The following is a 72,089-nucleotide window of genomic DNA, read 5'->3' as shown; positions in this document are numbered from 1 at the left end:
GGAGGGGGAAAATACAAAGAGAGGGAAGATAGCACAGAGGGCAATAAAGAATTATTAATCATAACCTTGGATGTGAATGGGATGAACTCTCCCATAAAACATAAGCAAATAGCAGAGTGGATTAAAAACCAGAATCCTACAATATGCTTCTTACAAGAAACTCATTTGAAGCAGAGAGATACATATAGAGTAAAGGTAAAAGGTTGGAGCAAAATATATTTTGCTTCAGCTAAAGTTAAAAAAGCATGTGTAGCAATCCTTATCTCAGATAAAGCAGCAGCAAAAATAGATAGAATTAAAAGAGATAAAGAAGGAAACTTTAATCTCCTAAAAGGTACCATAGACAATAAAGTCATTTCAGTATTGAATGTACATGCACCCAGTGGATCAGCACCCAAATTCTTAGAGGAGAAGCTGAAAGAATTACAAGAAGACATAGACAGCAAAACTCTACTAGTAGGAGACCTCAACCTCCCGCTATCAGATCTAGATAAATCAAATCATAAAACAAACAAGAAAGAAATTAGGGAAGTAAATAGATTGTTAGAAAAATTAGATATGGTATAATTATGGAGGAAATGGAATGGGGATAGAAAGGAATATACCTGTTTCTCTGCAGTACATGGAACTTATACAAAAATTTACCACGTACTAGGACATAAAAACCTAATGATCAACTGCAGAAAGGCAGAAATAGTGAATACATCTTTCTAAGATCACAATGCAATAAAAGTCATATGCAATACTGGGCCAAGGAGATATATACCCAGAGCAAATTGGAAACTGAATAACCTCATTTTAAAAAATGAGTGGGCCAAAAAACAAATTATAGAAAGAATTAACCATTTTATCCTAGATAATGATAATAATGAAACAACATACCAAAACCTATGGAATTCATTCAAAGCAACTCTCAGCGGATATATTATAGATCTAAATACTTATAGGAATAAATTGGAGAAAGAGGAAATCAATGAACTAAACATGCAACTAAAAAATTAGAGAAAGAACAAATCAAAAATTCCCAATCAAATACCAAATTAGAAATTTTAAAAATTAAAGGAGAAATTAACAAAATTGAAAGCAAAAAGAACTATTGAATTAATAAATAAAACCCGAAAGTTGGTATTATGAAAAAACCAATAAAATTGATAAACCTTTGGTCAATTTGATTAAAAAAAAAAAGAAAGGAGAAAACCAAATTGCTAGCATTATAAATGCAAAAGGTGAACTCACCACCAATGAGGGGGAAATTAAAGTAATAATTTGAAATTATTTTGCCCAACTCTATGCCAATAAATTTGATAATCTAAGTAAATGGATGAATATTTACAAAAATATAAGTTGCCCAGGTTAAATGAAGAAGACATTAAATACCTAAACAACCCTATCTCAGAAAAAGAAATTCAACAAGCCATTATTGAACTCCCTAAAAAAAATCTCCAGGGCCTGCTGGATTCACAAGGGAATTCTACCAAACATTTAAGGAACAATTGGTTCCAATCCTATATAAACACTTTGGAAAAATAGGGAAAGATGGAACTCTGCCTAAGTCTTTCTATGAAACCAATATGGTATTGTTACCTAAACCAGGAAGAGTTAAAACAGAGAAAGAAAATTATAGACCTATTTCCCTGATGAATATAGATGCAAAAATCCTAAATAAAATCTTAGCAAAACGACTACAACAAGTCATCACTAGGATAACACATTATCATCAAGTAGGATTTATTCCAGGAATGCAGGGTTGGTTCAATATTAGGAAAATTGTTAGTATACTCAATTATATCAGTAACAAACCTATCAGAAATCATATGATCATATCAATAGATGCTGAAAAAGCTTTTGACAAAATACAACATCCATTCCTATTAAAAACACTAGACAGTGTATGAATAAATGGACTGTTCCTTAAAATAATTAGCAGTATCTATCTGAAACCATCAAGAAGCATTATATTCAATGGGGAGAGGCTAGAGGCATTCCCAATAAGATCAGGGGTCAAACAAGGGTGCCCATTATCACCACTAATATTCAATATTGTATTAGAAATGTTAGCATGAGCAATTAGAGAAGAAAAAAGATATAGAAGGAATTAGAATTGGGAAGGAAGAGACAAAACTCTCACTCTTCGCAGATGACATTATGGTCTACCTAGAGAATCCCCAGAAATCATCTAAAAAACTACTGGAAACAATTAGTAATTTTAGCAAAGTTGCAGGTTATAAAATAAACCCCTTAAATCATCAAATTTTCTATATACGTCTAGCAAGAAACAGCAGGAAGAGCTAGAAAGAGAAATGCCATTCAAAGTAACCTCAGACAGTGTAAAATATTTGGGAGTCTATTTGCCAAGACAGACTCAGAATCTTTTTGAAACCAATTATAAAACACTTCTCACACAAATTAAATCAGATTTAAATAACTGGGCAAATATCAAATGCTCATGGATAGGGAGAGCTAATATAATAAAAATGACAATTCTATCAAAACTAAACTATCTGTTTAGTGCCCTACCAATCAAAATTCCAAAAAATTACTTTAATGAGTTAGAAAAATTTGCAAGTAAATTCATATGGGGAAATAAAAAGTCAAGAATTGCCAGGAGCTTAATGAAAAAAAAATGCAAACGAAGGTGGCTTAGCACTACCCGATCTAAAATTATATTATAAAGCATCAGTCATCAAAACTGTTTGGTATTGGCTAAGAAATAGAGTAGTGGACCAGTGGAATAGACTAGGTGTAAAAGCAGGAGAGGATTATAGTAATCTGCTATTTGATAAACCCAAAGAGTCTGGCCACTGGGATAAAAACTCCCTCTTTGATAAAAAGTGCTGGGATAATTGGAAGTTAGTATGGAAGAAACTTAAATTACACCAACACCTCACACCCTTTACCAAGATAAGATCCAAATGGTTACAGGACATAGACATAAAAAACAATACTATAAGCAAATTAGAAGATCAAGCACTAGTCTAACTGTCAGATCTATGGAAAGGGGAACAGTTTATGACTAAGGAAGAGTTGGAGAACATCACTAAAAACCAATTAGATGATTTCAATTACATTAAATTAAAACGCTTTTGCACAGATAAAACCAATTTAATCAAGATCAAAAGAAAAGTAGTAAATTGGGAAACAATCTTTACAACTAATGATTCTGACAAAGGACTCCTTTCTAAAATATACAGAGAACTGAGTCATATTTTTAAAACAAAAAGCCATTCCCCAATTGACAAATGGTCAAAGGATATGCAAAGACAATTTACAGATGAGGAGATCAAAGCAATCCATAGCCATATGAAAAAATGCTCTAAATCATTAATTATTAGAGTAATGCAAATTAAAGCTTCTCTGAGGTACCACCTCACACCTCTCAGATTGGCCAGTATGACCAGGAAGGATAATGATCATTGTTGGAAGGGATGTGGGAAATCTGTGACACTATTACACTGTTGGTGGAGCTGTGAACTCATCCGACCCTTCTGGAGAGCTATTTGGAAATATGTCCAAAGGGCAACAAAAATGTGCATACCCTTTGACCCAGCAATATCACTACTGGGTCTTTACCCTGAAGAGACGAGGAAAAATGGTAAAAACATTACTTGTACAAAAATATTTATAGCAGCCCCATTTGTGGTGGCAAAGAATTGGAAATCCAGTAAATGTCCTTCAATTGGGGAATGGCTTAGCAAACTGTGCTATATGTATGTCATGGAACACTATTGTTCTATTAGAAACCAGGAGGGATGGGATTTCAGGGAACCCTGGAGGGATTTGCATGAACTGATGCTGAGTGAGATGAGCAGAACCAGAAAAACACTTTACACCCTAACAGCAACATGGGAGTAATGTTCAGCCTTGAAGGACTTGCTCATTCCATCAGTGCAACAATTGGGAACAAGTTTGGGCTGTCTGCAAAGGAGAGTACCATCTGTATCCAGATAAGGAGCTCTGTAGTTTGAACAAAGTACAAGCACTATTCCCTTTAATTTGGCAAAAAAATACCCAGATATCTTATTGTCTGATCTGGTTATCTCTGAGAATTCTGTTCTCTTTAAGGATATGATTTCTCTCTCATCACACCCAATTTGGAGCAAGGTACAACATGGAAATAAAGTAAAGACTGAAGGAGTGCTATCTGTGGGGTGGGGGTGGGGGGAGGGAAGCAAGATTGGGAGAAAATTGTAAAACTCAAACAATATCTTTAATAAAAAAAAAGAAAAAAGTGAATGTAATGTTCCGCATATTGTGAAGGGTTTTGTTTGTTTGTTTTGTTTTGTTTTTCTTCCTCTGGATGGGGATAGCATTGTCCCTAGATTGTCTAATAAGGTTTACCTAGCTCTTTTTCCTAAGAGGAGAGGCTTCCATCAAGGTTGGTCATCTCACAATATTTTTGTTAATGTTTAGAATTTCTCTTTCTTCTGCTCCCTTCACTCAACATCTGATCCTGTAATTCAATCCATGCTTCTCAGTGATGGTATTTGCAAATTCTTATCATATAGTCTCTTTTGTTGCAGTCTCATCTGCCACTCTATTTAAAAAAAATTGTATAAAGTCACAGAGATTTTTTAAATAAAATGTTGGCCTATCTATAGGCAAAATATGTTTCATCCATTTAAATTACAGAGTTCTCCCTAAAATAAAAGAAAAAAATTTTTGAAATAAAAAATGGAAATAAACAGAAACTTATAGGTAGGTCCTGAACTGTTATTAGATTATGAATGCCTTCTTTATATATTCATTGCCTATCAAATTATATCTTTTACTAGGATATGCAACATTTTAAAGCAATAAACATGAAGAGGGTAAATGGGCAAGGTGTACTGAGCTTTGAATAATTTAATTTAAGTCCACATTTTTAAGGACATTAGAGAAGGTGATTTTTATTTCCTAGAACAGCTCACATAAATGAAGCATAGTGAATTAGGATGATGGAATATCTTGGTTCAGAACAGGGTAATAATAACTTTTAATTCATGATCTCCAAAATAAAAGGAATATTTGGGGTGAGGGGGAGATAGCCATAAAAGAATGAACATTTAGTAATTCATGTCCATGCTTCTATTTGATTTATGTTCTTCCCCCAGAAGTCCCCCCCAACCCCCACAAACACACAGCTCATCCCTCAGCACCAAAGGTCATTACTTTCTCTTATGTCTGTTGCATTTTAGCTATACGAACTTCTCTTTCAAAATGTTACCTACAGAAGGGTTTGTGTAGTTAAGTTAAGCAAGGCTCCAGTGAGAACTATAAAGTATGACCTGTGTTTTATTATCTGTTGTTTAGGGGGATTATTGCAATTTATCAACTCTGTAAGAGCAAATACTTTTCCCTTTAAGACATAACCATAAACACCTGAGATATTCTCAAAACGGCCTTCCCCTTGCAAAAATCTCTTAAGTTCCCTATGGTTGTCAATCCTACCAAAGTTTTGAAATATTTTTCATCCATTTAAATGCTGTCCATAAATCACACTAGTTTCATACTTGCTGAGTATAACTAATTATATCTGTGATCCATTATCCTTTGACCTGCTTTAATTCTACAGTGCTTAGTATCTTGTCTAAGAAGGGCATCATAAACTTCAAGGATGTGTCAGTGTCTCTGTAACTTGAAATCATTTGTAAAGTTCTCAGGTGAAACCTCCAGAGCCCTTTAAGTATCATAAACTGGGAGGACCTGAGTCAGTGTCTCTGTTACTTATATCATTTGTAAAGTTCTCAGGTGAGACCTCCAGAGCCTCCTAGGACTTAGAGATCTTGAAGATTTCTCAAAGTTAATTAGATTAGGTTTTGACTTAACAATGCTTCACTAAACAAGGGTTTAAGTACTCTGGGTGACGAGGGGAGAACAAAGTAGTAGAGAGAATAGGCCTTGCATCTCTTAACAATGTGTTGTTTTACACTGTTTAGGAATGGGGGGGTGAGGTAAAGTGTGAAAGAAAATAGGCCTTGTTTCACTTGACAAGGGGTTAAGTACCCTGACCCTTGGGTGGGGGAGAGGAAGGGACAGAAAAGTAAGAAAAAATGGCCCTGATGGGGAGGGGCATGAATAGTTCAAGAAATGATATTGCTTTGAATGAGACTTTGGCTCATTAGTAGGATTATGTGTATTTGAAAGATACTTGAAAAGGGGGTAAGGAAATAAAAAAATATAATTATAATTTGATGCAATTTCAGTCAATGCTGCATAACAAGCAATCAAGAAAACAATCAGTGATGACATATTGATAACAATATGATCTTATAAAACAATCAAATAAATTAACTGCAATTGATGAATCCTGATTGATTGGAATATTGAAACGATAACACCAAGGGAAGAAACACAAAGATTTATAATTTTAGAGGGAAAGAAGGGAGAATGTGGATGCTGAGTAAATTCTATTCAATAGATTTAGCCCAGAGAGGGAATAAGATACATTCCCTCTTGGGTTTAAAAATCTAACTTAATCTACAGGGAAGGGGGAGCCCAGGAAAAAGAAAGATAATGGAGGAAGAGATTGAAAAGGAAGGGAAGATTTAAGTAAAATTAAACTTGAAGGTACATTTTAAAAAGAAAAGTCAAAGAGGCTAAGTAGTAAAATTTCGGTGAGGAGGAATGAGAAAAGGAAATACAAAAATTTAAATGGAGAAAGATAACATGGAAGGAAATACAGAATTAGTAATCTTAACTGTAAATATGAATGGGATGAACTGTCCCATAAAATGGAAGCAGATAGCAGAATGGATTAAAACCTAGAAATCTACAATATGTTGTTTACAAGAAACACATTTGAAGCAGAGCGATATACAGAGGGTAAAATTAAAAGGTTGGAATAAAATATACTATGCTTCAAATGAAGTGAAAAAATCTGAGGTAGCCATCCTAATCTCAGATAAAGTAAAAGCAAATATCAATCTCTTTAAAAGACAAAAGGAAGGAAACTACATCTTCTTAAAAGGCACCATTGGTAATGAAGCTATATCATTACTAAACGTGTATGCACTAGTGGTATATCATCCAAATTCCTTGAAGCAAAGCTGAGGGAATTACAAGGAAATATAGACAGAAAAAATTAATAAGGGGGAACCTCAATCTCCCTCTCTCAGAACAACAAAATAAACAAGAATAAGTTTAAGAAGGTAAAAAAAATAAAAAAATTTAGATATGATAGACCTCTGGAGAAAACTTAATGCGCATAAGAAAGAATATGCCTTTTTTCAGCAGTACAATGCAGCTACACCAAAAGTTACCATGGGCACAGGAAAAAAAAAACCTTATAATCAAATGCATAAAGGCAGAAATAATAAATATACACTTCTCAGACCATGATACAATAAAAATTACATATAATAAAGGGTCAGGTAAAGATAAACCAAAAACGAATTGGAAATTAAATAACTTTATCTTAAATAATGGGAAGATCGAGGAGCAAATAATAGAAATAACCAATAATTTTATCCAAGAAAAGATACTGGGACATAAGACCAAAATTTTGGGGACACAGCCAAGGAGCTTTTGAGAGGAAACTTTATCTCTCTAAATTCCTATATGAATAAAATAGAAAAAGAAGAGATGAATGAATTGGGTATGTACGCAAAAAATCTAGAAAAAGAACAAAATAAGAGATCCCCAATTAAATAAGAAATGATAGGAGAGCATAATAAAATTGAAAGTAAGAAAACATTGATCTCATAAATGAAATTAAGAGTCAGTTTCATTGAAACTACCAAATAATTATTTTACTGAGCTAGAAAAATAGCAACAAAATTCATCGGGAGTAACAAAGGGGCAAAAAATTGCAAGGGAACTCATAGAAAAAATGTAAAAGTAGGTGACCCATCTCTAATAGATTTGAAACTATAATATAAAGCAGCAGTATTCAAAACAGCTTGGTTAAGAAATGGAGTTAAGAAACAGAATAATAGATCAGTGGTTAAGAAATAGAGTAATAAAACAATGGATTAGGATAGGTTCAAAAGAAAATACAGTATATCAGTACAGCTTTCTACTATTTGACAAATCCAAACACATTAGCCTCTGTGATAAGAACTCACTATTTGACAAAAATTATTGGGAAAACTAGAAAATTATATGGCAAAAACTAGGCAAAGATCCACATCTAACTCCCTATACCAAAAAAAAAAAAAGGTACAGGATTTAGGCATAAAAAGCAATATCAGAGATAAATTAACAGACCAAAAGTATTCCATCTGATCTATAGAAAAGGGATAAATTTATAACCAAACAAGAATTAGAGCACATAATAAATTCCAAAATGACTGATTTTGATTATATTAAATTAAAATTCTTGCTCTCCATCCAGGAAAAAAATGTAAAAAATGTGAAAAGCCCTACATGTTCCAAAATATTCATAGCACTTCTTTTTGTAGTGTCAAAGATTTGGAAATTGAGAAGATGCCCATCAATTGGTGGATGGTTAAACAAGTTATGGGACGAGAATACTTTGGAATATTATTGTTCTATAAGAAACCATAAATGGTTAGACTCTAGAGAAGCACGGAATGACTTATGGGATCTGGTGTTGAGCTAAGTGAGTAGAACCCAAGAGAACAATGTTTATATAAAACAGTATGAGATGAACAACCTTGATGGAAGTAGCTCCTATCAACAGTCCAGAGAACAAGGACAACTGTATTTGACTGGTTATGGACTATGATATCCCAACCAGAGGAAGAAAACCAAAACAAAACAAAAAAAACACAGGAAAAAAACTCCTTCTGAATATGATGAACACTTTATTAAAATTATCTCTTATATATATCTCTTTCCCTCAATTCTAATTTCTCATGCCAAATGTTACTAATTTATAAATATGTTTAACAAAAGATATACATAATAGATTAAGATGACTGTTCCCTGATGGGGGGGAAGGGGTGTGTGTGCTTGGGGGTCGGGGGTGGGAAGGGAAGGTAGGAGGAAATTTTGCAACTTGGAAAGATGAATGCAGAAATAGATGAAAATAAATAAATAAATAAATTTTAAAGAGTTGGTTTTATGAAAAAAAAATAAAATGGGTAATTCTTTGCTTAATTTGATTTAAAAAAGAAAGAAGATAACTGAATTACCAGTTAAAATATGAAAAGGGTGAATTTATTACCAATGAGGAGGAAATTAAAGAGATAATTCAGAGCTATTTTATCAACTGTATGCCAATAAAGTGGATAATCTGAGTGAAATCGGTGAATATTTACCAAAAAAAAAAGCTGACAGATTAAAAGAAGATCAAATAAATAACTTAAATATCCCCTTTTCAGGGAAAGACCCTATTTCAGAAAATGAAAAAAACCAACAATAAACTCCCTAAGAAAAATTATCCAGGTCCAGATGGATTTACAAATGAATTCTACCAAATATTTAACAAATGATTCCTACTCTACATAAACTCTTTAAAAAAAGTAGGAGAAGAAGGAATTCTACTAAACTTCTTTTATGACACTATCATGGTACTGATACCTAAACCAGAAGAACCAGAACAAGGAAAATTATAGACCAATCTCCCCAATTAACATTGATGCAAAAATCTTTTCAAAATATTTTAGCGAGGGGCGGCTAGGTGGCATAGTGGATAAAGCACCGGCCCTAGAGTCAGGAGTACCTGGGTTCAAATCCGGTCTCAGACACTTAATAATTACCTAGCTGTGTGGCCTTGGGCAAGCCATGTAACCCCATTGCCTTGAAAAAAAACTAAAAAATATTTAGCAACGAGACTACAGCAAGTAATTATTAGGATAGTACACCGTGATCAGGTGGGATTTATATCAGGTAGGTAGGTATGATTCAATATTAGGAAAACACTCAACATAATTAAACATATGAATGATAAAACCAACAGAAATGATTTGATGATCACAATATATGATGTAAAAGCCTTTAATAAAATATAGCATCCATTCCTATTAAAAAACACTAGAAAATTATTAATAAATGGAGTTTTCCTTAAAATAATGAAGAGTATCTATCTAAAACCATAAACAAACAGTATATGTAATGGGAATAAATTTGGAGCACTCCAATAAAATCAGGGTGAAAAAAGGATGCCAATTATCACCATTACTAATCAATATAGTATTAGAATTGTTAGCTATAGCAATAAGAGAAGAAAAAGAAATTGAAGGGATCAGAATTGGCGATGAGGAAGCAAAACTTTCACTCTTTTCAGATGACATGAAGGTATACTTAGAGAACCTGAGAAAATCATATAAAAAAACTCCTTGAAACAACAAATCCAGTAAAGTAGGAAGATATAAAATAAACCTGCTTAAATCATCTGTATTTATATATAGGAACAACAAAGCTCAAGAGCAAGAGTTAGAAAGTTAAATCCAATTAAAATTACTATAGACCATGTTAAATGCTTGGAAATCTACCTCCCAAGACAAACCCAGAAATTATATATGAAGACAATTGTAAAGCTCTCCTCACCCAAATAAAGTCAGGTAAAAATAATAGCAAATTCTCATGGTTAGATCAAATTAATATAATGAAAATGACAATTTGAAGCAAGTTTAATTACTTATTCAGTGCCATACCAAAAAATACAAAATACCTACTTTGTTGAGCTAGAATAAATAGTAACAAAATTCATCTGGAGCAACAAAAAGATAAGAATAGCAAAGGAACTGATGAAAAGAAATATAAAGTAAGATGATCTAGCTCCACCAGATGTAAAACTATACTATAAAGCAGCAGTCATCACAACTGTCTATACTAGTTAAGAAATAGAGTAATGGATCAGTGAATTAGGATAGGTTCAAAAACACACTACAGTAATTGACTTTAGCAATCTACTATCTGACAAACCCAAAGATATCACCCTCTGGGTTAAGAACTCACCATATGACTAAAATTTTTTGGGAAAACTGGAAAATATTTTGACAAAAAATAGGCATAGTTCAACATCTCACACCCAATACCAAAATAAAGTCAAAATGGATACAGGATTTAGACAAAAGGGGTGACAGTATAGATAAATTAGTAGATAAAGAAATACTCTATCTATAAGATCTATGGAGGGGATAAATTTATGACCAAACAAGAATTAGAGCACATTAAAAATTTTAAAATGAATTATTTTGACTATATTAAATTAAAATTTTCACATTAATAAAATCAATGCTGTCAAAATTAGAAGGAAAGCAGAAGCTCGGATTCAATCTTCACAACTAGGAGTTATGATAAAGGTCTCATTTCTAAATTAGAGAATTGCATCAAATTTATAAGATCACAAGCCATTCCCCCATCAAGAAATGGCCAAAGGATTTGGACACATTTCAAAGGAATAAATTATAGTTTTATATAACATTATAAAAATACTCTAAATCATTATTGATTAGAGATTTGTATATTAAAACAACAATGAGCTATCATCTCATACCTATCAGACTGACCAAGATGAGGGAAAAGGGAAAATGATCAATGTTGGAAAAATTGTGGGAAGATTGGGACATTGATGGTGGAATTGCAAATGGAAAAACAATCTTGATGGAAGAAACTCCTCTCAGCAGTTCAGAGAGCTAGGACAACTGTATTAGAATGACTATGGACTATGTTATCCCCATCATGTGGATGAAAAACAAAACAAAAGAAAACACACACACACACACACACACACACACACACACACAAACACAAACAACCCTCCAGAAACTGATGAACACTTTTTAAAAATTATCTTTTACCCTTAATACTAATTCTTCATAGTGAAAAGGACTAATCTGTAAACATGTTTATCAAACTATATATGTACAATGTTAACTTGACTGTTCACTCCTGAGAGGAGTTGGGTGGGAGGAGAGGATGGAAGGAAATTTTGTAATGAAAAATATTCATGTACAAATGGATGAAAATACGGAAATATTTTTTTTAAAAAAGAAAACAGATATGATAGACCTCTGGAGATAACTTAATTGGGATACAAAAGAATATAACTTTTTCTCAGCAGTACATGGCACCTATACCATAATTGACCATGTACTAGGACACACAAATCTAATAGTTAAATTCAGAAAGGCAAAAATAATAAATACACACACATCTCAGACCATGATGCAATAAAAGTTACATGCAATAATGGGTCATGGAAAAATAACTTTTATTGCATCATGGTCTGAGATGTGTGTGTATTTATTAATTTTGCCTTTCTGAATTTAACTATTAGATTTGTGTGTCCTAGTACATGGTCAATTATGGTATAGGTGCCATGTACTGCTGAGAAAAAGTTATATTCTTTTATATCCCAATTAAGTTATCTCCAGAGGTCTATCATATCTGTTTTCTTTTTTTAAAAAATATTATTTCATTATTTTCATCCATTTGTACATGAATATTTTTCATTACAAAATTTCCTTCCATCCTCTCCTCCTAATAAATAATAAAAATAATTTATAATTATATAAAAGAAAATTATACCAATTATTAAAACCACATATACTAAAAATTATATATATACCAAAATACAGTAAAATAAGAGGTTATAAAGTAAACCCATATACATAGATCAACAATATTTCTATATATGAACAACAAAGCCCAAGTGCAAGAGATAGAAAGAGAAATTCCATTTAAAGTAACTATATACTTTAAATACTTGGAAATCTGTTTCCCAAGGCAAGCCTAGAAACGTTAGGAATATAATCATAAAGCAGTTCTCATTCAAATAAAGTCAAATCTAAATGAATCGAAAAATATCAATTTCCCATCATTAGGTACAGCTATTATAATAAAAATGACATTTCTACCCAAATTAAATTACTTATTCATTGCCATACAAAACATACTGCCAAATATCTATTTTACTCAGCTAGAAAAAAAATGACTAACAAAATTCACCATGGACAACAATATGTTAAAAATATCAAGGGAACTGATGAAAAAATTATAAAGGATGGTATCCTAGAACTACCAAAGCTTAAGCTATGCTATAAAGCAACAGTTATCAAAACTGCCTGTTACTGTTTAAGAAACAGGATAATGTATCAGTGGATTAGGATAGGTTCAAAAGAAATTGGAGTTTATGACTGTAGTAACTACTGTTTGACAAACCCAAAGACATCATGGATTTTTATCTGGGATAAGATCACACTATTTGACAAAAAATGTTGAGAAAACTGGAAAAAAGCATGCCAAAACTAGGGATAGATTGCCTTCTTACACCCTATTCAAAAATAGTCAAACTAGATACAGGATTATGATGTAAAGGGTAGCGTCGTAGTTACATTAATAGACTAAGAAATATTATTTTTATCAGATCTATGACAAGGACAAATTTATAACCAGACATGAATTAAAGTACATTATAAGCTGGAAAATGAATAATTTTGACTAAATTAAAAAATACTTTTACACTCATAAAATCAATGCTGTCAAAATTAGGAGAGGAGAAAACTGGGAAACAATCTTCACAAGTAGGACTTCTGATAAAGGTCTCATTTCTATAATATATAGAAAATTGCATCAAATTTATAAGTTTATAAGGCATTCCCCAATTGATAAATGTTCAAAGATAATGAATAGAACATTTTCAAATGAAGAAATTAAAGCTATATATATAATCATATGAAAAAATGCTACAAATATTTATTGATTAGTGAAATGCAAATTAAAACAACTCTGAGGTATCTCACACCTATCAGATTGACTAAGATGAGAAAAAGGGAAAAGGATCTATGCTGGAGTGATTGTGGAAGGATTGCGATATTGATGCATTTCTGGTGGAATTGTGAATGAATCCAATCATTCTGGAGAGCAATATGACCAAAGAGCAATAAAACTGTTCATTCCCTTTGATCCAACAATTCCAATTCTAGGCCTATGACCAGAAAAAAATCAAAATGGGATAAGTCCCACGTGTTCCAAAATATTCATAGCAGGTTTTTTTTGCAATGGCAAAGAATTGAAAATTGAAAGTATGCCCAATAATTGGGGAATGGCTAAACAAGTTATGGTACATGAATACTCTGGAATGCTATTAATTTATAAGAAACCATATATGGTCAGACTCTTGAGAAGCATGGAATGACTTACAGGATCTGATGCTGAGTGGAGGGGGCAGAACTAAGAGATCAATGTAGTCATTAACAATAACTTTGTGAGATGAGCAACCTTGAGACAAACAGCTCCTCTCACTAGTTCAGAGAGCTAGGACAACTGTATTAGACAGACTTTGGACAATGCCATCCTCATCCAAAGGAAGAAAAACAAAACAGAACAAAACAAACAAACAAAAAACAAGAAAAATAACCCTTCAAAAACCTGATGAACACTTTCTAAAAATTATCTCTTAGGTATCTCCCTTAATCCCTAATTCCTCATACTAAAAATAACTTATCTGTAAACATGTTCATCAAAAATATATATGTACAGTTTTAGCCTGAATGTTCGCCACTGAGGAGAGGAAGATGGGAAGAGAGGTTAGAAGGAAATGTTTTAACTTAACAATAGACAAATGCATATGGATGAAAGTTGAAATAACTTATAATATGTATTTAGAAAAATAAAATATCAATTAAAAAGATAAAATAAAATGTGTCCCCACCAAAAAAAAAATATTGAAATCAGATTGTGGTGAAAGTTACTCATTGATAAAACAATCATGGCTAGCTAGATTGATCCCCACCCTACCAACATTGAAATTATAGTCAGTGGATTATCTGATAGTATCTTCCCCAGTGACCATTTTGTTTTTCTTGATGCACTTATATGAATGAAAACTTCTGCAAGAGATCAATTAGGATTTATTGACTACTAACTAATATATCAAATGCAATTAAAATAATAACAGCAACAACAATAATGCTTAATGTGTATCTTCTGATTTAGTGTTTGTTAGAAATGATATATATATATATATATATTGACTCATCTGATCCTCACAATAGTTTTATGAAGGAGATAGAATCAATATCCCCATTTTAAAGTGACAATTTGGGTAAAGAAAACTTCAGTACTCCCTCTATTGCCTGATTCATCATTAGTATTTGGTAGTTTTATAATGCCACTAAATTTAAAAATCACATTTTTTTTTAATGTAAGGTTAAAATCTCATTGGAGAAAAAGATTAAAATGTTCAGAGAACAATAATTTGTTTCACCCATTGAAATTTGATTAAATTTGAATTGCTCTGTATGGATAATTAGAAAATGGATAATTTGTAATATGATGCTAATCATATGGTACAAGTCACAAGTCAAAGGTTAGAGATGGGTACTATTTACCACAGAGTGAGGAGGGTATAAAAGTGAAGCATGAACTGGGTCTTCATGGATTGGGTATGGAAAAAGGAAGGTTGTGCGAGTGGGAAACACAATAAAAGCCAGTGTGAATTGAGAAATTTATTGCCATTTTAATGATTTTTTATATGAGAATATATTTTACTTTGCCACCATAAATATGTCAATTCATTACTGATAGCATTAAACAATCCTTTTAGATCAGTGGAAATTATGGAATTAAAGTATATATAATACCATTTTCTTCTCTCCCTATATTTCTTAATTTATCAGTTACACAGTTAGTTAAGAAAATAGTTTTATCATCACATTTTGTATTTTATATCAGTCATATTTTATATCTAGTAATTTCATATCACAAATATGATCCATGTTAGGAATTTTCATTCATAGCTCAATTTTTCCAAAGCATTTCTTCTGTTGGTTTGTTTGTTTTTGCAAGATGATGGAGTGAAGTGACTTGCCCATGGTAACACAGCTGGGTAATTATTAATATCTGAGACTGGATTTGAATTGAGCGCCGCTTGACTCCAGGGACAGTGCTCTATCTTCTGTGCCATCTAACTGCCCTCAAGCGTTTTCTTTAGTCAGCTAGAAATGTTCTACTATTTAAACTATTTAAAGTCATTAATTAACATTTTACTTTTTATATAATTTCATGCAGTGTAATAAATTGTGTGGAGATAATGTGATTTTTGTTCAAGATAACAATCATAATTCTTTGCATAGAGGTAGGATTTTACCTCTTGGTCCCCTATTGGTTTAATCTATCATATGGACCAAAAGTTTCTAGAGCCAATCACCATATGGGCTCCATGGGGATTTACCTGTCTCCAATTCATATACCAGAAGGAATGGTAGATTCATTGGGGAATTTGTTTCTCTTTGTAAAGATGTTTAACCTTCTAGTTCACCCCAAGGAATTTACTGACAATCATCTCATTCCAACTGATACTATAACAAATAATATTAATTCTAAAGACCCTAGTACAGTGAAGATACCAAATAAGTAATAATGATACTAATGGGGATAAAAATATCTCTACATTCCTTAAATTTAAACTGATTACTAAATAAATGACATCAAATCAAATTATGTCAACTTTCATGTCAACATTTGATAAACATTTATAAAAAATCTTTCCCTTATAATATATTGGTTCTAACTTTGAGTGATATAGAAAGAAGACCAAGCAGAAAGTTTCCAGACACTAGAGATATGTATGTACTTTTAAAATTGTAAGACATAGATAAAATGAGTTTACCACATTTCTTCATTCCAATATTTTCTATCAATTTTCTCAATGTCTAGTCCTGTAAAGTCCACAGATGGTGGTGATTCCTTTACTCTCCACTCTTGGAATTTAGGGCTTTCTAGTGTTTTTGTTATGTTTCTAATGTCTGATCAAATTCAACTATGATATCAGACTTCAGGTTGTATTTCTCCCTCATGAAAGGCATGACATAATTTAGCCTAAAACCTCTCTAAAATTAAGGTTTAAATTGACTTGTAGAGAATTTGGGAATTGAAAGAATATCTTAGAACTATCTAGAACAAGCCATATGCTATAAGAATAAATAATTATACCTTCTATAGCTAATTATAATAGAGCTTCTGTCTGAAAAACTCCAGAAAAGGAGAAACCTACTAACTTTTGGTGTTTACCATTCTATATTTTAACAACAGTTTTTGGCACCAAATCAACATTTTCTTCCTTACAATTTCCTTTCATTCCTCTTGGTTCTTGGGTAAACCGAAACATGTCATTCAATTATTCAAAGGGATTCCTTTGAGTGACGAAAGTAGTTACCATCTCTTCCCTCTTTTTCTTTTCCATACTAAATATACCAAGATTCTTTAAGTGGTCTTCATCTGACATGAATTCAAATTCTTTCACGATACTATAAAGAGATATGAACTTCATATTTTTATTCAAGTCTGCTACAGACTCATCTCCCTATTCCCCAAATCAATATCATTCTTAAATGGCAGATTCAGTAAACAGTTCAAACTGGCATGATTTATTGTTAAAAATATAAAGGAAGAAGTTTAAAGGCTGAATGTGTGATTTTATGGTGTAGATAAAATAACTCCCTCTATGGAGAGAAGTTGCCGTCTCCTTTGCAGTGTATAATGCTCTTGCTTTGACACATAGTGACTTGTGCCAGATAATTCAATACAGGTTTACAAATGTTAAGTCAGTATTTTAAAAGTGAAGGGAATTAACAAAGATCTGGGACCCAGAAGGCTAAGTAAGTGATTTTTCTTTTTGCTAGAAAATGACTGTCTTTATCACTCTGTCTTTCTCTGTCTCTTCTCTCTCTCTCTCTCTCTCTCTCTCTCTCTCTCTCTCTCTCTCTCTCTCTCTCTCTCTCTCTCTCCCTCCCTCCCCCTCTACTTTTCTTTCTTTTTATCGCTCCCTCTCTTTCCTTTTTAGCTTCAGACTAATGCTTCTGTTCCTTCCTCTAGGTGGAAAATTTCCTACTTTATTTTAAGTAACTTCACAGTTACTATTTTACTTGATTTACTTTTCTTAAAACTTTTTTTTGAATTGTAAAGGATGCTAAGAGGTTAAAGGAAAGACTTGTCCAAGTTTATTTTAACCTACATCAAGGACAAGGAGAGCCCTCTATTAGATGGGTGGTTTCTCAAGTTTTAGAATGAATATTATATCCTTAAACATTCCCAAGCTTTCAACAGTTATAATCATTAAAGGAGAAGAAGGAAATAAAAGGCAATAATTTGACATGTTGTTATTGATTTAATTAAATTCTGAAATTGGTGAATCTTGATTTATTTTTCTGTGGCCTATGCTTCTGAGTAGTGACAAATGAAATGAAATCAAAGTGTAATCCCATCAGTTGGTAAGTGATGAAGAAATATGTCACAAGGATAAAATTGTGTAACAATAAATGACAAGTATAAGGAATTGAGAAAACATGGAAAAATTTTGTGTGAATATATACTATATGAAATAAGCAGAACCTAAATCATATATGATAACAACTCATTGAGAATATGTTTAAAATAAATGATAAATTTTGGGTATTTTTAACAAAGAAAAATATTAATCCTTGAGAACAAGTATTACTTCTCTTTACTCAACCAAATGATGATGGCCTATTAAAACAAAATGTTGAACAGTCAGCTGCATGTCTGTGACTCATGGTCATTATGTCAATTAAGTTTTGCATAATTTCTTTCATTTGATAGAAGGGCGACTCCAATTATGAGGTAGTAGAGCAGATTATATTAAAAAATAGTGTTATAAAAACAAAAGATATTTTAAATTTTTTTTTTCCTTTAAGCTTGCTACCCTTCTGCCAAAGATAAATACCTCCATCACCACTGGCTCCTAGAAAAGAACTTCAAACATTTTTCTACACCTTGAAGCTGCTCTCCATTTAAGAGTATGAACCTATAGAATTTATGCATGTTGCCATTCTTCTGCTATCAGTATAATAAACAACAACTGAAGGGCCCCCAATGGCTTTGAGAATCACATAGCAAATCAAACGGAGATACAGCTGAGAGAGGGAGAAAGGAGAGAGAGAATGAAGGGGGTCTTCCTAGGATTTTGAGATGCATAGATGAAAAAAGTTTCATCGTAAGACAATATTAATAGACAAATTTGTCTAGGTATATAGGGTCCAAAAATGATCCTAAACGGGGCACCTAAAATGGCACAGTGGAAAGAGCACCAGCCATGGAGTCAGGAGGATCTAAGTTCAAATTTGACCTCAGACACTTAATCATTACTTAGCTGTGTGACATTTGGCAAGTCACCTAACCCCATTGCCTTGCACAAACAATTTTTTTAAATGCTACTAAACCAATACTTCAAAGAGACTAAAAAAGAAGGAAAAAAAAGAGATTCAATAGATCAAAAAATATGAAATTTTTTATAGGAAAGGACTGGAAACTGATGAAGGACTGCATAAACTGGAAAATGTTAATAAAATCATAATATATATATATATATATATATATATATATATATATATATATAACCAAATATTCGGTGCTATAAATGACAAAAAATAAAATTCCAGAGAAATCCAGGGAGATTTGAGCAAACTGATATGAATGAAGTGAGTAGAACAAAGAGAATATTTGTAGAGTAACCATGACATTGTGATGATAAGTAGTTGTAAAAGTTTTACAAACTCTATTCAATATAACCAACTAAATTTCCAGAATATTAAAGATGAAGTATGTTATGTATCTCCTGATATACAATGGAGATGATATACTCCATATTCACATTGCAAGAAGGTCAGCATGACTGTTTTGCTTGACTAAGAAGGTTTTTAAATTTTCATATTTATTAACAGGAAGAAGAGAAAGATAAAATAAATGCTTAATTGAAAATCATAAAATATCCACAACTGGGGATTTACAGATATTTACAAAAAATTAAAAATAAAAAAATAAAATAGGGTTAATGAAGGAATTTTTAAATACACAATAGAGAACAGAAGGAAAGTCAAAAGGAATCAAATCCAATCAAGAAAACTTTAAAAATATTTGTTAAATTTATTATAGACTAGTAAAGAAAGAATAGGAAAGATTTAGGCTTTCATAGGCAATCATCATTTTTATATTTTACCAAATATATGAAAATCATTTTATTTGGTTTAAGTTTAGAATAAAATAAATTTGAAATGGCTATCAAAATAAAATTTTCTTTTTCCACTTCATATATCTATAGTGTTGGGATGGCCTCCTTGGGAAAACATGCCTTGAAGCATTTTTCACAGTCAAAATTCTAATGTAGAAAATTTAGAATGCTCATTTTATATAATTCCTGAGGAAATTGGATCAAGAAATCAAAAGTTTTTTTTATGAATCTACAAAACTATCTGGATTATAAACTTGTGTTGGACTTGTTGGTAGCTTGAGGTTGATGTTGAAATAAACCTTCTTCAACAGATAGATACTTTTCCCTTTTCATATGACCTCTCAGAAACCACGTACTAAAACTGAACTCAGAAGAATAAAGTTGGTAGGTCATTTCACAGGTGTCATTGGATATATGTTTTTTCAATAATATAACTATACCCTGAAATGACTAAAGGTTAAATGCTTTGCATATATGTTAATGCTATGTATTCTCCAATCTTCCTATAAAGCTACCTAGTTTTTTTTTAGGTTTTTTGCAAGGCAAATGGGGTTAAGTGGCTTGCCCAAGGCTACACCTAGGTAATTATTATGTGTCTGAGACTGTATTTGAACCCAGATACTCCTGACTCCAGGGCCAGTGCTTTATCTACTGCACCACCTAGCTGCCATTGCCAAGTGGTTTTATCCCAAATTTCTTCAGGGATCTGCAGCAGCTTCCTTTGCCTTGTCATGGGTATCATTTGTGACCAGATAATATATTCTGACCTTTTAATTTCTGTCATATTTTTATGCCTCTTCTGAAAAGATTCACATTCAAAACTAATAGATTCAATTGTCAATGGGCCTGAAGAGGTAAGAATGAAGGATATCTTGGATTATATATGTATATGAACAAAATTTTAAAAAGCACACCAAATCTTTTTTATTTCATTATTACCACTATAAAATATCAAGATTGTTTCCTTAACAAATATCTATTCATTTTGCACTTGTCAGCCTATGAACTGATATTTAAAGTCCGTGTGGGAGGAGGGTATGCACAGTTTAAGCAAATGTGCTTTAAATGAATTTTATTAAACAATTTCTATTCATAACAATACTCAGACCTTAATATTTCTATTAGAATTATCATCTTCTACTAATCTTAAAGTACCAACTAACTAGATTGGATTTGGATGATTTATAAAACTTAATTCAGTGATAATCTTCATAAGTTGTTTATTTAGTAATAAATATTTTATCAAAGTCAGACATGTAATCTCTAGCGGAGATGTAGTATGGCTACATGATTTCCATAGGGGGTTCACATTTAAGAACAATTTTTCCTGATGTTTTTCTAGTCAAGGCAGTATTTTCCTAGATGATCAAAATACTTTCTATCCATATATCTTCCCTTTGATTTTTCTTTTAAAAATAAAGTTCTATATTTTATATTATGAATAAATTATTTACTTTGTTAAAAACCAATGAAGAGTGGTAGAGCCACGATGGCAGCAGGAGAAGAAACTCTCTTAGGTGCTCTCTTCAAAATATTTCAAAAACCCTTAAATTTATGACTGTAGCTAAATTTTTGAGAGAGAGAACACACAGGAAGTGCCAATGAGACAATTCTCCAGTCCAAGGTAAGCTGTAAAATAGTGGGAAACTGTGTTCCACAGGGTTGGTGGCATGGCACAGCACCAGAGCAAAGGAACTTCAGCCTCCTGGGAACAGCCCCAGGGTACCTGGGAGTGCCACCTCCAGCAGCAGAAGCAATTTCCTGGTCTGCACCCCAGGGTGCATCAAGCACAACTTGGAAGATAATCAGAGAGAAATCCCTGCCAGAGCAAACACAAGGCCAGACCCTCAGCATGGCCATGTCACTTGGCACAACTGAGGCAGTCTAGATCCTAGGAAATGGAAGCAAGCCTGTGGAGCTGCCCAGCAGAAGCCTCCAGGAAGCTGCACCCTGAGTGCTCAGCCCACTGAAGGTAAGGGAGTGAAGGGAGACTGCCGAGGTCTGTCCTTTATTCCTAGAAAAGGACTCTAGGGCTTTGACCACATTCAGAGCCTGGTTGCATTCTAAGCCCCCCATAGACCAGGTGCCCTTCTCATAGCCCTGTGGCAGAGGTGTGACCTGCTTGTAGACATTCACAGACCAGAAGACCAGTCAGAGCCTTACACACTGTGGTCCTTGGTGGGGTGGGGTAGGGGCTGTCCCAATAATACTCAAAAGCTCAGGAAGCTCCCACAAACCAGACACAGACTAGGGAAATGAATAAACAGAAAAGAAAGGTACCTGACCACAGACAATTACTTTGGTCCCATGGAGAACCAAAATACTCAATCTGAAGATGAGAAAGTCAGCCTATGACAGAACTCAAAAAAGTTTTTGAAAATCAAGTAAGGGGGATAGAAGGAAAAATTGGGAAAAGAAATGAGAATGATGCAGGAAAAACATGAAAACAAAGTCACCAGCATAGACAAGGAGATCCAAAAAGATGCTGAAGAAAATAACATGTTAAAAACCAGTTTAGGTCAAATGGATAAAAACAGCTCAAAAAGTTATAGAGGAGAAGAATGCTTTAAAAAGCAGAATTGACCAGATGTAAAAGGAGATAAGAAAGCTCTCTGAGGAAAACAGATCTTTCAGATGTAGAATGGAGCTAAAGGAAGCTGATGACTTTGTGAAAAATCAAGACACAATAGTTCAACAACAAAAGAATGAAAAATTAGAAGAAGAAAATGTGAAATATTTCTTTGGAAAAAAAAACTGATCTGGAAAATAGATCCAGGAAAGATAATTTAAAGGTTACTGGGCCACCTGAAAGCCATGATGAGGAAAAGAGCCTTGACCTCATTATTAAAAAAATTTCTACAGGAAAATTGCCCTGATATGCTAGAAGCAGAGGGTAAAATAGAAATTGAGAGAATGCACTGATCTCCCCCAGAAGGAGATCCAAAAAAAACCCAGGAATGTTACAGCCAAGTTCCAGAACTCCTAAGTCAAAGAGAAAATTTTACAATCAGCCAAAAGGAAATAATTCAAATATCATGGAGCTGTAGTCAGGATCACACAGGACTTATCAGTAATACTGTAAGGGCTTGTAGGGCTTGGAATATAACATTCAGGAAGGCAAAAAAGATTGGAATGCAGCCAAAAATCAACTACCCAACAAAATTGAACTTACTCTTCCAGGGTAAAAGATGGACTTTCAATGAAACAGGGGAATTTCAAATGTTCCTATTGAAATGACCAGATCTGAACAGAAAATTTGACCCTCAAGTACAGGACTTGGTTAAAGTGAGAGAGTGGACTAGAAGGGTAAATTATGAGGGACTCAATAATGATGAAATGTGTGTATTCCTGCATGGAAAGATGATACTAATAATACTCATATGAAACTTCTCATTTAATAGAACAGGATGAAGGAGCTTTTATAGAAGAGTACCAGGAGACAGCTGAATTTGAAGATATAAAATATTGTAAAAATGTAGTCGATGGGTGAAAAGGAAAGTGTACTGTAAGAAATAGAAAGACGAGCTAGAATAGGCTAAGATATCTCATATAAAAGATATTTCATGTAACTTTTGCAATGGTAGGGAAAAGGGGAAGGTAAGGGGAAATTAGTGAAGCTTCATTGTCATAGGAAATGGCTCAGAGAGGAAAAATCATAAAGAAAAAGGAGAGAAGGGGGATGGGAGAGGGGAGGGGGCATGTGGGTGATAGAGGAGAGGGTAGATCATAGAAGAGGATGATCAGATATAACACATTTTAGTTTTTAGTTTTTGCAAGGTTCTGGGATTGGGTGGTCTGTCCAGGCCACAGGGCTGGGTGGTTGTTGGGTCTCTGGGGTGGGATGTAGGATTGGGGTATCCTGGTCCCAGGGCCAGGGCTGTGTCTGCTGCACCATTCAGCTTCTCCACAGCATGTTTTTGAAGATGGACAGAGTGAAAGGAGAGAGAAACTATAATATATGGTATTGGGGAGGAATGGATGGAGGAAATTGCAATCAACAACAGCAACTGTGGAAAAATTTGGAAGTAACTGCTATGATGGACTTATGATAAAGAAGACAGGGTTGATGGTATCAGAACACAGACTGAAACTTTTTTTCTTTCTTTTACTTTATTTCTCATGAGGTTTTATGTTTTTGTGGGGGGGTATTATGTTTACTCTTAAACAAGAATATTTTAGAAACATATAAATAAATTAAAGAAAAATAAAAAAATTTAAAACACCAATGAACAAAAATAAGCATTAGAAAGTTACCAAAAGGTAATGATGGAAAATGGAAGCAACTTTTTTCCCTTTAACAAAGTGAAATATTGGAAGTGCCCAGGAGTGTAAAATACAAATAGGTTGTGTTTAGAGCCTTGGAGTAAGAAGAATTTGGTGGCATGTCTGACCCCCTGGGGTACCTGGAAGAGCTCACTAATACTTTCCAAACTTCTATGTCTCTATCTTTAAAAATAAAGTTACAAGACATGATCTCTAGAGTCTCTTGCAGTCCTCAGAATCTATGGTTTTTAATTCATTTGAAAATTATTTTTAGCTTATTCTAAAGGTGTGCATGAATATCATATAAAATGTATATATAGGGGTGAATAAGATTACTCAAAGAACTGGGCCAATTCACTTATCCCTTTTGGTGAGAAGTATTTTGTTTCAACTTTCTAATGAAATCTGAAGGGTCACCTGGTCCCTTTTAATGGCTTTGGGGGAACAAGTAATTCCCAGTTCTACTTCTTGTTCTTCACAGCTTTTTAATGGTATTCTCTCTAAGAATTTCAGTTCTCAGTTATTGGCAAACAAATTTCAAAGTGAGTTAAAAAACATATCACAGTTACTGTTAAACCTTTTTACATTGTTCTAACAAACTCATATCTATACAAGTTGACAAGAGTTATTTGAGTTCTTTCTTCTTATACCTGTAAGATGGGACTTCATCTCAAACTTCTAAACTCAAAGTGTGTTTCTTTGTTTGCTTTCCTTTCTTCAAGTAGCCAGATGTTGTCATTAGATTGATAGTTTAAAGTTGAGGAAAGTATGTTATGAAATCTCTGTTTGACTGCTCCCTAACTTCTCTTTTGGCACTTGGTAAAGTTATTCAAATTACTCAGGCATATTCTCTGAAATATGAGGAAAAGAGAGGATAAAGAGATCTAACAATACTTTGCATGAAGGCAATTATTTGATTCAATGATGGTGATGAGGATGTCAAAAAGAGGTAGAGTGAGAGCAGAAAAGGGCTCAGGACAGAGCTTTGGGGGAACAACTATAATTTGGACACTGAATAACAAGTCAACAGAAGCATGTAAAACAAGACAAGAGTAAAGTGAGATATTGAAAAACAGAGAAGACAACATGGAAGCAATCACAGAAAAATAGGTAGGATAAAATACAAAGGAGAACTGTCTAAAGCTGATGAAAGAATGGTCTGATAAAAGATATAACAATGGTAGATTATGGATGAAAATGAAAAGAATAGTTTCAGTTGATTAGTGAAATCAAAAGCAAATACTAACAGTTTAAAGAGGGACTGAGAGATGGAAAAAAGATGAAAATTAGTGGTCAAAATGTTGGTATGAGGACAGGAAATCCCAGAATTACTCCCCACAAAAACAACTCCAAAAGTCATCAAATTATGTCTCTAGACAAAGTTTAGAGGGGCAGAACCCATAGAAAGACTTAGACCCAGTCCAAGATAACTTAGAGGGTCCACAGGAAAGATCTGTTTCACCAGGACCAGGAGTTAGAAAGAGTCGCAGCACAGCCAGGCCATAGCAAACCAGCTCCAACCTGCCATGTGGGGCACCTACCATCACGGCCTTCAGAGCAGCCCTGTGGTCAGAACCTACAGCCAGAATTGGCAGAGCCACCCAGCACTTACAGAGCATGCGATCCACAGATGGTAAAGGGGTAGGGAGAAGCTGAAGAGGTCTCTCTACTTACCCTGGGTCAGGACTCTGCTTTTTGCCCATACTCAGCTCCCTTATACTATCACATGAACCTATACTGAGTCCCCATACTACCAAAGTGCAGTAGGGACTCTACTTACAGCTCCAGGGCAATGGGGAGAGTCTGTGGTTGTTGAGAGCTACTTGAGCAAGTTTGGGTCAGAGGTAAGTTATGATTAAATGACCTAAGCTTTGGTGACACTTGAGTCTGAAGGTTTTCCATGGAACTCTGCTTTGATAACACAACTGTGTCATTTGTTGCCTCACTTGTTGATAGCACTGTTCCCAGAACTTCTTGACCTGAGTTACATCCTGCTAGGTCACATCCTGCCCAAAAGAGAGCTACATCATTGTTTTTATACTGTATGTAAATTTTGTGGTTTTCTTCTATAAGAACTGTATGATACTTTCAATAAACTGGCTCTGCTGGATATACTGCTAGTACCCCCCACCCAAGTATATATGTGTTTCTTTTTCTCTCCTGAGCTGAATAGTATCCCTTGGTAGACAGGGGGACTCAACATTTAGCATCCTTATGTGGGGAAGATGCAGGGGACTTGAAGCTGTCCAGAGGCAGAGGTAGTCTTTCAGGAGAAGAAAAACCCCTGGCAAAGCTGAAGAATCCTAGATTGGGGTAAGGAGAAGGCTTGGGTATAGCTGGTCTGCAGTGGTGGCTTTTTACTTTCTTTTTTCCAAGCAGGCATAGTGGGTGTGATAGGGAAAGAAATCTCCAGGGAACTAAAAAAGCCAGAATAAAAAAAAAACTGGCTAAAGAGAAGGCTTAGAAATTATCAAAAAACAAATAAATTAATCTTTACAGACTGTTTTTTGATGTTCTCCATGGTTTCCAAAGAAAAGAGAATTGAACTTAGAAGATACTTTGAATCTACATTGATGGGAGAGTAGAGTGTGTGAATAGATAAATGAATATTAATATGATAAAATGATGTTGACTTTTTCTTTTTCCCACTGTGATTCTTTGAGAATGTTTCCCCCCTTCCTTCTCCCTCTCTGCAGCTTGTCCATTTTACAATTCTGGCTGTTGTCTTTAGACCTTGAATTTTAGCGGAAAGAGTATTTTTACAGATAGAACTAGCCAGAGAGAGAGAGAGAGTGAAAATTACTTCATGAAGATTTGGATAAACAAGTGTTAAAAAGGAAATTTATTTGGAGTTAAAAGAATCAGGAAAGAGAATCAGGAAAGAGACAGTGTATATTTCGAATATGTTATCTAAAGAAATCATAAAAAGAAATGCTATATTTAATTTGAAAAAGTTTTGGAGAAATAAATTCCAAAAATACAAGAGAGTCAAGTTAATTGTGTATATATATATATATATATATATATATATATATATATATATATATATATAAATTTTTTATCTCTCTAAAATATCTCTGTAAATTTGTCTATGTTTTACTCTATAAGAGATACGATGTCGTGAGAAAATCATGCAACCAGAAAGGTTGGATCCATTCACAATTCTACCATATATATATATATATATATAATACTATGTAATGCCACAAGAAATAAATAAAAGAAATATAGGGAAACTAAATAGTTAATCTTTTACCAGACTGATATCATAACATAATAGCTTCAGGAGCTTATCAATATAGATTCTGATAATATTAGTTATTACAAAAAATTATGGGTCAAGTAAGGTTTTGAGAACAGAAGATTCCATCACCCCCCACAAAAGACTTAAGATTTGTCCCCAGAACAAAGAAGTTATTTGGTTTACTCTATTTCAAGAAGAGGGAGAGGGGATATTTCAATCATGCTGAGGGATTTTTGAGTGACCATTTGCCTTCTCAAAAGTTATAGTAGTTAAAATCCAGAAGTGTCAAATACTAATAACTTTCTATGGAAAAATGTATTGTCATAAATTGAGTGTTCTATGTATTTTCTCTAGTATAAGAGCTAGGGGTTTTCCCTGGAGTTCAGGGTCTCAAAGTGCCCTGATTATGTTTGTTGTGTTTGTTTTCAAGTATGTGTTTGTTTTGTTTGCATTTGTTTTCAAATACAGGCAGAAGGAAGCTCTTAGCTATGTCTGCCTGGTCAGACCTGGTTACATGTCTTTATATTCTGACTGGCCAATCCTCTTTTCTAATGTTCGCACATAAACAGAAAAAGGTGAATGTGGGAGAATAGATATTGTACACTCCTATATAAAGCTTTATATTCATTAATTATATGATTTTGGATGGTAAGAATAAAATGATGCCTGAAAAACACTTTAGTGTTTTAGTTTACCATAGATAACATAATGAATACCCCTAAAAGTACTCATAGAGTAATATGGAAGGATACAATAGATGGACATTGGAAAGAACTCAATCAATTACTAACCTGGGGTCAAGGGTATGCTTTTGTTTTGTCCACAGATGGAGAAACTGATGTCCACAGATGAAAGAAACATTAGACCATGCAGACCATGTGATCTAGTAATACATAAAATGAATAACTTAAACAAGAAATTGAAAAATAAGTATAAGAGGAGAAGGAAGGACAGACCATGCAAAAGGAAAGCAGAAAACGGACTATTAGAACAAATGGGGATGCTTATATTAATCATGAACAATTTGAGGACTGCAAAAGGAACTGAATATTGGAATTACATTCAAAACTATACTATGGAGAGAAAAGTATGACCGAAGTTGTTTAGATAGGGGAAGCTGATAATTATTTGGGATATAACAAAGCTACTATTGGAAATATCTAAAAAGTATTGCTGAGAAGTTCAGTTTAATTTTTCTGGTTTAAATAGTATCACACCCCTTATAGAAGAATTTATGATCATTACTGAGAAAAAGAGGGAAAAAATGTTAACTATTACAATTGCATTATTTGAGCATATGTATGTAAAGAAGTGATAAATAAGGAAAAGATAGAAACAAAAAAATATTCAAGAATTGTCATAATATATTACTAGAGCATTAAAGCTCAGAAGAAGAATTTATGAAAATCTTTATCATTAGATTAATGACCTATAAACTTTTATATGAGCAATTTGTGTTAGGGACGAATATATAGATTTGAGCAAAAAGTGTATGATTTATTGTCTTCTCCACCTGTAATTGGTACATAGTTATATGGTATTATTTCAGTTTGCAGCCTTGTTGTAATTAGATATTGATCACTTGTTGTTTGTCTCTCATTTTAAAAACTATCTTTTTGTATTGATGATTTGTATAAGTTGACTAAAGACATCAAGATGCCTCCCACTGAGACTTGATTCCTGAAAAGATAGTCAATAAGATAATTGAGTGGTTTCATCATCCTATACTTTTCGGGCATTGGACCCAGATTATTATACAGCTGTGCCTTATATTGATTTTCTTGATGCTTCTACTTTGCTGTTTTTCAAGTTTTCTCAAAGTATTTTTCTGTAACCAAAGCTATTATATATGCTATCAATAGAATTCAGGATCATATTACCCAGGCTAAGCAACAGGTTGTGCAATTGTGAGTTTGCTGTGTAAACAGAAAAGAGGGAAGTGTTGAAAGCTACCTGAGTTAGGGTTAGAGGTCCCTTATGACCAAATGACCTAACCTTTGGTGACCCTAGGGTCTGAAGTCTTTCCACGGAACTGTGATTTGATTACACAACTGCATCATTTGTGTCCTCACTTGTTGATAGCCCTGTTCTGGAACTTCTTGAGCTGAGTTACATCCTGCCCAAAATATTTACATCATTGTTTTTATCTTGTATGCTAATTTTGTGGTTATCTTCTATAAGAACAGTTTGATAATTTCAATAAACTGTCTCTGCTAGATGTCCTGCTAGCATGCCTCATCCAAGTGCATGAGTGTTTCTTTTGCTCTCCTGAGCAGAATGCATCCCCTAGTAGACAGAGGAACTCAACATGTGGTCATCCACAGATCAGAGCACAGAGAAAAGAGCAGTCAGAGCTTCTTATAAAAACTTGGAGGAATTAAGATACCTGTGAGGTGTCCCAAAACCCCCCAAAGCCTTGGAAGCATGGTAAATCTGTCATAGACTGAGGAAATGAGCAATCAACATAAAAAGAAGGATATGACCATAGAAAATTACTTTGGGGGTTGGCTAGCTGGCATGGGGGATAGAGCACAGACTCTGGAGTCAGGAGTACCTGAGTTCAAATTCCACTTCAGAAACTTAATAATTACCTAGCTGTGTGCCCTTGTGCAAGCCACTTAATCCAAATGCCTTACCAAAACCTAAAAAAAAAGAAAGAAAATTACTTTGATCCCATGGAGGATCAAAATATTGGGATGACAAAGTTGAAACTTTTGTTCCCAAACCCCCCAAGGGAGATAGGAAATGGGCTTAGGCAATAGAAGAGTTCAAAAAAGACTTTAAAAAAACAAGTAAGGGAGGTAGAGGAAAAATTAGGAAGAGAAATGAGAGTGATGTTGGAAAATCATGGAAACTAAGTCAGAAGCTTGGTGAAAGAAATACAAAAAAAAATTACTGAAGAAAATAACTTACTAAAAACCAGTTTAGGACAAATGGAAAAAGCAAGACATAAGGCAAATGAAGAGCAGAAAGACTTAAAAAGCAGAACTGGTCAGCTGAAAAAGGACATACAAAAGCTCTGTGGAGAAAACAACTCCTTTGTAGAATGGAACTAAAGGAAATTGATAACTTTATGAGAATGAAAAAACAATAAAACAATACCAAAGAATGAAAAATTAGGAGAAAATGTGAAATATCTCATTGGAAATGCTACTGAGGGATGGCTAGGTGGTGTAGGGGATAGAGCACCGGCCCTGGAGTTAGAACTACCTGAGTTCAAATCTGGCCTCAGACACCTAGCTTTGTGGCTTTGGGCAAGGTACTTAAACCCTTTTGCCTTGCAAAAACCTAAAAAAATTAAAAAAGGAAATGCAACTGACCTAGAAAACAGATCAAGAAAAAATAATTTAAAAATTATTGGGTTTCCTGAAAATCATGACCAGGAAAGGAGACTGGGCTTCATTTTTCAACAAATAATGCTGCAAAATTGTCCTGGGTTCCTCAAAGCAGAGGGTAAAATAGAAATGGAGGGAATTCACTGATCACCTTCTAAAAGAGACCCCAAAAGAAAAAGCCCCATAAATATTATAGCCAAATTCCAAAACTCTCAAGTCAAAAAGAAAATATTTCAAAATGCCAGAGGCAAACTATTCAAATACCTTGGCTCTACAGTTAGGATTACACAGGATTTGGCTGCATCTACATTATAGGTTCATAGGGCTTGGAGTATGATATTCCAGAAGGCAAAACAGCTTGATTTATATCTGAGGATCAACTACCCAACAAAACTGAACACACTCTTTCAGGGGACTTTCAAACTTTCCTCTCAAAATGACCAGATCTGAAAAGAAAGTTTGTGCTCTAAGTACAGGACTCAGGACTCAAGTGAAGCATAGAGAGTGTGGATGAGAGGTACTAAATATGAAGAACTTAATGATAGTGAACTGTACATCCACACACACACACACACACACACACACACACACACATACATATATATGTATGTGTGGTTGTGTGTGTGTATATATATATATATATACATGTATATATACATGTATATATATATATATATATATATATATATATACACAGAGAGAGAAAACAGGAGGGAATTGAATATAATGATATAATATTGTATAAAGATGGAGTCAATGGGTGAATATAGGAAAGTACTGGGAGAAAGGGAAAGGATAGATATAGTGGTCTAAGCTATTTCACATAAAATAAAAAGCTTTTTGCCACATAGTGGAAGGAGCGGAAGGTGAGGGGGAATAAGTGAGACTTCATTCCCATCAAAAATAACTCAATGAAGAAACAACATACACAATAGTATATAGAATTATATCTTACCATAGAGAAAAATGAGAAGAAAGGGATGGGATAAAGGGGAAGGGGGAGGGGGGGTAGTAGGTAATAGAAGAGAGGGAAGATTGTGAGAGAGGGTAATCAGCTACAACACACTTCTGAGCAGGGACAGACTGAAAGGAGAGAGAGAAAATAGAATAAATGGGAGTAAGGAGGAATAGAATGGAGGGAAATACAGCCAGTAATAGGAACTGTGGGCAAAGATATTGAAGCAAGATTGACTTATGATAAAGAAAGCAACCCCTCCCAGAAACAGAGCAGATGTAATCTGAACATAGACTCATGTATACTTTTTTCCCCCTCTCACTTCACTTCTCCTGATGTTTCTCCATCTTTTCTGTGTGGAGAGGGGTTTATGTTTACTTCCACAAGCGTATTGTAATAATATAAAGTAAACCATGAAATAGTTTCAAAAGAAGAAAAAAATGTGACAATTGCAATGAATTTTATTTGTAGTTTGATTTTTAAGGAGCATAGATTTGTATAAAAGTATAAGGGACATACCAGATCAAATGTAGGTTTTTGTTTTCTTCTAGGAAGAGTGAGATCTAAGCAGGTTTGTTGTTAGAATGGCTAGGGCTCAAAAAGATGTTTGAAGAATGATGCTCCCAAGAGAAAATCAAAAAGAGAGAATTGAGGGTCCAAGTAAGATTCGTAAGAAAAAGTCCTACCCCACAAAACTATGTCAGATTACTGGGGTATTTTGTTTATTTGTTTTGTTTTATTTTTTCCTACAAGACAACAAAATTTTCTTCTAGTTTGAATTTATCTAATTATTGGCAAAACTTCATAGTTGTCTATGGAAGCACCCCTACTCATTCCAGTGAGAAATATGTAATGAACTCCCAAGACCTCTCACCTACTGCTCACCATAGCTGATACTTTGGAGAGAATCTGGTGTCTATAGTGCTCATGTCAACTGAATCAATGGTATCCTTACTTACTGAGCTAGCTATACTATTAATAAAGAAGTTTTTGTTACTGTTATTTAAAGGGCCCCAAGTGCCTTATTTAGTTTAAGTTCCAACATTAAAATTACTGAAATATCTTGATTCAGAATATTAAAGAATTAAGCTTTGATAATCAAAAAGATGACCTCTGGAAATAATGTTAGATTTGGATTTGAAGGTTGTGGATTCAAATTCCATTTTCAAATTTATACTAGGTAACCTTGAAAGCAAGTTACTTAAAATCCTTTGACTCAGTTTTCCTTATCTATAAATTCATGTTGCTGGATCATGTGGCCTCTAAACACTGTTCTATTTCTAAATCTATTTTTTCAATGTATAATTTTATGTCACTTTCTCTCCTGCAAATCTAAAAATAAAATGTATGTCCTAACTTATCCTCTTTTCCATGAACCCAGTAACAGAAGATAATTTTTTTTCTCTTTCCATATACTTTTTTTTCGGTTTTTGCAAGGCAAATGAGGTTAAGTGGCTTGTCCAAGGCCACACAGCTCGGTAATTATTAAGTGTCTGAGACCGGATTCGAACCCAGGTACTCCTGATTCCAGGGTTGGTACTTTATCCAGTGTGCCACCTAGCCATCTTCCATATACTTTTTGATCCCATCCCCTCCTCTCAATTTTAGGACTTTCCTCTAATTTTCTTTCTCAACATCCTTCTCTTCCTTGAAACTGACTTCTTTGTCACTGCTCAGAACATTCTTCACCATCCTTTATTGAGTGAGGTAAGAGTGGGGAGAATATTTTCTTATCTTTGCCATCTTCTCAAGATAAACTCCTTTCCACAAATTTTTAAAATAATTATATATAGTATACTTCTTCAATCCCCTAATATCTGGCCCTTTAACATCACTAAACATCTGTTAATTTCCAAAAATCCAAAGATATTTTTATTCTCACAAATATTATTCTTTCTTTATCATTTTACATGTTTATGATGCCTTCTTTCTTAATGCTCACTTTTCCTTTGCTTTCCATAACTCTGTTCTTTCCTTTTCATAGAAGGTATGATCACTTCTTTCAGTCTTTTCATAATTGATTTCTCATTATTATCACACATCCTGCTGTCCATGAAGTTTCTGTCCTCTCATTTCTGCTTTTTTCTCTTTGCTTTGCTGATATCTCATATATGTATAGATCTAATTGATTTTGCTTTTGCTTCACTCTCTTTAGTATTATTTCTATTCCTTCTCTTAATGAATATGAAATTGGGATTTTAGACTTTAAGTATGGTAGAACTACCACTCAATGATGAAAACAATTTACAAAACAAATATTCACAGGTCTTTAGTAATTTTCTCTTGTTAGTTATTTTTGTTCTTTTCTTTCTTAAATTCCTGGGGATTAATTCGATTCAGTATGCCTTTAGTCATATTTTTTTCTATCGTTATACTAATTTGTTTCTGCTTTGACTTATGGAGTGATATTGTTCATAAATTTTCATCATATTTCAGTGAAAGATTTTAAAATAAAAGCATGTCTCTTAAACTGGTATTGCATTTGCTTATTTAAAACTCCAGTAATCATGTGAGTCAAGCTATTCTTTAGGTTCTTTTGATCACCTTTATATTGCTATTGAATTATAGCAGTTACATTTCTGTATGAAATTATGATTGGATCTGTCAGTTCTATTTATATACCTTTTTCATCACCAATTACTTTTTCAAAAAGGATCAAGATGTAGTTGTTTACATTACAAGTCATGACTTTTTCTCATTTAGAAAATCAGGGCTCTGTACTCATTTGCTTCATGGCTCTAAATAGTTGATTATTTGATTGAATAGATAGCTAATATGGGAATAACTACCACATTGGTAATGACTTGATTCTGTTCTGTTAAAAATAGATTCCTTTTCATTTCTATGATTTTGCTTTCTGCATTAACTCCCAGTTTTTTTCTTGAAAAAATATACATGATAAAGTCTCAGTTTAAGATGTTCATGTTTAAAGCCCAAGCTGAGCTCAGTTCCCCAAAGAAATATGAGGGAAGATATTTAGTAAGAAGTCATATGAAGAAATGCAAAAAATAATCACACTGATATATAGATCAAATAAAATAACACACACATAGGTGTATATATATATATATACATATATATATATATGTATATATATATATATATATATATATATATATATATGTGTGTGTGTGTGTGTGTGTGTGTATAGGCACCATGGTTTGGAAATCATAAATATGTTAGATATTATTATCATTATAAGCCAAAAAAATTCATAGATCTAGACTAGACCAATGCAAGAAAATGTCCAGAAACCTGGGAGTATTTTTCAGCAAAAACAGATCCTGAAATCAGTCCAAACTCCAATAAATTGGAAGTGAAGCCATGAAATCTGTATTTAGGTCATTCAAAGAACAAGAGATCCCTACAGGTCAATGCTCAAGGTAATTCTTACCTCCTTTTTAGGTCTCCACCAATTCTCAGGTAACTTCAACTCTAATATCTCAACATTGTGGGAGAAATTGAAACAAAAACTCACTTTGCTCATCAGGGGAAATTAAGAGACACAATACACGTAGACAGACCCCCTAGAACATCTAGAACATCTTAGGTATCCAACTGTCAAAGCAACAAGGGATAAAATCAAAGTTTTATGTTACAAAGGGAGGAAATAAAGATGAGTGGCACAATTAATATCTGCATAGATTCACCACAATATAGAGGACCAAACTAGGGGTTATAGTAGAAGGTCATCCTATTCTTAGCCAATGCAAACAGAGCTATAACAAGATAAGATTAGTGATAGTTTAAAGAGGGAAAGGGAGAATATAGGGATTGTTTATCCCACTACTAACTCAGAAGGATACAACAGGGACATAGTGAAGATGGTGGATAAAAAGGACAGGATTCCCCAGATTTCTACCCAAAATGCCTCTGAACAACTTTAAATAATGACTCAAAACAAATTCTTCAGAAGCAGAACCTGCAGGATTGGGTGAAACAAGAAAACTTAGAAGGTCTGAAGGAAAGATGTTTTTCACTGGGGTGAGAAAGGAGCACAGTGCAGTTCAGGCTGTACCAGAGTCAATAGGCACCAGCAAACATGGAAGATGCCTTGGGAACAACTGAATCTTCAATATCTGCAACTGCTTCCTGAGTTCTCACATTATAAATTGTTGAAGGGTAAAACAGCTGTTCAGAGGGAGATTACAGGGGTCTCTTTGATGGCACTAGAGACCAAACTTGCTCTGTCACAGTCCTAGGTGGCATTCTCAAGATATGGATCAACATAGGTTTATGTCAGCTTATGCCCACACTGAAGCAGGAAACTTCATCACAATTCTAGGATAGAAATAAATGCTTGTGACCATTCACAGGCAAAAGCACAGAACAAGAGAGGAGTAAAAAAAAACTATTCTTATATCATGCAAGGTTGGAAGAACTGAAAACTACAGTATCTCTAAAAACAGTTGTACAAAAACCTTGAGGCTTGGGGGAGTGATCCCTCCTCCTTGGAAGTACAGTTACATTTTAGCAAAAGAGAAAATCCATAAATGGACTAGAAAATGAGCAAAAAATTTGAAAAAATTCTCACCAGAGAAAAATAGTATGGTGACAAGTAAGATCAAATCATGTAATAAGAAAGGAAAATAATCAAAACTATTACATAAAGGGGCAACTAGGTGGTGACGTGGATAGAGTACTGGCCCTGGAATCAGGAGGACTTCAGTTTAAATTTGACCTCATACATTTAATAATTTCCTAGCTGTTTGAACTTGGACAAGTCATTTAATCCTATTGCCTTGCAAAAGCTAAAAACAGCAACAACAAAATTATTACGTACAAAGTTTCGAAGAAAAAAAATAAATTGTTCTCATACAATGGAAAAATTCAATATGATTTTAAAAATAAAGTAAGCACTATAGAAGAAAACCTTGGAAGAGAATTAAGAGTGATTCACATAAAGCATAAATGAGAGGTGTTACCTTGGTGAATGAAGTACAAAAAATACTAAAGAAAACAAAATATTAAAAAAATCAGACTAGATTAAATGATTTTTTTTAAAAAATGTACAGAAATCTATTAAATCTATTTGAAAGGTAGAATTGTCCAAAAGGAATAAAAAAATATACAAAAATTCACTAAAGAGAAGGATTCCTTTTTAAAAAGTCAAATGGAAAAAGAGATTAAAAATTCATTGAATTAAAAAAAGTAGAATTGGCTAACTTGAAAGGATTCACAAAATTTCCCTGAAGAAACTAATATCTTTAAACTTAGACATGTAGTAGTAGAAGTTAAAGACTTCATAAGACATCAAAAAACAGTCAAACAAAATCAAAAGAATGAAAAACTAGAAACAAATGTGAAATATCTTTGAAAAATCAGCCAATCTAGGAATTAAATCCAGGAGAGATAAGCTAAAATTTTTTTGTTAATCTGAAGGACATGACAAAAAGCCTAGATATAATATTTTAAGGAATTATCAAGGAAAGTTTGATATTCTAGAATAGAGGGCAAAATAAAAATTGAAAAATTTCATAGATTATCTTATGAAAGAGATACTAAAATGAAAATTATCAGCAATATTATAGCAAAGCTCAGAAATCCCAGTTCAAGGAGAAAATATTATAAGCAGCTAAAAAGAAAAAAAAGTCAAATATTGTGGAGTCACAGTTAGGATAACGTAAGACTTAGAAGTTTCTACCTTAAAGGATCAGAAGGTTTGGAATGTGCATGCAGCAAAATTGAGAATAATCTTGGGGGGGATGGAAATTCAATGAAATAGAGAAATTTCAATAATTCCTGATGAAGGAAAGAGAGGAAGAGAAAATAGGACTTTTTAAATACAAGATGCAAGATCAAGGGGTGGCTAGGTGGTACAATGGATAGAGCACTGACCCTGGAGTCAGGAGTACCTGAGTTCAAATCTGGCCTCAGACACTCAATAATTCACCTAGCTGTGGCCTTGGGCAAGTCACTTAACTCCATTGCCTTGCAAAGAAAAAGATGCAAGAGTAAGATAAAAACGTAAATAGGAAAAAGAAATCATAAGGGACACAAAAGAGTTAAACAGCTATCATTCCTACCTAGGAAAATGATACCAGTTATTCAAAAGAACATTCTCATTTTAGGGCAGTTAAAAGTACTATAAATAGACAGATAGCAGAGGTTTGAGTTTAATTCTTATCACAATGGAATTCTTATCAAAATAAATTAATGGGTAAGAAAGGGAAATGAATTAGGAGAAGGGGAAAAGGGTGAAGTAGAATGAGGGAAATTATATGAGAAAAAGAATCACAGAAGACTTTAGGCAGTGGAGAGGAAGATGGAGGAGGTATAAGGGAGTGCATGAACCTTTACTTACTTGAATTGGCTCAAAGAGGGAATATCATACACAGTTAGGAATAGAAATCTATTGTATCATATAGCAAAGTAGAAAGAGGAATAGGATGAGAGGAAAGCATAGTGAGTCTGATAGAAGGGAGGGTAAATAAAAGTCAGAAGTGAAATGCTTTTGAGAATGTGCAAGGGGAAAGGAGAGAATAGGATTAACAAGGAAATATAGGATAGAGGGAAACATGAAGAGCAATCATAAAGAAAAACAATTTGCAGCCAATTTTTCTGATAAAGACCTCATTTTTCAACTGTATGGATAACCAAGACAAATTTTTAGATTTCCTAACAGAGGAAAGAGTAAAGATTTGCTAATAGATTTACTAATAGATTTATCAGATTGTCTACAGATCAGGCAGTCAAAATTATATTTGACTAAATGCTCCAAATTACTCTTGATTAAGAAAATGCAAGTTATCAGATTGACTAATATTAGATATAAAAAAAGCAAAATTTCAAATGTTGGAGAAGATGTAGAAAAATGCACTGTTGGTTAGATTTTTTTGAAAACATTGTATTTTATTTTTAATTGGTATTTTATTTGCCCAAATACATGTCATAAAAGTTTTTTAACATCCATTCAAAAGCCTGTATATAGTTTCAAGTTCCAAATTTCCTTTTACCCACTGGTCCTCTGCATAGCATCTAACAGTCAGGTTAATATAGTATACAATTGTGTTAAACATGTTTACAGATTACTATTTTAGGGAGATGTACATAAGAGATTTTTTTAAAGTGAATATAGTGTTCATCAGACTCTGTTTTGCTTTGTTTTTAACTTGCTCTAAATAGGGATAGTATTATCCATAGACTATCTAATAGGGCTGTCCTAGCTCTCTGAATTGTGGAGAGCAAATGCAAAAATCAAGGCTTAATCATCTCACAATCTTAATATGTATATTATTTTCTTGGTTCTGCTCCCTTCACTCAGCATTTTATCTGGTAATCCATTCCATGCTTCTCTAGAGTCCTATTATTTATTATTTCTTATAGAACAATCGGATTTCATAATATTCCAGTACTTGCCACTACAACGATTTGCTATGAATATTTTGGAACATGTGTGAATTTTGCTAATTTTTATTATTTCTTCTGGATATAGGCTGAGAATTGGGATTGTTGGGCCAAAGGGTATGATCATTTTTATTGCTCTTTGGACATAGTCCTATGCTGTTCTTCAAAATGATTGGATCAGTTCACAACTTCACCAACAATACATTAGTGTCCCAATTCTACCACAACTTCTCCAACATTAATCATTTCCCCTTTTTTCCCTTTTCCCCCTTTTCCCTAGTTGTTTTAAGTTGCATTTATCTAATCAATAATGATTTGAAGTATTTTTTCAAATGATTATATATAACTTTAATTTCTTCATTTGAAAATTTTCTATTCATATCCTTTGACCATTTATCAATTGGGCAAATGACTTACAAAACAGATTTGATGCAGTTCTCTATATATTTTTAAAATGAGAACTTTATCAGAACTCCTAGTTGTGAAAATTGTTTCCCAGCTTTCTGTTTTCTTTCTAATTCTGGCAGCATTGATCACATTAATGCAAAAATTTTGATTTAATATAAACAAAATCATTCATTTTGAAGTTTGTGATATACTCTATATCTTTTTTGGTCACAAATTTGTCCTCTTTTCATAGATCAGATAGAGTATTTCTTGCTTTATTAACTTTTCTATGGTGTTGTCCTTTATGTGTAAATCCTGTACCCATTTTGATCTCATTTTGGTATAAGGAGTGTGAAATATGAAATGGAATTTCTCTTTCTATTTTTGGCTCTTGGACTTTGTTGTAGACATATATAGAAATTTTGATGATTTGTGTGAATTTACTTTATATTCTGCTATTTTGTTGAATTTGTGAAAGCTTTGCTTTCTCATTGCCAATTTTGATTCCTTTAATTTCTTCTTCCTTTATTATTGTGAGAGCTAGCATTTCTAAAACTAAATTGAAGGGAGTTAGGTGGCTCAGTGGATAAAGCACTGGCCCTGGTGTCAGGAGGACCTGAGTTCAAATCCAACTTCAAACACTTAATAAGTCCCTAGTTGTGTTAACTTGGGCAAGTCACCTAAACCCATTTCCTTGCAAAAAATAAAAAAAAATGCTAAAACTATATTGAATGGTAGTGATGATAATGGGCATCCTTGTTTCACCCCTGATCTCATTGGAAATGCTCTGAGTTTATCCCCATTACACATAATATTACTTATGGCTTTAGACAGATACTATTTAGTGTTTTAAGGATAATTCCATTTATTCCTAAACTTTATAGTGGTTTTTAATATTAATAGGTATTATATTTTATCAAAGTCTTTTCAGCATCTATTGAGATAATCCTATGAATATTTTTGGTTTTGCTATTGATATATTCAATTTTGTTGAGTGTTTTCTTAAATTGAGTCATCCGTGCATACCTGGTATAAATTCTACCTAATCATGGTGTATTATCCTAGCAATAAGTTGCTGTGATCTCATTGCTAAAATTTTATTTAAGATTTTTACATCAGTGTTCTTTAGGAAACTTGTTTTTATAATTTTCTTTGTTTGGTTTGGTTCTTCCTGGTTTAGGTATCAATATTAGATGTCATAGAAGTAATTTGGCAAAACTCCTTCTTCTCTTATTTTTTTTCCAGTCAGAATTTTATTTGGAAACATCACTGTGAGCCCTAGCCGATGCTACACAGCACCATTGGAAACACATCTTCAACACTTTCCCGAATCATACAATTCTTACTCATACCAGGACACTACAGCAATCTTGAATTTCAAATTATCACATCCAAGGAATTTTCAGCACTTGACATTTAACCCCACAGTACAATAATCTACCTATATTTAAAATTAACATATAGCATGGGAAATTGAAAATTCTTGCTCCATAAACCTTATGAACATGTCAAATCTTTATAAATAAACATCCAGTGAAGAGAAAAATGACAATTCTAATTCATCTAATTCATTAACAGTAAATGGGTAGGGAGATTGCACAGCTGCCTGGTGGACCCCAGGAGGCCTTGGTCCCAGCCAGTCCAGTTGAGGCACCATCCAATGTGGTAGGTGCAACACAGACAAAAGAGTCACTAAGACATTGAGCATTTAAAAGACCAACTACCAACTGGACAACTACACCAAATCTCAGGCCATTTGTTCTGGAGCAAATTGGGAAGGATGGGGGGAGGTTCAAGACAGGTCTTTACATCATACTCTGTGGCTTAGGGGTGACTTGGGGTTGGGTGGGGCACTGGGAAGAAAGGAGAAAAGAGAGTCTGCTTTGTAGAGAAAATGATGGCCACAATCAGGCCATACAGGCCAAGCACCTCAGCGAAGATCAGAATCAGGATCATCCCCCCGAATAATCTGGGCTGCTGTACCATCCCCCAAACACCAGCATCTCCAACAATGCCAGTGGCAAAGCCAGCTGCCAGCCTGCTCAGACCCACACTGAGGCCTGCTCCCAGCTGAAGGAAGTTGAACAAGGTGAGATGCTCTGTCAGAGTTGGTGATGCGAACGGCCACCACCAGACCATAGATAGCAATGATACCAGCCATGATGACAGGAATGATTGACTTCATGATCAGCTCAAGTCACATGACTGACATGGCTGCAATACCAGTGCCACTTTTTGCTGTGTCATAAGCTGCCCCAAGAACACTGAAGACCATGGTGGCTGAGGCTCCCATGACGGCGAAAAAGAATGCATTCTCGGGAGTTGTGGACATGTCTGTGTGTGGTTGGCAGGCCAGAAGGTGGACAGGGCAAGGGGAGAGAGGCAAGGGCATGGGGCTGGGGAGTAGGTAAAGGACTGGAGGGTGGACAGGTGAATGGGAAGGCGTGAATTCAAGAGACCTCTTGTCTTATTTTTTAAAATAGTTTATGTAGAATAGGAATTAATTGTTCCTTAAATGTTAGATTTCACCTGTAAATCCATCTGGACTGAAGTTTTTCCTTAGGGTGTTTATTGATGTTTCTTCAATTTTTCTTTTCTGAAAAGGAGTTTGGACTTTGTTATTTCCTCATCTATTTATCTGGGCAGTTTACATTTTTGTAAATATTCATCCTTTTCATTCAGGTTATCAATATTATTGGCATAGAGTTTGGCAAAGTAACCCCAAATTATTTCTTTAATTTTCCTCCTCATTGGTGGTAAGTTCATCCTTTTAAATTGTGTTACTGGTATTTTGATTATGTTCTTTCTTTATTTTCAGATTAAATGCATATTTATCTATTTTATTGAATTTCATAAAACCAACTCTTTTTTATGAATTTTTTCGAGCTTTCAATTTTGTTAATCTCTCCCTTGATTTTCATAATTTCTAATTTGATATTGACATATATGTTAATAATGGTAGAGCTTCATTATCTATTGTGCCTTTTATATGAAGATATAGTTCCCTTCTTTATCCCTTTTAATGATCTATTTATACTTTAGTTTTATCTGAGAACAGGATGGCAATCACTGATATTTTTTACTTTAGCTGAAATATAGTATATTTGTTCCATCCTTTTACCTTTACCTTGTTTGTATCTCTCAGATTCAAATGTATTTCTTGTAAACAACATATTGTTGAATCCTGGTATTTAATCCATTCTGTTTTCCATTTCCATTTTATGGGATAGTTTAGCCCATTCATATTTACAATTAAGATTTCTAATTCTGTATTTTCCATCCATGCTATCTTTCCCCATTTATATTTTTCTCCTTCCTTTCCTCTTATTCCTCCTCACCAAAGTTTTACTCCCTTTCTCCTTTAACTTATCTTTTAAAATTTGACTTTCAGTTTATTTTCACTTATAGCTTCACTTTCCCTTTTATCATTCCCTTTTCCCCTTATCTTTCCTTATCCCTGCAGCCCCTACCCCAGTTAGAGCAGGATAGATAGATAGATAGATAGATAGATAGATAGATAGATAGATAGATAGATATAGATATAGATATATATGGTTTTTGCAAGGCAAATGGGGTTAAGTGACTTGCCCAAGGCCAAACAGCTTGGTAATTATTATTAAGTGTTTGAGACCAGATTTGAACCCAGGTACTCCTCACTCTAGGGCCGGTGATTTATCCACTGTGCCACCTAGCCGCCCCATAGAGAAGGATATATTTTTAAACCCAAGTGGGAATGTATCTTATTCCCTCTCTGGTCCAAATCTATTGTCTATATTTTACTCACTGTTCATACCCTCCTTTTTTCTCTCTCTAATATTTAAATCTTTGTGCCACTTCACCAGGTGTTATTTATCACTAAGGTGATATTAGTCAGGTATTATCAAGCACAGCTTGATTAATTGATTGCTTGATAAGCCCAGAGTGTTATCAAAGTAACATCACAGATTGGTTTATTGATTGATTGACTGTTTGCCAAGCAGCATTCTGTCTCATTAGAAATACTCTTTTCAAGAGTCTTTAATTATATCAATTTATAATCATTTTTTCCTTTCCCACTTTTCAAGTATCTCCCAAGGACACACAATCCTCATGAGTCAAAATGTCATCCAAAGCCAAAAAATTGCATGAAATATTTGAACTCTTGCCCCCAAGCAAATTTTCTTCCACACATCCCCCTATCCCCAGGGTATTTAATCCTTTGGTAACAAATGTATGGATAAGTCCAAACTTGATTTTATTAACTAAAGAAACTCACTTCCCCTCCCCATGAAATGTACTTAACTCCTTGTTAAGTAAATTATGGTTAAATCCAACCTTGGTTTAATTAACTATGAGAATCTCAAAGGATTCTAAATACTGGGAAGGTTTTATTTTCTCACTTAAGAACTTTACAATTGATTGCAAATTATGGGAGACACAGAGTAAGGCCTGCCTAGCTTCTGATGCCATCATCAGAGGAAAAGTATTAACCTTTGTGAGCACAGCAGAATTAGAATAGGTTAAAGGAAGCTGAGACCCTTTAGTTTAGAGTAAAAACCTTTGCTTTTCATCAGGGATTTTTGTCTCAAACATAGTGTTGTCATCTTGGACCTCATCAATGGGGAGACAAGATCCAGCCATACCCATAGCCTCTAAATCCAAACTCTTTAATTGTCCTTGACCCTTTTGTTATCCTAAGAAAAGTACAATTCTCAAGAGTTATAAGAGATGTACCTTCCCTTATAAGGTTCTAAAGTAATTTGATGGTCTTGACTAACATTTGTTTTGTTTTGTCCTTTCCCGTTTCATTTACTTTTTCTTGTATCCCTAAGGTCATGAATTCTCTGTTAATTTCTTGTCTTTTTGTCAAGAAATTTTGGAAGTCCTTTATTTCATTGAACATACATCTTTCCTCCTGACAGTATATGCTGAATTTTTCAGGTAAGTAAATTCTTGGTTGTAATCCAAGGTCCTTTGCCCTCTGATATATGGTATATATGGTATTCCAAGTCCTCTGGTCCTTCATTGTTGAGGCTGATAAGTCCTGTGTGAGTCTAATTGGGTTTCCTTTATATTTAATTTTTATGTCATTTTTCCTGCTTGTAGAATTTTCTCTTCTATTTGAGAGTTATGGCAATTGGCTGTAATAGCCCTTGGAGTTTTTATCCTGGGATGTCTTTCTGGAGTAGATCTGTTTATTCTTTTAATGGCCCTATTGTCTTCTTGTTCTAGCAGATTTGCACAGTTTTCCCTGATAATTTTCTGCATGATGCTGTCCAGTTCTTTTTTTGATCTAGGTTTTTCTAGTAATTGGATGATTTGGAAATAACTCTCCTGGATCTATTTTCCAGGTTGTTTGCTTTTCCTAAAATGTACTTTATGTTTTCTTCATTTTTTTCAGTCTTTAATTTTCTTTGATGGAATCTTATAGTCACATGATTCATTGGTTTCTATTTGCTCAATTCTAATTTTTAGGGTTTGATTTTCTTCAATTAACTTTTCTGTTTCCTTATCCAGTTGATCATTTTTACTTTTAAAGGAATTGATTTCTTTGGTCAATTTTTCATAATTTTCTTGCATGTCTCTCATTTCTTTTTTCCAGTTTTCTTCTTCCTCTCTTCTTTGTGCTTTTGGATTTGAGTCCAATTCATAGAAAATTTTAAGACTTCTTCTGTGTGAAATTTTCCACTGATTTCTTCCTATGACATGGCATTGTTATCATCTTGATCTGAAAAGCAGTTTTCTGTAGTGTGTGCTTTTTTAACTTTTTTGCTCATTTTTTTGTGTTAGCTCTGCTCCTGGGATATAGGGAGATTGAATCCAAGCATTTTATGCTGGGGCTGGGGTCTGATCCCTGGCCCATCATTGGCAAAGATGTTGCCTATGTACTCCAGGCTTTGCCTCTGCAGAGGTTTAATTTCCCCTTTAAGTTCAGATCCTGCCTATGCAGTAGTTTGTTTCCAAGTCAGTCCTGTCTTTTGCCCCAGTATTCCCAGGGTTCAGACTTTGTTTGAGGTTGGGAACTTGACTTGCTATCTAGATGCCAAGACCTATACTATTGTCAAACTGTTAGGACCTTGAGTGTACTTAAAGTCTCCCTCCCGCTTTCTCCTTCTCCAGCCTCACTTGACTTTATTTCCCCTTTTCCTGCAAAGAGACAGACCTTCACTATAGATCCTCCTTGTTGTTTATTGTTGAAAACTTCTTTAGATCTTTTCTTTTTCTTTCTATAACTTTGATGTCCATGTATAGACTTCATTTACCTTGGGGAGGAAAATGCTCCAGGAGCCTGTTAGCTTCATGCTGCCATCTTGGCTCCTACTGCTTGTGAAATTATATACTGATTCAACCATTCTGAAGAACAATTTGAATTATGCCCATGCAAACTCTTTGAGCAAGCAATACCACTACTAGTTTTATATTTAAAAGACATAAAAACAAAAGGAAAATATATTTTAGTAGTTCTTTTATTGGTCAGAAAAAGTTGGAAATTATAAAAATGCCAATAAATATAGGTAGCATGAAGCAAGTTGTTTTATTTGATTATGAAGGAATGCTATTATGATATATAAGATTTAATGAACAGGATGCTCTCTGGAAAACCTGGAAAGACTTACATGGACTGATATAAATTGAAATGAGCAGAACCATGAGAATATTGTTTACAGTAACAGCAATATTGTATGAAAATTAATTATGAATGAATTAGCTATTCTTAGCAGTAAAATGATATGACAATTTGAAAGACTAATGATGAAAAATGTAATCGATGCTCAAACAACTGATGAAGTCTGAATGAAGACTGAAGCATATTTTTCTTTACTTAATTTATTTATCTTGGGTTATTTTGTCTGTGTTTTCTTTAGAATTAGGTTAACTTGGAAATATGCTTTATATGAGTGCACATGTATAAACGTATATCAAATTACTTGTCCTCTCAGTGAAAAAGGAGAGAGATTATTAAAAAATAAATGAATGTTGGAAATTGTTTTATATGCAATTGAGGGAATATAAAATATTATTTTTTTAATGTAGACTATTTTGATTATAAGGACTTTAGCAATAGAAGGAAGGAAAGAAGTAAGAGTGAGAAAAGGTAATTAAATCTCTCCAGTTGGAAAAATAAGGACACAGAAGGACAATAAATGACTTAGAAGAAAAGGTGGAAAATATTAACTAAAGAGTAAACCACATGACAGAGTAGAAAAATAAGACAATTTGCAAAAACAGAAAAAAATATCAGAAGAAAATCTGAAAGTCTATTTGGCCAGAAAAAAATGGAGAACACTGTCCTGTCCTAGAATTGTATTCAAATGAGGTCTCTAGCAGCCCAGATGAAGCCACTATATTCCTACTGGCTATTCAAGGGTCTTGGAGAAGGAACAACTAGACCTCCTTAGGCATTAAATCAGAGTAGAAAGTAATGGCACCTTTAATTGTTCTTTAACTGAATGCAGAAGTTAATAGATTTGCTGAAGAAAATGGCATTTCCATATGTCCTTATTCAAATTTTAAAACAAATAGGAGTGTAAGAATTTATTGTATAGAGAGTATTTCAATAGGTTCATAATTTTCCAAAAATTAAACAGAAGATTCTATTGAGCATAGATGAAAACAAGACAATTATGCCTAAACAAATGGACAGAAATACCTCTATATGTATCAGTCCCTTTATTAAAAGCATATACATATATATATATGTGTGTGTGTGTGTGTGTGTGTGTGTGTGTGTGTGTGTGTCTGTGTGTGTGTGTGTGTATGTGTGTGTGTGTATAATCTTCCATTGAATATTCTAGTAGGTCTGTAGAATATGAAAAAAATACAGAATTTGTGAATTAGGAAGATCTACATCAACCATTCTGTATTATGAGGTGGTGGAAAAAGCAAAGGACTAAATTTACTCTATGTAAATCAAAAAGAAAATCCAGGAAAAAACTGGGTCATTTTAAAAAAGTATGTTGGGTTCTCTAGATTAAATAATAAATAAGTATTCCTAGAATTTTGATAAATTCTTCAACCAAAACCAAGTTCAAGGATAATAACAAAATTTATTTCTTAGAAGATAGACAATATACATTCCTATTCAAATGAATTCAGAAATACCTAAAGTGTAGTAGTTCCCAGAGAGTTTCTTTATCTAGATGATCTACTATGTCCATTTAAAAACATAGAAACCCCAGAAGAAAAAGGATTATTTGAATGACAATAAGAAGTGAAATCACTGAAAAAAATTATTAAATGAGTAAGAACTTCATGTAAACATTATCAAGAACAGAATTAAGTTGTTGTTTTTAGAATATTAAAAAACATTGAAAATTTCAGGTAAATGTAAATGTATCAGAGAGACAGAGTCTTCTACAATTAAAGTAGAGCAAGATATTTTGATTTAAAAAAAAATAGCTTGACAATACCTCCAAGATTGACTGGGATGATTGGGTACCTGAAAATTCTATAAGCAATGTGTAGGAAGTTGAAGTGTAATATGTTGTTGAAAAGAGTTAAAATCATCATTAAATGCCATAATATATGATTATTTAATAATTTGGACTGAATTATGCTTTAGCAAAAAATATCTTTAACATAAAAAGAATAGGAACTGCAAAGTAATTATTTTTTTAAAATTTGCACACTTGAATTATATAAAATCATGTAATGTATTGGGAAATGAAATATTTTCACTAATGCATTTGATTTACTTTTATACACAATATTTTTAAAGGTTTAGTTAGAATTATATTAACTTTTGCATATTCTTAAATGTTGTATATGATTACAATATTTTATAAATATTCATTATACTATATATTAAATATATAAAATTCCTACAAATATTAGTTAAATGGAAAGCATAACATGCAAAGCATAATTGTTTCTGTCTTATATTTACTAAATCATTTAAATAAGTTAATGAACATTTGGGAACAAAATAAAAATTTAAATTGAAACATTTATTTTTTAAATTAAAAAACAGAAGAAATTACTCTTTTTTTACAGAAGAAGCAAAGGAGAGGGGAGGTAAAGTGGCACAGTAGATAGAGAACTGGCCCTGGAGTCAGGAGGACCTGAGTTCAAATCCAATCTCAGACACTTAATAATTACCTATCTGTGTGACCTTGGGCAAGTCACTTAATTCCATTACTTTTTTTAAAAAATCACTCTGGAATAACAGGAAAGAATAAGTTAAAAACCAGAAGAAAATTTTGACCTACTGTTGAATAAAAATAAGTGATCTGCAAAAATTACTGAAGAAAGATAACATATAAATAAAAGCACAAAATTATTGCCTTTGATATTGATAATCATCCTTGCTATTTTAAGAAAAAATATTAATTTTATTGCTAGTTAAGAATTAGGAGCAATAGGTTTGCATAACAGAGGCATTTTTAGATGATGTAATAAAAATATAATACTATCCCAAATTAATCACTTTTGAGGGAATATTAAAGAAAGTCTTTGAGAAATGACAGCAAGACTAATTCTCAGGCATACAATTAAGCTTTTTAATAGTAAAAAATAATAAGTTCCCACTTAACACTGATTTTTTGTTGATTCAGTCTATAGAAGCTGATTTTAATTTCTTCAAAAATATTTTAAAATATTTCATTTATATTTTGTTTTTCTCCATCATGTTCTATTTATATGTCACATGAATTTACTTACAAAGCACAGTTTGTCTCTATTATCTTTATAACTTTTTGAGGGAAAAAGTCATGTTATTTTTCATTAAGGTTGTAGTATGTATAATCAGGATTGTAGGAGGAACATCTCACTTTCAAACTGAGTTGGAAGTCCTCTGGATAAGGGCCCTTTTCTTTGATAAAATTAAAACCAAACATTTTTTTTGTCTCTTTGAGGAAACACTGATGTCACAATTCATGGCTAATTTATTCATCTGAGCAACAGAGTTGGGTTTGTCCTTTTGAGAGAGGTCTAGGAAAAGGATTCTAAGGAACAGAGGTTATGTATAAAAAGAAGAGGGGAAAAGATATGGCTTCAGTACTCTAGAAGGGGAGGTCTGTGTCCCAATTTGGCACATCCATGTAATCACATGGCCCAAGGATCACAGCTGAGAAAGACAGTAGAAAATTGTTGAAGGGAGCCTAGGTCAGGTAAGATGCTGCATCAGCATTATCAGTTAGCTGCAGGGAGTGAAGTAATAAAGAATTTCTTGATTTAAGTTGGGAAATTGATGGACCAAACCAAGGAATCTATGATTTTTATGGATTTACTAAATAGCAGTAAAAGATGTAGAATAAAAATAATAGTGATAAAAATGGATCTTTTTTTGGTTTTTGCAAAGTAATGGAGTTAAGTGACATGCCAAAGGTCACACAGTCAAGCAAGGAATAAGTGCAAGAGATCAAATTTGAAGTCAGCTCCGCCTGAATACAGGGCCATTACTATATATACCATACCATGTTATTGTCATATTTCACTGATATTTTTGAAACCTATACTAGAAATGTCCAGGGGAAACACAATCCAAGAATTTCCATTACCCACATTGGGTAACTTAGATTACAGTATAATAACATCACTTTGAAAATTTTTCTTAGTCTATCAGGCTGGTAAATGTCACAAGAAGGAAAGATTCCTTGATTCTACCTACCACAACTTATTTTCTTTTATGTGAGAAAGTTATCACATGAACTGAGAATTGTTTAAATTGTCAGAGAAGGCGAAATCCCAGTGAAAAAGAAAGGAAACTATTTTAACTCTTTTATTTATTTATTTATTTCCCCAACTATATGCAAGGCTAGTTTTCAACTATTATTTGTAAGGTTTTGACATTCATATTAATCTTCCTCTCTCTCTCTTCTCTCTCCCCTCTCCCTGATTGAGAGCAATCTAATAGAGATTATTCATGCATAGCTATGCATGTATAATCTACAAGCATAAAACACAAAATGAAATTTAAAAACTGAGAGTTGTAAGCTTTGTTCTGTATTCAGACTCCATATTTCCTTCTCTAGATATGAATGGAGTTTTCCATTAGGGTCTTTTAATATTTTCTTTGATTAATTTACTACTGAAATGAGTAACCCCATCATAGCTCATCATCACACAATGTTGCTGCCAATGTGTACGATGTTCTTCTGGTTCTGCTCACCTCACTCAGTATTAGTTCATGAAAGACTTTCCTGGCTTTCTGAAGTCCTGTCCCTCATGATTTCATACAGAACAATAGTACTCTATCACGTTCATATACCACAATCTGTTTAGTCATTTTCCAGTTGATGAGTATCCCCTCAATTTCTAGTTCTTTGTCACCATCCAAAAAGCTACTATAAATGCTTTTGTATTTGTGGGTTTTTTACATTTACTTGTGATCTCTTTGAGACACAAACCTAACAGTTGTATTACTGGATCAATTGTACATCCAAATTGCTCCCCAGAAATTTTGAATCAGTTCCCCAAACAATGCATTAGAGAACCAGTTTTCCCAAAGCCCCTCCAATATTAACTTCTTCACATTTTTGTCATATTGACTAATCTGATAGGTATCAAGTGATAACCCAGAGTTGTTTTAATTTGCATTTCTCTAATCAACAATGATTTAGAGCATTTTTCATGACTAGAGATTGCTTTAATTTCTTCACCTGAAAACTGCCCATTCCTATAGTTGACCATTTGTCATCTGAAGAATGACTTGTAGCTCATAAAATAGATGCGCTTCTCCCTATATTTTAGAAATGAACCCTTTATTAGAAACACTAGCTAAAAATTGTTTCACCACTTGCTACATTTTTATATCAGTTGCTTTTTTTTAATTTGTACAAAACATTTTAATTATCCATTTTGCATTTTATGTTCTCTTTCTGCTCCCTTTCCATAGATCTGACAGATATATTGCATTAGTTTGTTAGTAGTCATTGATATACTCAATTATGTTAATAGTTTTCCTAATATTATCCTAACCTTATATTTCTGGTATAAATTCTACCTGATCATAGTATAGTTCAATAATTACTTGGTTAAAATTTAATTTATATTTTTTGCATCAATATTTATGAGGGAAATTGGTCTGTAGTATTTTTCCTCTGTTTTGAGTCTTCTGGGTTTAGATATCACCACCATATTCATGTCACAGACGAAATTTGGTAGAATTCATTCTTCACCTACTTTTTTTTCATATAGTTCATATATATTTGGAATTAATTATTCCTTAAATGTTTGGTAGAGTTAGCTGGTGAATCCATCGGATCCCAGAGACTTTTTCTTGGGAAGTTCCTTGGCTGGCTTGTTGACATTTATTTTCTAGGTCAGCTGTTTTTTTCAACATGATATTCTAGATATCTTCTTAAGGTTTTTTTTTTATTTTGCTTGACTGATTCTTGATATCTCATAGAGTCATTAGCCTCCATTTGTCCCAGTCTCTTCTTGATTTTTTAGGGTTTTTTGCAAGGCAAATGGAGTTAAGTGGCTTGCCTAGGGCCACACAGCTAAGTAATTATTAATTGTCTGAGACCGTATTTGAACTCAGGTACTTCTGATTGGCCGGTACTTTATCCACTGCCCCCATCCCAGTCTATTCTTTAAGAAATTATTTTCATCAGTTAACTTTTGTTTCTCCTTTTCCAGTTGGTCAATTTTATTTTTAAAAGAGGTGCTAATTTTTTTTTCCATTTACCCAAATGTGTTTTTGAAGGAGTTATTTTCTTCAGTCCATTATTTGGTTTGCTATTAAGAATAGCTGAATTTTTCTTGCATTTATTTTCCCGAGTTTTCAACTTGATTTTTAAAATCCTTTTTGAGCTCATCTTTTTGGTGCTGGAGAGGAATTCATATTCTTCTTGATAGCTTCACATGTACTATTTTTTCTCACATTCATTTCTGAGATTATATTTTGACCATTCTTAAATCTTTAATTAGCTTTCTATAGTCTTAGGTTTTCTTTGACTTTTCTTACTTATCCTGGGTTTTGTTTAGGCATTGTCCCAAGGCAATGTTGGTAGAGGGGCCCCCCACATGCTTTCTGCCTTGAGAACCATAGAACATTTTTCACTGGACTGGTTTATCTGAGTTGAGAAGTACATCCGCTTGCTCAGTGAGCTGAGGTCATCCAGGTTGGCAACACTAGTAGCTTGTTGTTTGAACTGGGGCAACTAGCCCAGTTTGGTTAGCTGAATAGGGTGTCTGGGATACTTGTACTGGAGCCCTCCCAGTTGAACTACTATGCCATTGACCTGCAAAGCTGAGGTTCCAGGAATGTCTCCTGTGACAGAGAACCTCCAGCTGTTCCCTCCACTTTCCATTACAGTGTTTTCAATTCCTAACCCTGGGCACATTCATACTCCACTCAAAACAGATTTGGTGGAAAATATTCTATTCTGTTCTTTTGTGGTTTCTGTCTCTCCGGAATACATTAAGAGGCTTGAATAATGTAGTTTCTGAGGAAAGCCCAAAAGAACTTAAGAATATTCCTGGCTTCTATACACCATTTTGGTTCCACTGACAAGTTTGAACTTCTAAGTAGTTCAAGCTATACTCCTCCATTAGTGTTATTATTTTTATTGGGTTTAGTAAGCCTGTCGCCTTAATTGATAAATGTTCAAAGCATATGAACCAGGGAGTTTTCAGATGAAGAAATTAAAGGTATCCAGAAGAGGAAATAAAATACATAAATAACCCCATTTAAGAAAAATGAATTTTATAAAGCATCAAAAAATATCATATGAAAAAGTATCCAGGTCCAGATGGATTTGCAAATGAATTCTAATAAACATTTAAGGAGCAATTAATTCTTATTCTACATAAATTATATTTAAAAATAAGAGAAGAAGGAGTTCTGTCAAACTCTTTTTATGACACCGATATGGTACTGATACCTAAACCAGGAAAAGACAAAAAAGCAGAAAAAAATCTCCCTAATGAATACTGATGAACAAGTTATTAATAGGATAATACACTATAATTGTTTAGTTAAACCCAGGTAGGCAAGGATGTTTCAGTATTGGGAAACCACTCAACATAATTGAACATATCAATAGCAAAGGAAACAGAAATCATATGATTATCTCAACTGAAAAACGTTTGTTAAAATACATCCATTCCTGTTAAAAACACCAGAAAGTTGAGGAATAAATGAAGCTTTCCTTAAAATAATAAATATTATCTATCTAAAACTATCAAAAATATTATATGTAATGGGAATAAACTCATAGCATCTCCAATAAAATCAGGGGTGAAATATGATGCCCATTATCACCATTACTGTTTATAAAGTATCAGAAATGCTAGCTAAAGCAATAAGAAAAGAAAACAGAAATTGAAGGAATTCTAAGTGGCAATGAGGTTGCAAAGCTTTCACTCTTTGCAAATGATATAATGCTATACTTAGAGAACCTGAGAAAATTATCCAAAAAACTCCTTGAAACAACTAACAAATTCAGCAAAACATCAGGATATAAATTAAACCTAAATAAATCTTCAACATTTCTATATATGAACAACAAAGCCCAAGAGCAAGAGATAAAAGTAGAAATTCCATTTAATGTAACTATTGACAATATTAAATACTTGGGAATCTACCTCCCAAGTTAAATACAGAAACTGTATGAACCCAATTATAAAAAATTTCTCACCCAAATAAAGTCAGATCTAAATAATTGGAAAAAATGTCAATTGCTAATGGTTAGGTTGAGATAACATAATAAAAATGATAATTCTACCAAAATTAAATTACTTTTTTCAGTTCCATACCAAACTACCAAAAAATTATTTTACCCAGCTAGAGGAGAGTCAGCAAGACTAGGTTATACTATAAAGGTGAAGAATAGCAAAGAAACTGATAAAAAAAACCTAGAAAGGAAGGTGGTCTAGCTCTACCAGATCTAAAACTATACTGCCAGTCATCAAAAACTTCATGGTACTAGTTAAGGAATAGAGTAATAGATCAGTGGATGAAGATAGCTTCAAAAGAAACTACAGTAAATGACTACAGCAATCTATTGTTTGACAAACCCAAAGACATCAGTTTCTAGGATAAGAACTCTTTCTATAACAAATATTGAAAATAGTATGTAAAATAATATGGCAAAAACTAGACATAGACCAACATCTCACACCCTTTACAAAAATAAGGTCAAAATGAGTTACAGGATTTAGACATAAAGGGAGAAATCATACAGAAATAGAAAAAAACTATTTATTACAGCTATGTAAAGGGAATAAATTTATGATCAAACAGGAATTAGAGTACATTATAAACTGCAAGATGATTGATTTTGATTATATCAAGTTAAAAAGTTTTTGCACTAATAAAATCAATGATGTCAAAATGAAAAGTAAAGCAGAAAGCTGGGAAGTAATCTTCGCAATTAGAAATTCTGCTAAAGGTCTCATTTCTAAATTATATACAGAATTGCATCAAATTTATAAGTTTACAAGCCATTCTCCAATTGATAAATGATCAAAGGATATAAATGGACAATTTTCAAGTGAAGAAATTAAACCTCTATATAATCATATGAAAAATGCTCTAAATCATTATTAATTAGAGGAAATAAAAATTTAAAGATCTATGAAGTATCTCCTCACACCTCTCAGTTAGCCAAGATGAGAAAAGGAAAATGATCAATGTTGGAGAAGTTGTGGGAGGATTGGTACATTAATGCATTGTTGTTGGAGTTGTGAACAGAGCCAACCATTCTGAAGAGCAATATGGAACCATATACAAAGAGCAATAAAAATGCTTAATCCCTTTGACCCAGCAATTCCAATTGCAGACCTATATTCAGGAGAAATCATAAAAAATAGGAAAAGTTCTAAATGTTCCCACATATTCATAACAACTCTTTTAGTTGTGGCAAAGAATTGTTCGTGCATTGGATAATGGCTGAACAAGTTGTGGTACCTAAATACTAAGGATTATTATTGTTTTACAGGAAACCAGAAATGGTCAGTCTCTAGAACAGCATGGAATGATTTACAAGAGATGATGCTAAGCAATGGGAGCAGAACCAAAAGAACAATGTACACATTACCAATAACAATGTGAGATGAGCAACCTTGAAGGAAACAACTTCTCTCAACTGTTCAGAGAACTAGGACAGCCCTCTTAGACAGGCTATGGGCAATGCTATCCCCATCCAGAGAAAGAAAAAGAAAAAGAAAAAGAAAAAGAAAAAGAAAAAGAAAAAGAAAAAGAAAAAGAAAAAGAAAAAGAAAAAGAAAAAAACAACCCTTCAGAATCTGATGAACATTTCATAAAAATTATCTCTTATGCTTCTCTTTTCTTTAATCCTAACTTCTCACACTCAAAATGACTAAACTATAAACATGTTTATCAAAAATATCTATTAACAATGCTAACCTGACTGTTTTCCAGTGAGGGGAGTGGGGTAGGAATGGAAGGTGGAAGGAAATTTTGCAAATTAAAAATATACATATACATATGGCTGAAAAAATAAAAAACAATAAAAAAGAGAACTACCTTTGCATATACCTGGAGGAAGTAAAATGTAGCAATATGGAAACTATACTCATGGAAAACCTAAAACAATGATAAAAACCTTTCCCATATTTGGTATTTTTTTCAGTCTGATTACTCTTTTCTCACTGTCTTATGGAGATGTGACATAAGTTAATTTTGTATACCCCCAGGGATATACTATACAGAGACAAAAATGAATGAATGTTTTCAGAAAAGCAAGATGTGAATTTGCAAGTGTGCTAATGAGAAATCTCTAAGAAGGAAGATTGTCTATTTTTTTCCAGTATATCTGATTTGAGTAATAGGATTCATTTATGTATGCAAAAACTATCATAGTGTTTTGCACATGATAACTATTTAATGAATGTTTATTTAAACCAATTGATTGATTTGGAGAATTCAATTCTGTTTAAGTAAGAAAGAGTATATGCTTAGGACTAAGGAAGATTGGAGACAATTCCAGGAAGATTGTAGAGTGGATCAGAAAACTGTAGGCTTTCCAAATTTCTTCCACAAAAATACGATAGAACATTGCCTCAAAATCAATACAGAGGAGCAGAAACAAATTAAAGTCAGGGTTAGGCAGTTGTTCTCCTAAGACATTTTAAGAAGTTTCCTGGAAAGATCAAACTACAAGGGTGGAGTTTCAGCTATGTGAAGTACTAATACATCCAGACTGAGGAATCAACAAATGCTAAGGTCTGGGAACAACTAGGATAGAAGACAGATTCAGCCTCAGGAGCTTTCAAAGTGTAGATTGATTAAAAAGAATTGAATGATGTATTGTTGAGAGATTACAAGCAGAGCTGTACTGACCAGATGCTGTCCTTAGTTGTGTCTCTGGGGAGAAGCTAACGCATATCTGATGAGTATGGTAGGAGAAGGGTGGGGACCCTCCTGGTTCTGGTGGGACTTTTAATAGAATAGAACTAGTGGTTTCAGTACAAGTGCCCCCCAGAAAGCAGCACAGAGAAATAAAGAATTTTCTTGATAGTGCAGTCAGTGTCCTCACTCTGGTTTAGGAGTGGAGGAAAGTGCCCAAGACTGAGCTCTGTGGTAGGGCTCAAAAAAAAAAATAATATGGTAGACATTGAGGCTTGGGTATCATTTCAAATGCTTTATGGATTATTATTATGAGGATGCTTATTATAATAAGGTGCTATAAGCAATATAAAACCAAGCAAGCAAAGAAGAAAGAATCCAGTCAGGTAGCTTCTATGGAGATAGTGAAGATTGTGGTTTATATTCAAAGGAATATGAATGGCAAAAAAAAACCCACTTATATTTCTATGAGAAATTTCAAATGACCACAAGTCCAAAAAAGTTCTTAGAAAAAATTTAAAAGGTGCTTATGAAATCAATTAAGAGGGATCAAGGAGAAATTAGGGAAAAAATAAAAGGAATCCAAGAAAATCAAGAAAACTATGAAGAAAACATCATTCAATTAGAAATAGAGAATCCAAAACTTAAGGAAGAAAATAATTACTTGAAAAATAAAATTGGACAGGGGAAGGTAATAATGTTATAACCAATGCAAAATCAAAATAATGAAAAAATATATGGGAATATAAAATACCTCATAGAGAAAAACTGATCTGGAGAACATCAAAGAGAAACAATATAAGAATAATTGGACTACTTGGAATTTATGATTATAAAAGAATCTTGATATAATATTATAAGACGTTATCAAGGAAAAATGTTCTAAATTTCTAGAACAAAAAATAAAGTGGAAACCGAAAAAAATTAATCATGACCCAAAAGAGATTCAAAGATGAAAATTTACAGAAAAATCATAGCCAAGATTCAAAGATCCCAGGTCCAGGAGAAAATACTGAAAGCAATAAGAAAAAAAATAAGTACATATAATCAGGATTACATAAAACCTAGCAACTTCCAAATTGAAAACTTTAAGTATGAAATGTTATATTTTGTAATGTTGGGGATATGATCAAGAATAATTTACCCAGTAAAGGGAAGTATAATCTTGAATGAAAAAAAAATGAATGTTAACTACTTGAAAAATTTTCAGATAACTGGAATAAAACCAGAATATAATGGAAAATGTGACATAAAAGATCATATATATATATATATATATATATATATATATATATATATATAGAGAGAGAGAGAGAGAGAGAGAGAGACAGAGACAGAGACAGAGACAGACAGAGACAGAGACAGAGAGAGACAGTGAGAGAGACAGTAAACATTAAAGATAATTTATAAGAAAATGAGTCAGGTCAAACTCCTTACTTATTATATATGTGAAAATGCTAACAGTACTTATGGTTATCATCATTATTTGAGTAGTTTGAAAGGAAGGTTTATACTGAGCTATATATAATGGGGTGATTCCAAAAAAATGAAAAATAAATAAAACCTCACAGTGATAATCAAAAAGGAATGATTTTCTATTACAAATTAGGAATAAAGGAAAAGTGATATGGAAGAAATTTGTTGCAGTGTGATAATGCTGCAACCCTATTCTTTTTTTTTAGGTTTTTTGCAAGGCAAATGGGGTTAAGTGGCTTGCCCAAGGCTACACAGCTAGGTGATTATTAAGTGTCTGAGATGGGATTTGAACCCAGCTACTCCTGACTCCAAGGCCAGTGCTTTATCCACTACGCCACCTAGCCACCCCTGCAACCCTATTCTTACTGGAAATAATTTAAATGTATATGCTTTTTAACATATAAATTTGAGGGATTAAAAATTATGAGAGGAGGGGGAAGAAAGAAATGTTAAGAAAGATAGTATATTAAAATGGAAAGGATAAGGAAAGGACTCAATGAGATGACTAGATTAAGGAAGAGGACTTCAAGGAAAGAGAAGTAAATTAGAGGAGTGAGGAGGGATAAGGCAAATAGGACAGAAAGTATAGTGAGGAAAATCAGGATGGAGGGAAATACACAACTAGTTGTTATAAATTAGAAAGTAAATGGGATGAATTTGCCCATAAAATGGAAATGAATATCAGAATGGATTAAAATCTAAATGCAATAATATTTCCATTTCAGGAAATATAATAAAAATGAAAGATACACAGAGGGATAAAATAAATGGCTGGAGGATAATTTATTATAAGCATGAGTAGTAATTATGATCTCACATAAAGTTAAAGATAAAATAGATTTAATTAAAAGAGAAAAAAATGAGAAATCATACTACATATTACCAAAATTATCCAGAATTCTTTTAGCCCACTTAAAAGAAAAGGCAGTATAAAATACTTGAGACTATATCTACCAAAAACAGAAACAGAAACAAGATGACTATAAAGCTTCTTTATACAAACAAATATGATTTAATTAAATTTAGAAATATATGGTTAGATGAAGTCAATATATTAAAATAAAATATAATATATTATATAATATAATAAAATATATTAACAATATTAATAATATAATAATAAAATATAATAAAAACATGGCAATTTCCCCTAAGAAATCCACCAGTTCAACATCAACTCAAAGAAATTACTAAAAAAACCCCATTGACTTAAAAATATTAACAAAATTCATTTGGGAAAAAAAGGTCAAAAATTTCAAAGAAACTAAAAGTAAAAAGGAAGAATATTCAACTGTCCTTGATATTAAACTGTATTATAGGGGAAAGTATATATTGTTGAAGTAAAAAATTAATATTTTCAGTTATTTTAAATGACATTTTTCTTGCTTATATCAAACCAATATCACCAAGATAAATGGAGAGCAAAAATTTGAGGGAGAATATTTCTTAGACAATCACTCAGATAACATATGATTGTGATGGCATGTATTGTGAAATAAGAAATGATGAACTGTATAACATGATCAATATGAAATTACGTCTAATATATACATGTATAATCTATAGTGTATTACTTGCTTTGAAGGGAAAGGAAGGGAAGGATGAGAAGGATGAGGAGAAGAATATGAAACTCAAAACTTTACAAAAATGAATTTTGAAAATTATCTTTGCATATTGTTGAAAAATACATTTTTTATTATTAAAAACAAAAATTAAAATAAGTGAACTGGTTGATTTAGAAAAAAATGAAGACACAAGAACCTATCAAGTAAGATGCTATCAATTTCCAGAGAAAGAACTCACAAATTGTCAAATATGTGTATATGTAAATATATTTATATGTATGTGCATATTTTTGCATGCATAATATGTATTCTCTATGTATGTGTAATATGTGACTTTTATATGTGTATTTTATTTGTGTGTGTGTTTAATTGTAGCATTCTGTTGGACAAGGCTAAGGGAAGAGATAAAGTAAAATAAAAAATATACAGCAGAGAGCAAAAGCAAACTTATTAGAAAGCACAGAAAAGCTGACTGATTTCAATAAATTCTGTGAGATTTATTATATAAGTTTTCATGAAATGTTCTTTTATGTTCCACTGTAAATATAGGCATGTTCATTTTTATTATTTTGTATTTGACTAAAATATACAAAACATTTAAAAAATAAGGAATATTGTCTGATTTTATTGGTAGCAGGAAACCTCAAATGAGCAATCTCCCTTATCAACCTTCTCTTCAATTGGTAATCTTGATGATGTTTGTCCATCATTATTAAATAAGACCATTGCATCAGAGAGGTGTTGCTATGACAAACAGATCAGTTGGATTTAAGTAAGGAGGGACTGTGACTTTTTCTGCTGCAGAATCATCTCTGTCCACTGGTTAGATATGAGTCAGAATGACTGGAAATGGCTCTGGATACAAGGTAATCAGGGTTAACTGACTTGCCCAAGGTCACACAGCTAGTACGAGTCAAGTGTCTGAGGCTTTATTGCAACTCCTATCCTCCTGACTCCAAAGGCCAGGGTTCTATATGCTGCACCATCCAACTGCCCTATTCTTAGAGAGCAGCCTAAAATGAAGAGATATTAAGATATTAACCCAGGATTACATAATTGGTATTTGTAAGAAGGAAGATTTGGATCAACATCTTCCTAGCTAGTTTTCTATCACCTATGCCACGGTCTGAAAATATTTAAAGATTCGAATTCTTGTTATTTCATAGAATACTTGAAAGAGAGTGCAATATTTTTGTTATTATGTTTGTTCCTATCTTGGAAATGTTCTGATTCAATCTACTCAATATTCACCACATTCTGTCACTGATATTTTTAAACTCACTTTCTAAGCACTGAGCTTTTTGCCAACATTACATAATTTATCTCAAGACTCTAATGGATACAGAAGTTTATCGATATAGATTTTCCCTCCAATGTTACAAATCAAAACCCATTCTTGCCTGCCTATTTTATGTAAGTCTTATATAAGAATAAATTCTGTTTATTGTTATGAATAATAGTCTGAAAGTCTTAAAAATTTATTAACATTTTAAACAGATATCTAAACATATCTATTAAGGGAAAGACAATTTTTATCACTAAATCTTTCTTATAACTTAGAGAATTTTTCCAGAAACAACACATGGAAACAATTCATCCTGCGAGGAGATAAGCTTTTTTGGATGAAATAGTCTTCAGTGATGGTGCCACTCATCAGTTTGACATATGCTTTAAGGATATTTTAGTATTGTTACCAACTTGTAGTTTATAAATAGGACAACACAATTTACTTTTGATTCACTTTTATTGAGCACTGACTCTGAGCAAGATACTTGGGGAAAAATACTGAAGTAGATATTGAGAATACAAAGAACAAGAAAATATAATACTTGGCTTTAGAAATAGTTTCAAATAAAGGAAATAACAGGATCACTGTTAAAATAGAGAAGGTATGTACAAATTTCCTTTTGGTAGAATTAAGAAAAGGGAAAAACTCACCTCAGCCTCGGAAAATTAGGGGAAATTTCCTAGAGAGGATAATATTTGAGTTGGATATTGAAGAAAATTTTAATGGACAGAAATATTAGGAGAGTGCATTCCAGGTATAGTAACTTAAAAAAATTGGAAGAAACACCAAATAATATGGTTTGATTATGTCAAGGGTGACATAACATACGAGAGAAGGAAATGAGATGGAAAGAGGTGAACATGAGGTTCTATGGAGAATTATGTATCATTGGCTTTTTTAACATCCCAAACTAAAGTTTGCTATCTTTTAAGACATAGTCCTTTCAGAAATACGTATTATAAGTCTTGATTGCTATAGAAATGTATTAGTATGAATATCTCTGGATGTCTGACTTTGTTATTTCTGGCAAATCAGAAGTTTTATCGTACAGTGAAAAAAATATCATTGTCATAGACAGAAAATCAGATTCAAATTTTGCTACTTACTTAGTACTTCCAGAGTAGTTTGTTCATCTGTGAAATGAGAGATGCAAAAAAAAATGATCTCTGAAGACTCTGCAAGCTCTAAATCATTGAACTTCTAATTCTTTGTATTGTACAACTTGATGGTTATCATCACTTATTTTTTAGTTATTTTATGCCACTGAACTTATTTAATATAATAGAATTTAACTAGAATACTGTTGTCAGGGCTACTTATATAATACTAATACTGATGAAAAAGACAAATAACACATGTTATATAGTACTTCAAGGTTTGCAGATTACTGTACATGTATTAGCTAATATTATTCTTACAACAATTAATATTATTAATAAAAAGCTTGAAGAAAATGCTATTACTTTTCCCATATAACAGATAGGAAAAAATAGGTAAACAGATTAAGAAACATGACAGAGTCACAGAGGTTCAATAGATTAATTGAATCCTTTGAAGAAGGATTCAAACACAGATCTTTCAGATTCTAAAGCCAGCATGTTATGTTCTAATCCATTCATTTGTAATTATTTTTACAATTGTTGTTAATGCATTTGAGTAAGTTTATTTTTTTTAGGTTTTTCTTTTTTTGCAAGGCAAATGAGGGTTAAGTGGCTTGCCCAAGGCCACACAGTTAGGTAGTGATTAAATGTCTGAGGCTGGATTTGAAATCAGGGACTACTGACTCCAGGCTGGTGTTCTATCCATTGCACCAACTAGGTGATCCCAAAATACACTCCACCTCCCACCACTACCGAAGAGGATGAGATTCAAACCCATGCATGCATAGCACAATGGATTAACAGTCCATCACCTTAACCACTCGGCTACCACATCCTTGAGTAAGCTTATTTTTTAAGCAGTTTTTGATTTACTGGTGATCATGATCATAGGGTCCTATTGTGAAGTTCCATTGGCACACAAATGTCATTATGGGATGTAGTCCTAAAGTCTAACCTCAGAGAAGCATCCATCTAGCATTGGTTGGCTGTAAACCAAAAAATAATTATTTATTCATAATATATGGAATCACAATATAAGAAAATTAGAGAATTGGAGATAAGAACAAATTTGTGTTCAGTCAAATAGAGGATTTCCTGAATTTACTGACACAAAGACAAAAACTGAACAGAAATTTCAATCAACAAATACATGACTAAAGAGTAGCATGATAAGGTAAATGAAAAGGGAAAGGAAAAAATAAAATAGAACAAATGTAAGTGAAGACCATCAAACTGTATTCAATTCATTTGTAAAACTATTTTATTTATTTTCAGTTTTACAATTTTCCCCTAATCCCCTCATCCCCCACAGAAGGCAATTTGCCAGTCTTTACATTGTTTCCATGTTATACTTTGATCAAAAATTGAATGTGATGAGAGAGAAATCACATCCTTAAGGAAGAAACATAAAGTATAAGAGATAGCAAGATCAGACAAAAAGACATCAGTTTTTTTTTCCTATATTAAAGGTTAGAGTCCTTGCTCTTTGCTCAAACTCTACAGTTGTTTCTCTGTATACAGATGGTATTTTTCCATTACAGAGCCCCAAATTGTCCCTGATTGTTGCACTGATGAAATGAGTGAGTCTATCAAGGTTGATCATCACCCCCATGTTGCTGCTAGGGCGTACAGTGTTTTTCCTGGTTCTGCTCATCTCACTCAGCAACAGTTCATTCAAATCCCTCCAGGATTCCCTGAATTCCCATGCCTCCTGGTTTCTAATAGAACAGTAGTGTTCCATGACATACATATAACAGAGTTCATTACGCCAATCCCCAATTGAAGGATATTTACTTGATTTCCAATTCTTTGCCACCACAAACAGGGCTGCTATGAATATTTTTGTACAAGAGATGTTTTTACACTTTTTCATCATCTATTCAGTTATAGACCCAATAGTGGTATTGTTGGATCAAAGGGTACGTACATTTTTGTTGTCCTTTGGGTGTATGTCCGGGGTCTTCTTCCCCGGACCCCCGAGTGAGCTCCCCAGTGGGCACTGCTTCAGGCGTCCCTGGTTTTTCCCTCCCCCGGGGATCAGCGAGGAGGGACTCCGGCAGACATGTCTTCAGGAGGCATATGTTTTATTAGGTGCAGAGGGATCCCCCGAATAGCTCAGGGTGTTGGCTAATATAGGGAGCTAGTTCTGGGCTGCCACCCCGATCCGCCCCGAGGGCGGAACCTACCACCTGATTGGAGCAAGCGACACAGGCCAACCAGGCGAAGCCACTGTTCCCCTTAAGGAGCCGTGTCTTCTTTGGATTGGCCTGACCTCACTCTCGGGGAGGTCCTATCCACTCAGGCGGTCAGGGCCGACCCCCCAACAGGTGTAGTTCCAAATTTCTCTCCAGAAAGGTTGGATGAGTTCACAGCTCCATCAACAATTTAATAGTGTCTCAGATTCCCCACAACCCTTCTAACAATAATCATTATCCATTCTGGTGATATTGGCCAGAGGTCTGAGAGGTGTGAGGTGGTAGTTCAGAGAAGCTTTAATTTGCTTTTCTCTAATAATTAGAGCAATTTTTCATATGATTATAGTTTGCTTTGATTTCCTCATCTGTAAATTGCCTTTGCATATCCTTTATCCATTTATCAATTGGGGAAATGGCTTTTTAAAGTAAAAATATGGCTCAGTTCTCTGTATATTTTAGAAATAAGTCTTTTTTTGGAAATATTAATGATAAAGATTGTTTCCCAGTTTACTACATTTCTTTTGATCTTGGTTATAGTGGTTACTCTGTGCAACACCTTTTTAATTTAATGTAATTGAAATAATCTAGTTTGTTTTTAGTGCTGTTCTCCATCTCTTCCTTAGTCACAAACTACTTCCCTTTCCATAGATCCGTCAGGTAAACTAGTTTTTAATTTTCTCGTTTGTTTATAGTATTATATTTTATGTCTAAATCCTTTATCCATTTGGATATTATCTTCATATAGGGTGTGAGGTTTTGGTGTAATTTAAGTTTCTTCCATAATAACTTCCAATTTTCCCAGCAGGGTTTATCAAAGAGAGAGTTTTTATCCAAATAGTCGGACTCTCTGGGTTTATCAAATAGAAGATTACTATACTAGTTTTCTGCTATTGAACTTAGCCTGTTCCACATGTCCACCATTCTATTTCTTATCCAAAACCAGAAAGTTTTGATGACTGATGTTTATAATGTAATTTTAGATCAGGTAGGGCTAAGCCACTATCTTTTGAACTTTTTTTTCCCATTAAATCCCTGGAAATTTTTGACTTTTTATTTCTCCATATGAATTTACTTACAACTTTTTCTAACCCATTGAAGTAATTTTTGGGGGGAATTTTGATTGGCAGGGCACTAAACAGATAGCTTAGTTTTGATAGAATTGTCATTTTATTATATTAGCTCTACCTATGCATGAGCAGTTGATATTTGCCCAGTTGTTTAAATCTAATTTAATTTGCATGAGAAGTGTTTTATAATTGTTTTCAAAAAGTTTCTGATTCTACCTTGGCAAATAGACGCCCAGGTATTTTATATTGTCTGAGGTAACTTTGAATGGGACTTCTCTTTCTAGCTCTTCCTTCTGTATCTTGCTATTCATATATAGAAAAAGTTGAGGATTTATGAGGGTTTATTTTCTAACCTGCAACTTTGCTAAAATTTCTTATGTTTCCAGTAGTTTTTTGGATGATTTTATGGGATTCTCTAGGTATACCATCTTGTCATCTGCAGAGAGTGAGAGTTTTGTCTATTCTTTCACAATTCTAATTCCTTCTTTTAATTTTATTCTCTAATTGCTGAAGCTAACATTTCTAATATGATAATGAATCATAGTGGTGATAATGGGCATCCTTGTTTAACCCCTTATCTTATTAGGAATACCGCTAGCCTCTCCCCATTGAATATAATGCTTTTTGGAGGTTTCAGATAGATATTGATTATTATTCTAAGGAACTGTCCATTTATAACTACAATCTATAGTGTTTTTAGTAGGAATAGTTACTGTATTTTGTCAAAAGCTTTGTCAGCATCTATTGATATGATCATATAATTTCTGATAGGTTTGTGGTTGATATATTGGAGTATACTAACAGTTTCCCTAATATTGAACCAACCCTACATTCCTGGGATGAATACTACTTGGTCAAAATGTATTATCCTAGTGATAACTTCTTGTAATTGTTTTGCTAAGATTTTATTAAAGATTTTTTCATCTATATTCATCAGGGAGGTAGGTCTATAATTTTCTTTCTCTGTTTTAACTCTTCCTGCTTTAGGTATCAGCACCATATTGGTTTCATAGAACAAGTTAGACAATTCCATCTTCCCCTATTTTTCCAAAGAGTTTATAGAGAATTGGAACCAATTGTTCCTTAAATGTTTGGTAGAATTCACTTGTGAATCCATCAGGTTCTGTATATTTTTTCTTAGGGAGTTCAATGGTGGTTTATTGAATTTCTTTTTTCTGAGATGGGGTTGTTTATATATTTAATCTCCTCTTCATTTAACTTGGGCAACTTATATTTTTGTAAATATTCATCCATTTCACTTAGATTATCAAATTTATTGGCATAGAGTTGGACAAACTAATTCCAAATTATTGCATTAATTTGTTTCTCGTTGTTGGTGAGTTCACTGTTTTCATTTATGATACTAGCAATTTGGTTTTCTTCTTTCTTTTTTTAATCAATTGACCATAAGTTTATCAATTTTATTGGTTTTTTCTTAATACCAGCTTTTGGTTTTACTTATTAATTCCATATTTTTTGCTTTTATTTTTATTAATTTCTCCTTTAATTTTTAGAATTTCTAATTTGCTATTTATTTGGAGATTTTCCATTTGTTCTTTCTCTAATTTTTTTAGTTGAGTATTTAGTTCATTAATTTCCTCTTTCTCTAATTTATTCATGTAAGCATTTAAGGATATAATATATCGCCTGACAGCCACTTTGAGTGAATCCCATGGGTTTGGTATGTTTGATTTCTGTAATTATCTAAGATAAAATAATTAACTCTTTCTGCAATTTGTTGTTTGATCCACTCATTCCTTAATATGAGATTATTCAGTTTCCAATTAGTTCTGGCCCTATATATCCCTGACCCAATATTGCATATGATTTTTATTGCATTGTGATCTAAGAATGTGGTATTTATTATTTCTGCCTTTCTGCAGTTGATCATTAGGTTTTTGTGCCCTAGTACATGGTCAATGTTTGTACAAGTGCCATGTAGCGCAGAGAAAAAGGTATATTCCATTCAATTCCCAATCAGTTTCCTCCATAAGTCTATCATATCTACTTTTTCAAGCCATCTATTTAACTCCTTAACTTCTTTATTGTTTATTGTATGATTCGATTCTTGTAGATCTGAGAGAGGGAGGTTGAGGTCTCTCCCACTAGTAGAGTTTTGCTGACTATGTCTTCCTGTAGTTCTTTCAGATTCTCCTCTAAGAATCTGGATGCTATCCCATTGGGTGCATATATATTCAGTATTGAAAGCACTTTATTGCCTATTCTACCTTTTAGAAGGACATAGTTTCCTTCCTTATGTCTTTTAATGCTATCTATTTTTGCAGCTGCTTTATCTGAGATAAGGATTGCTACACCTGATTTTTTTCACTTCAGCTGAAGCAAAATATATTTTGCTCCAACCTTTTACCTTTACTCTATATGTATCTCTCTTCTTCAAATGAGGTTCTTGTAAGCAGCATATTGTAGAATTCTTTTTTTTAATCCACTCTGTAATTTCACTTATGTTTTAATGGAGACTTCATCCCATTCACAAATTTATAAGTACTAACTCTTTATTGCCCTCCATGCTATCTTCCCTCTGTTTGTATTTTTCCTCCTTTACAGCCCTTTATCTGTATTCCCCAGTATTGTGTTTCTGAATACCAGCCCCTTCAGCATGTTTGCCTTGCTATATCCACCCCCTTTTCCCTTCCTTCCCATTCCTTTCTCCCTTTTCCCTTCCCTTCCTTCTTTTAGTTCCCCTTTTTTCTCCCCCTCCCTATTCTTGTCCCCCCTTCCCTTTTCACCCTTTAATATTTGAAAGGTAAAATGTGTGAAAGTTAACTGAGTATGTGTGTAAGTTAACTTTAAGCCAGGTCTGAAGAGAAGAAGATTCAAGTTTTTCTCATCTCCTCCCTTCTTCCCCTCTAATACCATAGGTCTTTTGTACCTCTTAATGTAATGAGATTCACCCCCATTTAATCCCTCCCTCCTCCCATCTCCTTCCTGTCCCACTCTTTTAAGGAGGAAGTGTTTGTAAATCATTCTATCTGAGTCATAGAAAACTCTGAGTATCCATCACTTCTAGCTAAGTATATTCTATCTAGTGTTTCAATTCTTGAGAGTTATTAGAGTTTTTCTCCCAAGTAGGGTTATAGGCAGTTTCACCCCATTGGATAGCAGTCTCCTGGATTAGTCATGAGTGTCCATCACTTCTGGTTTGATATATTCACTCTGTTAGAGTTACAGTTGTGAAGAATTATGAGAATATTTTTCCCATGCTGGGGTATAGCCAGTTTCATGTTCTTGGATAGCAGTTTTTTTTTTCTGTACTCCCATTTTTAAAAACCTTTCTATGTGTCTCTTGAACTTCCTGCTTGATGTACAAATTTTCTATTTAGCTCTGGCATTTCATCAGGAATTTTTGGAATTCTTCCATTTTGTTAAATATCCACCTTTTTCCCTGAAAAAGAATGCTCAGCTTTGTGGGATAGTGGATTCCTGGCTGCATTCCAAGCTAGCTTGCTCTTTGGAATATCTCATTCCAAGTCCTTTGATTCCTTAATGTTGATGCAGCCAGGTGCTGCATAATACTTAATGTGGCCACTTGGCATTTAAATTGTTTCTTTCTGAATACTTGCAGGATTTTCTCTTTTATCTGATAGTTCTGGAATTTAGCCACAACATTACTTGGTGTTTTCATTTTAGGATCTCTTTCTTGAGGAGATCAATGTAGTCTTTCAATAGCAACTTTGCCCTCTGGTTCCATGATATCAGTGCAATTTTCCATTACTAGATCCTGTAATATTATGTCCAGGCTTTTTTATCATCAGTGTTTTCAGGAACTCCAATAATTCTCAGGTTGCCCCTCCTCGATCTATTCTCAAGGTCATTGGTTTTGTTGATGAGGTAGTTTACATTCTCTTCTATTTTTTCTATTTTTTGCTTTTGCTTAACAGGGTCTTGCTGTCTCATGAAGTCATTATTTTCCACAGACTCCATTCTATTTTTAGAGAGGGGTTTTCTTCATTTATCTTTTGCAACTCCTTTTTCCAATTGTTCAATTGTATTTTTGAAAGAGCTTTCCATTTGACCAGTTGAGATTTTGAGACAATTATTTTCTTTTTACATTTGCCCAGCTGAGGATCTGAGAGAATTATTCTCATTGTGTATTTGACCAGTTTAGGATCTTAGAGAATTATTTCCATTTTCTTTTTGTCCAATTGTATTTTCCAATGATTTGTTTTCTTGTTGCAATATGTTAATCTTCTCTTGGGTTTCTTTTCCGAAATTTTCCAATTGATTTTTAAACTTCTTCCTTATTACTTCAAGGAAGTCTTTCTGTGCTGGAGAGCAGATCATATTCTCATCAGAGGTTCTAGTTCTCTCTGAGTTAGGGTCTTTTCCTTCAAAGAATTTTTCTATGGATTAACTTTTCCACTGACCTTTCTTCATTTTGCTAAGAACTTGATGGGGGGGGGGGGGGCTGGTTCACAGAGGTTTGGTGTTGGGATCCCTATAGGCTTTACTCACTGAGTGCAATATCTACATCTCACCAGTAAGGGGTGATAGAGAATTTGCTCACTGAGTGTAATTTTTCCAGCTGTCCAGTAAGGGGTGATGCTTACTTTCTCTGGAGTGTCTGTGACCTTGATTGAAGCCTTCTTCCTTGACCTGGAGGGAGTGACTGAAGCTGTTAAATACTTTTGGCTTTACCCTAGGGTGAGGTCATCCCTCTCCCTATTGTCAGTTGAGTTGGATCATCTGCTCACACACCTGTACCTGGGGAAGAAGTAGTATTTAATTGTGTTTATCAGGGAAGAGGCTTGAGCCCTAATGGAAGAGTGGACTCAGAGTTCCTCCTCACTAAAGGAGCCCAGTGATGATGTCCACAGCTTTCCTGCACCAGAACTCTTCCCCGCAGCCCCGTCGGAAAGCTCCAGAGGGCCAGTGCCAGGACCAATATCTATGCTCCCTAGTGGACCCAAGCCCCACAGTCTAGCCCATCACTGATCAAGCAGGTATGGTTCTCTGGCCCTCAGGCTCTTGGACTCCAACCCCTCAGCTAATCAGGCTGATCCAAGGATGATCCCCTCTGTGCCCAGACTCACCCACCACTGCAAAAGACAAATACTGAGGTAGATGTTCTTTCTCCTAACTTTTCTTTCTGGGTTTTGTTGATTGGATTTCTGTTAAGTGGTTTGTTTCATTTCATATATGGGGAAAGATCAGGAGATTTTAGAACTGTGCCTTTCTCCTCTCTGCCATCTTGGCTGGAAGGCTCTATTCAGTTCTCAAAGAGAAGATATAACACTTTTAATTCTTGAAAACATTACCTTTCTTAGGACAATTAAATGGGTGAAAATAATTAAAGAGACTGGACTTAAAGGATATGGATATAGTTGGGTCTTATCTCTCCATTAAAGAGTTACAAGCTGACATCACTATGTTTGAGAGAAAAAGTCCTGAAGAAAAGCACAAGTGTTTAAACTTAAATGTCTCCTTATCCTTTGGCTCCCTTTAATTCTACTGTGCTGACAAAACCTAGCACTTTCCTTGATGAAGACATCATAAACTGGTCATTCCTGAGTCAGTGTATCCCATAATTTGCAAGCAATTGTAAAGTTCTCAAGTGAGACCTTCAAAACCTCTCAGTACTTGGAATCTTATTAGATTCTTGTAGTTAATTAAATCAGGATTTGACTTAATCCTTGCTTCACTTAACAAGGGGTTAAGTACCATAGGTGGGGAGACAGTGGCAAAGTGTGAGAAAAAAAGAGGTCTGAGGGGAAAGGGTAGAAATAGTTCATGAAATTATTTGGCTTTGGATGATACTTTGACTCATGAGGAGGATTGTTTGTCTGTGGAGGGTGCTTGAAAAGGGGGTAAAGTAAAAAATGATTATAATTATAATTTGATTTAATTTGAGACAAGCAATCCAACAATCAATCTGTGATATAAGGCTTATCACAGCTTATCAAGCAATCAAGTAATCAAACCTTGATTGATGATACCTGATTAATAGTGACAAAAAAACACTACCTAAAGAGGCACAAAGATTAAAAATTTTAGAGAGAAAGAAGGGAGTATGAAAACTGAGTAAATTCAATTCAATCAATTTCACCTAGAGAAGGAATAAGATATTCCCACTTGGATTTAAAAATCTATCCTAATCTATAGGGAAGTTGAGATGGGGAAAGGGAAAGATAAGAGAAGAAGGAAAGGATAAAAGGGAATGCAAACATGTAAGTGAAAAAAATTGGTGAGGAGTAAGATGAGGAAAGGAAAGAAAAAAATATAAAAGGAGAAAAATAGCATGAAGGGAAATACAGAATTAGCAGTTTTTACTGTAAACGTTAATGGGATAGACTGTCTCCAAAATGGAAGTGGATAGCAAAATGGATTAAAAAAACAAAATCCATGGGTACCTGGGTGTTGCAGTAGATATAGCACTAACCCTGGGATCAGGAGGACAGGAGTTCAAATCTGCTTTCAGACATTTAATAATTGTCTATCTGTGTGATCTTGGGCAAGTCACTTAATTCCATTGCCTTAAATTTAAAAAACAATTAAAAAAGACAAAATGCTATAATGTGTTGTTTACAAGAAACACATAGGAAGCAGAAAGATATACACATGGTAAAAATAAAAGGATGGAGCGAAATATATTATGCCTCAGCTGAAGAAAAAAAAATCAGGGAAGCCATTCTGATCTCAGATAAAGTAAAAGCAAACATTGATATCCTTAAAAGGGATAAGGAAGGAAACTACATCTTCTTAAAAGGCACCATTGGTACTGAAGCTATATCATTACTAAAGATATATGAACCTAG

At 33.5% G+C, this 72,089-nt stretch overlaps 1 non-coding gene and 1 pseudogene across 1 annotated transcript; both read right to left on the bottom strand.

Moving 5' to 3' along the window:
* Positions 1 to 41,213: 41,213 nt before the first annotated feature.
* Positions 41,214 to 41,721, bottom strand: LOC141494174 (V-type proton ATPase 16 kDa proteolipid subunit c-like; annotated as a pseudogene).
* A 21,086-nt stretch (positions 41,722 to 62,807) lies between these two features.
* TRNAN-GUU (transfer RNA asparagine (anticodon GUU)) lies at positions 62,808 to 62,889 on the bottom strand. The gene has a single exon. It is a non-coding gene; the product is annotated as a tRNA-Asn (tRNA).
* Between the last annotated feature and the right edge of the window lie 9,200 nt (positions 62,890 to 72,089).

Source organism: Macrotis lagotis, chromosome 7 (genome assembly GCF_037893015.1).
Source record: "Macrotis lagotis isolate mMagLag1 chromosome 7, bilby.v1.9.chrom.fasta, whole genome shotgun sequence".
In the NCBI taxonomy this organism is placed as follows: domain Eukaryota; kingdom Metazoa; phylum Chordata; class Mammalia; order Peramelemorphia; family Peramelidae; genus Macrotis; species Macrotis lagotis.
Note: the sequence above shows the minus strand (reverse complement) of the source record. Positions and strands in the feature narration are given on the sequence as shown.